Below are 60,538 nucleotides of genomic sequence, written 5' to 3' on the forward strand. Positions count from 1 at the left end.
GTGGCAGCCTTATGGGAAAGTTCCTTCAAATCACATTGAACTCTCTTAACAAAACCCACTACAGACAGTGGAAGGTCACTCCGGTCCATGTTTTGAACCCAGTGGGGAAATTGGCATGTTTCCGCTGCACCTTTGTGTATGTGTGTGTGTGTTTGAGTTCCCATGCATGGACCTCGTACTGGTCCGACCATGTGGGTGTTATCTGATGAACAGCTGATGGTGCTCATAGCAGAGTTCCCCCTTTGAGAGCCTTTCCTGCACACTGTAAATCTCACTAATAAGGCCCGGGCGCCTGGCGAGCCCCCTCCTTTTTACCGCTGGGTGATAAATAACCCAACGGACAGCAACCGGACTACAAAGAGCGACCCAAGAAGTTCGGGGTAATAACTGTGGATATCAAGGACACACTTTGTGATATCAGAGAGCCATGAGGGAGATAAATGTGTGTATTTGTCTCTGTAATTGTGTGTAATTAAAAGGTCAGAGATAGGACAAATGTTGGAATTAGGAGGCTGGCAGCTTGTCTCCGTCTGTCAAAGTTTGTAATGAAAATCTGGTTCTTTTCCATGTGTTTCCAAGGTAACCACTGATTGCACATGGAGACAGCCATCTGACAGAAAGTCCTCACCCCCGCAAGCTCGTTAATTACGCACATAAACACACACAACTGCACACTTATCACGTATCTGCTCTGAGTATGAAGGCTGAAGTTATACACACAGGTTTTTCAGGATAGGGAGGAGGAGAGAAGGGTGATAGGGAGGTGGAGGGGAAGAGATAGATAGAAGGGAGGTTAGGAAGGGGGAAGGTTGGCGAGAGGAGGAGTAGTGGAGTCTGTGAGAGAAAACTGTTGAGTTGCTGTTATAAATGACCTTCAGGGTGAGAGGAAGTGGCAGGGGTTTAGTATCGTGACCTCTGATCCCAACATGCGGGCTGTTTTTAAACTCTGCTGACATCTATCAGTGTAATGATTAATTCAACTTGAACATTTCTGAAGACGTTTTGAGTGCACCAGTGCTGCTACTGCTGTTGTAAGCGCCTACTGACTTCTGTTAGGTATAATTAGCTCTTATTAGCTACAGATAGTTCCTGTTAGCTTCTATCAACTAAAGAAAGCTCTTGTTGACTCCTCTTTGGTGCTTTGAGCTCCACATGGATTCTGTTAGCTCCTGAAAGCGCTTATTAGCTTTTGTTAGCTCCAGCTGGATCTCATTGACACCTGTTATTTAGCTTCAGTTAACTCTTGTTAGGTTCTGTTTACTCCTTTTAGCTTAGGAAAGCTCCTGTTAGCTTCTTTTTACTCTCTGGATCTCCAGATAGCTCGTGGAAACTTCTGTTAGCTAAAGAAAGCTCCCGTTAACACCTTGGAGCTCCAAACAGCTACAATTGACTACTAATGGCTCTAGTTAGCTCTTGATGCCTCTTACTAGTTTATGTTAGCTCCAGTTATCACCAGCTGGCCATTGTTGTCTTCTCTTAGTTAGCTCTAGTTGGCTCTTACTAGGTCATATGTACTCCCATTAACTGGAGCTGATTTTCACTCTCCAGAGAGCTTGTGTAAGTTCCTGAAAACTGAAGAATGCTTTCGTTAGTGTCATAACGCTCCAAAAAGCTACAGTTGGCTCCTAATGATTCTTGTTAGCTACCAACAACTCCTGTTAGCTTCTGTTAACTTGAGTGAACTCTGGCTACCTCCTGCTAGCATTTTTCAGCTCACGTTTGTTCTGATTTCTTTTTGTAAATACCTTTTATCTCCAATTGGCTTTTGTGAACTCCCGTTAACTCCTATTACCTGAAGAAAGTTCCCTTTAGCTCTGTTAGATTAAGTTCCAGAGAGTTTGTTAGCTCATAAAGGCCCCTGTTTGCTCTTGATTACTGCTGTTAGCTACTTTTAGCTCCAGGTGGCTTCATTGATTTCTTTTTATTGCCTTTTAACACTAGCGAGGTTATTGTTGGCTCCTGTTAGCTTCTATCAGTAAAACAAAGTCCATGATAGCTCCAGCTAGCCCATGAACTTCTGAAAGTTTCTGTTGCCTTCTAGTAGCTCTTGTTAGCTTCTGATGGTTCCTACTTGTGTCTGTTATTTAGAGTTGGTTTTATTTATCTCCTCTTCACACTTTTTAGCTCCTGTTAGCTCCTATTGGCTCACTAAAACTCCCTTTAGCTACAGTTAGCCCCTGTGAGCTCTAGATAGCTTCTCTTAGCTCATAATAGTTACAAATGCTAGCTTGACAAACACTAGCTTATCTTAGCTTCTAATGGGTCTAAGTTTCTGATAGCTTCTGTTAGCTCCGGTTGGTTTTGTTTAACTCTTGTTTGTGCAGTTTGGCCCCAGTTGGCTCCTGTTTCCTCCTATTCACTTTCAAAATTCCAGTTAGTGCTAAAGCTCATTTTTCACAGACTGTCTGCACACAACATGGACATTACATGTGCTGGCTTACAGATCTGAAAGCGCTGAGTGATGATGAAGTCTGCTCACAGGGGAAGTTTTGGGGAGGAAGAAGAGTCCATGGTCCATCTCCAGCTTCCTGGTCTGCTCAGTAACCGTATAGAGTCGCTGTGCCCCATAGACAATTTGCCCTTTTTGTGTGCCGCCACATGCCATGAAGCTTTTATTAAATTATGTATGATATCCTGTGTTTTTGTTATCATGCCCCATAAAGCTGACTGTAAATGGTATGACATGTTTGAAATGGATGATGTGAAGCAAGCAAAGCATCGCATCCAGTCGAACTCTGCTCACGTGTTATTTAGAAACAAATGAAAACACTAAGATGGTAAGAAGCACCATTCCATCCATTGAACATGTGATATTTATTATTACAAACCTTTAAATCATCTGGGAAAACCTACTTTTGCACAAAGGTGAGAGCACATCCACTGTGTGTTCATCAAGTTTTAATATAGTACAAGTCTGGTGATGCTGTTAAATTGATTAGTGTCCTGGTTAGCTGGTCAGTTGATACATTTTCATCTGACCAAATTGTCATTGGTTAGAAAATTATTGGTCTTGTTTCCATGAGTACTTCCATTTTAGTATTAAAAATTGGATTTGAATGCTTTAATATGAAGCAAATACTAGCTTTATATGTTGATTTATTATCGAATTAGGCTAATAAAGCTAACAGGTAGTGGACTTGAGGCCAGTTTAGTTAATATATAGATAATTTGCAGATTTATTTATTTCTTCGTGATCAATTTGTTGAAGAGTGGGTTCGATTTCACTCAACTGAGGTTTTCTTTGGTTTACTACAGCTCTTGTATTTACTGCAAAAATCCTTGCGTTTGTCCTCTGTTTGACCACTAATGACACATTCAGGATTGCTTTGATGAACAGGATCCTATTTTGTTTGTATCTTGAAGTCTTATGGAAATGCAAGCTTACATGCACAGACATATTGCAAATGTGTAGTGAACTGAACCCAGATAAATAAGATAGATCACCCACCTTTTAATCAGTCAGATTAATTCTAAATCTCAGCTCATTTACTGTATAAAAGACAGAATTGGATTCTTGTAAACGTTACACATAAATTTGGCTCATATATCCATGTCATTCATAAACATTTTGGTCATTCTTGCTCTGATAATCTATTAAAATACCATTTTTACCCTCAAATTAGTCATGTGGGGTGCATGAAAAGAATGTTGTCAAAAGTTTTTTAAAAAGAATTTGAAAGAATAATAGGCGGTGGTCTACTCCCTCTTCGGCCTCACAACTCTATAACCCCACCTCTAAAGCAGACACACACACAATGATGTATGTGTGAATAATAAGGTGTTAATTGTGGAGGTGTTGCCAACATGCTGTCACCCACTGACACACTCACATAGAGCTCTTATTAGAGCCTTCTACTCATTTCCTCTTTTTCTTCTTTCCCCCTGCAGTCTTTAAAACATGTGAGTGATTTGGCCTTTTCCTGCCACATCCTCTGATGACTGTAAACAGCCTGGTCTGACTCATAGTGCACATTCCCTCATTTCTGATTATCTCGAGACAGCAGGACAGTGTGTTTGTGTGTTTTTGTATTTACATCCAGATTGTACAGCGTCACCTCCATGCCTCACCGACTGCCGCTGTAACTCACTCCGCGGCATCTTGCCCCAACTTGTGATCAGCTGGAGTGTTTTTGGAGAACCTAATGCGCTCGGTGGTTACGGTGTGTTACTTTTCCCCTTGTGTCAATGAGCGTTTCCTGCTCTCTCAGATACAGATGTCTAGGATTTGGGGCCTTCTCCTTTCAACACCTTCTCTCTTGGGCTGATGATCGCAGATAACGCCTCTCGCTGGCTCATTCTGGCTTTTCCCTCTCTTTCATCCTCTGTGATAAGTCGATGTTTACCTCCAGATAACTTTATTTTGACTGCTCATGCGCTCCTGTGCCAGTGTTGCTGGTCTGTGTGTAGGGGAGGCTGCTGACAGACGTGGACAACAGGGCAACAGCAGCACAAAGAGGGCTCAACCGGGGGTAAGAGGTACTTGAAGATGTATGTGCCAGTGCGTGCTTGTTTATGGCGGTAATGGGCTGCTCAGGCTGGACCTCTTTTGATCCCTCCACGCCACCTCAGTTAGCACCTCTGCATGCTAGGAAGTGTTGCACATCTGCTCTCTGAACTTGATAATGAGACACCTTAGACCTCGGATTTTTGGGCCTGCATGGGCTATTACACAGACGCAAATAGAAACGGCCACATTTTCCACACATGCTCGTATTTTCGGTATCTTGTTTGCGTTTATGATAATTTCGTGAACTTTCGTTTCAAGGAAAACTTTACAGGAAGCATATATAGCACAACTATGCTACCCATACTGCATCCACTCCATGTGTGCACGCTCCACATCAATGCACATTTATGTACTAACTTGGCAAAAAAAAGTCTGTGCATTTTATTAGTTTCTGTCTTTGCATCTGTTAGATGTTTGCCGTGTTATATTTAGCATTTACATCTCTACGTCTGAAATTAGTCCCGCCACGGTGGAGCTAATTCTGGGAAATATATGCAAAAATAAGGTCCACATAAAACACATTCTCTGGTTTCCGCTCGCCTGGCTCTCTCTGATCACTCCACTGTAACCTGCTAATCACAAGCAGCACAGCTGAAGGCTGGTCACAGCCCACCATGTTTAGTGTTTACAAGGCTTAAACATGGCCCCGTTTAGACATGCTGTACTTGTATGTGCAAGGAGACAGCAGATGCACACACACACTTTCTGAAGCACATGTATCCGTCCATGCAGCCTACATGCACGCAACGCACACTTAACTGCCTGTCTCTGTTGTTGTAATTGAATTTGAGGTGAGACGGTACATGTCCTCAGACTGCAACATGAGGACGTTTGCAAGCCGAGCGCCTACTGTCTGTAATATGTGAGTTATATTTCTGTCCATGTAGCTTAAAAAGCATCATTCCTACTGTCGCCAGAAATGCTCGCCCAACAGAATTCATTGGATTTTTGGGGTTTCTCCCTCTAATATAAGATTTTAAGGCGCCCTAGAATGACTTATGCTAAGAATTGTCGTTCTTTAAATAAAACTGAGTTGAATCAATTTGTGTCGTCACAGTAAAACAAACATAACTGGATCTTAAGTTGCTGCGTCATCAGTTTGAGGAGGAATTTCCTCTGTTTGTTTCCTGTCTTACTCTGGTTTTCATGTTCGGATGCTACAAAAGAAATTAAAGGTTAGAACAAGTGGTGGAAGTCTAATCTTTGGTTTCATAGCAGATCGGAATTTGTTTTGTTTTTTTTAGCTTTTTTTATTTATTTTTTTGCTGCATTTTTGCCTTTATTGGCTACACAGTTTATAAAACACAATTGAATCTGAATCCATTAAAATCTACTCACCCAGAACTGTGAATATTTTGATGATATTATTGAAAGTTTCACTGGAAGATAATGGCTACTGCAATTGACCTGATGTGGAAAAAGTAGCTGTTTTTTGTCCGCCTAAGGACAGATTGAACATTGAGATTGGGGTGTGGTGTTTTGTTCCCTTATGAGCTACATTTGGCTGAGTACAGACACCGACTTGAAGACAGTAAATTGTTCAGAAAAAAAAATAGGTCAACAGCATTGGAAAAACAAAACAAAAAAAAAAATCAGTAAGAATAGAGGCAGCAAAAGTGCCAGAAAAAAATATGTTCAAAAATTGTACAAAACTGGCAGCAAATATCTATCATGATAATATTTTTAGCCAATTTAAATCCATGTGAACATGTAAATATACATATCTGATATATAAAAGAACAAATTGCTGTTTATGAAAGTGCAGATTTTTAATGTTGACATTAAATACAGGATTTGCCTGTTATTCTTTATAGATTAATTAAAAATTTAACAAAGTAATACTGTTTTTCTGTGATTTTTAGCATCACGTGATTTAACAAAACATTGAAAATCTGTCAAATTTAAATAAGTTTAAAAAAGTATTTTCCATTTGTTAATCCTTAATATGAATACATTTTCTTTCAAATCAAGACAAATATCTGTAAAATAGCAATACTTTCCTGCTGGTTTAAATACAATGAAAAAATAGTGTACTTTTTGCAGTCAGTTTTGTAAAATAGCAAATTGCCATTAACGAAAATACAGGTTTTTGATACAATGGCGTAGGCAATATATTATCTATAACATTATTACAATGATGTTGACTTTATTTTCATTCATTTAATCATTCATAGTTATTTATTCAGTAATTCTTACCAATAATCATGCCTATAGCTGCAGTCTAACACTAGTGTTCACATACGTCTCCAGACTTTCTTATAATAGAATAGCTGATAAATTACAGCACGGTCAGATGTTCTATATAATAGGCTACATAATGTAACCATACTACTGGGTTTGTGGCTAACCTCTGATAGCTAATGGTACAGTCTGAACACAGGCACAAAACACAGAAAAGGAAAAGTTAAAACACTGAGTCATTTTTTTATTTTTGCTTAAAAAAATCTAGAGCAAAAACTCAAACATTAAACAGAAAGACATTCCATGCTCCTTTATTGGTGAAGTAATCAGTGGCAAAAAGGATAATTAAAGTGTGAAACCCAGTTATTGGGTGAACAAACAACTGCAAAGTGTTACACAGAACAACATTTCACACTTTATAGATAATAAAAAAAGTTACCGTGGACTTTGTTAGCCTCGGACGTCTGCATGTTCTTCTGTCTTCTCTGTGGGCCCCTGTGGCGTTACAGAGCGTGACGCCTACAGCAGTCAGGGGAGTCGTAGCCGAGCCCCTAAATTAAATACAACTCTCAGAAGGGAGAAGACTCCTGGCCACACAGACAGCATGGTTACACTGCTTCTACCAGTGTAAAACACACAAATATACCGTATATACAGGGTGTACTGAAGGAAAACACACTTAAATGCGTAGACAGAGATGTAAAGTAAGTATAAAACACACAAACATAACATATATGCAGAATATACAGAAGGAAAACACACTTACACATGCAGACAGACACGTACATTGTGTGTGTGCTTGCCCTGCTTAGGTTGCTGAAAGTCCTCTGGATTTATCTGTTAGCGCTCAGAGGCCAGTGTGTGTGGGATCCAAACACTGGTGAAGTTATGGGCGAAGAGGTGGAAGGTCAAGGCCAGCAACACAATACAGTGTGTATTGTGTGCGAGTATCGGTGTGTGCTGCAGGGATGATGAAACGGTCTCGCCAGGGAGGACGCTCTGCATGGATCATCGGGCGCGTGATGGAAGGTGTTCACGAGGAATTTAGATTAGCACTGAGAGAAAACAAAAGAGAGGGAGAATGAGTGAGGAGGAGACATGGTTCTGCTGCAGAAACGGCGCTTCAACAAGGTGCTTCAACACGTTTCTGGAACTGAATCGTGTTAAATTGAACGACAAAACACAGAAAGTGTCTTAGTGAGGTGTTGGGCTGTGATGTGCTGCCAGAGCTTCAGTGCACCTTAGTATTGGTTCTGCTGGTCTCCGGAACTCTACTGAAGGGATGAAACACAATTCTTCCAAAAGATATTCCCTACTTTGGTGTTTGGATGATAGTGTTATAAAGCGATATCTTACTAAAGTCTCCCATAGATGACTGTAAAGGCCATAGCATTTGACATATATCACTTTTATCCAACCTTTTAGTAACTCACCGTGTCTTTTATGTGGCGCGTTATTATCCTGGAAAAAACACTGTTATCAGGATAGAAATGTTACATCTCAGGATAAAGGTGATCACTTTGTATTTATTTGCAGTGATTCTTTTCTCTAAGAGGACAAGTGGACCCAAACCATGCTAGCAAAATGCCACAAGATCCCCTCACTGCAAGGAGTCGAGGGTTCCATTTTGTCCTTTTATTTGCCAGCTCTATTTGTGACTGTAAAAAGCTAAGGGAGAGGAAGAAGCAGTGTGCAAATTCTACTTAGTTTAATAGCTAGTCTTCCACTGTATACCCTTTCTGTAATGCAGTGTGTGTAGTGCAGGTTTTTGTTATTCTTGCAACTTTTTTAACCACATATGGGGCTTACAAACTCAATTTAGTGTTATCGTTTTGTAAAAGAATTTGCTTGAAATCCTTAATACTGTCCCCAGGATTAAAATTTCAGATTGGATATTATATTATGAACTGACTGATATAAGTGCCAGTAAGATAAGTATCTTTGAGTGTCTTGAACAGCGCTGTATATAAGTATTATGTATTATAAGTACTTATATTGCATAGTCACCAAAACATTACCCATGTGCAGTAGGTTTTCTCTTAGGCTGCATCCACACTGATATGTTTTCTAAGGATATGATCGATTATTGGGGCGAGTATTTGCCATTTGTCCGATTATCTATATTGTTATTTTAGTTTCTGATTGTTGATAAATGAAATGCACTATTAAGACAGTAGTCACTCCTTGGTCTCAGCAATGGCTCTCTAGCTGACACAACTCGCAAAAAACTGAACAAACAGAAGTCGTTGCCACAAACCAGCAAGTTTGCTACTTTCACAGTGGCTAAGGCTATGCTAACAGCTAGCAGCTAAGTTAGATGGCAGCCAAGGATTACCCTGTGATGCAGTCTGGAAAAAAATAACTAATACTGCTTATCAGTAAAAGATGAACAAAACACAGACGAACAACAGACAAAACTGCAGGAAACAAACTGATCAATCTCAATCAGTTGATCTCACAGTAAATGGAGGAGAACATCCTAAAGCTTGTCATGCTATGACGCTTCACTTCTATTGCTAGTGCACATATTTAGCTGTAGTATTTTTAATAAAGACATGTAGTTTCTAAATGATAGACTCCCTGCTACCTCATGCTGTTAAAATCTAACATTTTGTTTCCAAATATCTGTTATCGGGGGACCCATGATGTTTAAAACGAAAACATCCAGATGAGGGTTTTAGCAATAGAAATAATCTTCATGAATACTAAGACGGCCTAAAATGCACGTCCTTTGACCATCCAGCAGAAAGTAAGACTAGAAATTTCCTGAACGGCACAGCAGCTGCTGGGAGGGACCACAAGGTCAGCAATGCCTGTGTTTTGCAACGCCTGTGTATGTTGAATTAACCACTGGTAGTTAAGGCTGAAGTCTGGTCCAAAAAAGGGTCACAAGATTCAAGCAAGACAAATGTAGTGATAACTGAAACCCAAACACATAACATACTTGTGTTTCTGTGTCATTAATTCCAAATATTTCTGCTGCTTAAATGCACCTGTAGAGTTTTTAGACTACAACTGGATGCGCAGTGATCTAAATGATCTCCATTTTAGAGGTCCTAAAATGTGAAAACTAGTGTAAATGCTAGGAGTAAATGTAGCAGAACTTATATTTTAAAATGAAAACGTCTTTGTGTGGATGTAGCCTTAATGCATTTATTATTTTGACCCCTTCGCTGTTGTCATGTCAGACTACTTGCAGCTCAACACACAGATCCCGCAAGTGAGAAATTAGAAATTTTCGGGTTCATGAGACGTGCAGCAGTAGTACACACACAGAGACGTATTTTCATTAGATGCTAAATACACACCGACGACAAGTCTGATGTGAATTCATGTATGAAAAGACATAGGAAAGACGGTGGGAATGTGACGGAGAGAGTGAGAGTTAATAGCACATCAGCAGAACCAGCAGGTCGTGACCTTTGGGCTGTTTTATTTCAATTACACACATAAGGTCTTCTGTCTGTGTGTGTCTGTGTCTGTGTCTGTGTCTGTGTGTGTGTGTGTGTGTGTGTGTGTGTGTGTGTGTGTGTGTGTGCAAATATGGGTGTATGTGGACTGAACTGGAGTGTGAATGGTGTTTATTTGGTCATGGGTCTAAACCGGATGGAAAGGTGTGGTAACAGCAGCACTGAGAGATGATATCATGGACATAAGCACACATACACACAGATGCGTGTTCGACCGTCTATATTATGCTCTTATTGGGAGACGGACTCATGCTACATTGGCGTTCGAATGCCGTGTCCTTCCCAGCAGCGTCTCCTGCAGCGGGTCGGTCGTGGGAACTAAGAACTTGACTTGATCCTTCATTTCTTCTCTCTCCTTTCTGTTTCCGTCTCACATTGTCATGTTACTGACCTTTTTGAGAAAACAGTAGTCATAGTATCAATTTATTGTCAACCAGGAATGTAAGTCATTATAAAAATGATGTGAAAATCTGCCTACATTCTAATTATTTTGTTAAATTTTGTGCTAGTTCAGTGGTTTTCAGCCTGAACCACCAAGCGGGTCTCGGGGATCATTTCCAAGCGTTGCCAGATGGTTGTGGAAAAAAGAATAAAATAATATTATAAAAGTAAAATAACATGCGGTATTTTAGACCGAGGAATGGTTCCTACATTAACAGCACCTGTAACCGTGACCCATACATGAGAATAGATTTCACTGAGTGAGTTCATGATTCGAAGGTGGACACAAAACAACAACAAAAATAACTTTAATTTCGGTGCTTTAGTGCAACAATGTCATATTAACTAAGCAGCTAGAGCCTGTCACATGGAATAGCTGTCACAAGGAGGCGACTCACAGTGAGATGTCTGCATTGAAATCTGACCGTAGAAATGTCAGTGTGACTTTCTGTGATATGGATTCACATGCATAGCGAATACAAAGACTTATAACCAATTAAACTAGTGGAAATGAAACACATCTCTCAACTAACACTTTAGTTTCTTAAGGATGGAGAACTATGAAGCCAATAAACAGTGGTGAGCGGATAAGAAACCAAACAAAATAGCGTCTTCTTTGCATCTCGCAATTTCCCACCTTCATTGTAGCAATATGGACTAATTTATTTGTGCTAATTTCACAGTTCTGCAGCATAATTCTTGGTTGCGTAGCTACAGGGCTCATAGTAATCCTATGGCAAAACATGTAGGCTACAGAAACCATTCAACTACTCGCCAGCATACGGTGCATCTACCAGTTTGCACACTGGGGAGGTTTGCAAACATCTGATTGCAACTCAAGAAGGTTTACATGCACAAAACTTGTTAGAGTATTTAGAATATTATCATGTCCCGGATGTAGTGTCCTTATTCTCACTGCCTCATTTTCCTTCATTTCATTTCACCCGTCCTTTGCATAAAACATGGTAACATAGTGTTGTATGGATCAATCTGAGCTAGTTTGTTTCTCATAAAGATGCACAAAATCAACATCTAGGGGAGATATCTACCGAATCTGACGGAAAGTATTGGATTAGAATCACTGACTGTACTTCTAAGTTCACATGTAAAACGGAATTAATCCAGTATTAATACATTTTTTATGATGCTGTGTATCCACTCTGAAATACAAAGAGCCACCGAAGTAAGGATTGAGTCTATTATAGTGCTGAATTCCTCAACGCAAGTCAGCTTTTACACCAACTCCAGGTTTCCTCATGACAACACATAGTTTAGTTTATCAACTGCGAATTTCACACGCTGTAATTGAATATAAATCCTGACCGTAGAGTAACCCCTGCAGCCTAGATTATAGATACAACCCGTATAATATCAGAGAAGCGGTGTGATGCTATTTAAATGCCCTGATGCGAATACAACTGGCATCACAACCCACAGCGGTAAACAAATACACATGCAAACACAGGCTGTGCACACGTGTCTAAACACAGCACCACAACCAGAAACCAACAGTGACCACCACACTGGTTACAGATGAAACAGATGGAGCTTCCTCTCCCAGCCGGCCTCATCTGTTCCTCCGTAAAGATCCCGACTCAGATAGTCTCGCCTCGCTGCAGGTGTGAGTGTAAACTCGGGTGTCACTGAAGAGAATCTAGAGAGGGAGAAAGAAACCTGAAGACTTGAACGGACCAAAGCAGAGAAAGAGGAAGAGATGTGTGAGCAGATTAACCTCGTCTTTGGCGCCTGTCTGTGGTTCCAGTGAACTGATGTGTCACAAGGATCCTAAGGGTGATGACAGCTGAGCTGGGCAAAGAGGTTGTTGATGCTACATGGAGTTATTTTGCTTTTTTGATGATCAGGGATGTTTGTGTTTTGTTCTCGTGGGACAAAATCAAGGAAACAAAAATAAAAAGTGGTCTAGGCTTCATTTATGCAAGCAGCATTTTAAACTGACAGTAGATGTTAATATCATTATTAAATGTACCAGTACAGAAGCATTGAAGTGCACTTTGGCTTATTCTTGTAGTCTTCCGGCACAATTTTTGGTCCCCAACTTGTTCCACAGCTTTGGGAAAACCCATACAAATTATGTATCAAAATGTGGGGCCCTTGACTTTTGGTAGAGATTCCTCATGTGGTTTTTACAAAAATCGTAAGAAGAATTATGCTTTGAAATTAATGAGAAGTCGGCTGGACAACTGCCAAACCCAGCCGTTGTTGGAACCTTGTATCTCCAGCATACTTTACAGTAATAAAAACTTCCTTTAGAATTTAAACTGGCCACAAGACTTTGAGTGTGATTTACTAAAATCTGTGTTTCGATGTCTTATCTGTATGTTGTCTCTGTCTCTTTTGTTTCTGATGATTTAAAATTGAACGAAGATTGAAATTTTTATTACATTGTTAACATATTCATGTGGTATTTTTTAATTTCCTAGAAGACCTATCATGAGCTAAATAAGTAGTCAACACCATGGCAGAGCATTTCCACAATGCAACTGCTGTGAACTGATGATAGTCTCAGAAACACGGAGTCACACTTCTAGAGTTTTATATGTAACAAACCTAAACATCCAATCAGCTTGCAGGGTGGGACTTCATGTCTCTTTATTTTTCTTCAGAATCAGTTTCTGGTTTGAACGTGGACAGTTGAATTAGTCCAATATTCCATCTTGTCATTGTGTATTATAGAGTATTTTTATAGTGTTCAGATTCCTAGTGGTGCTGGTGTGCTTGAGCTGGTGTGAGCAGCAGTTGGGTAAGTGGAGAGAGAGACCAGGACTTGAGAGATTTATAGATTTTAAGGAATACAACAGCATTAAATTACATCTAAGCAAGACAGAAGGGGCTTCTTTGCATGGGAAAAAACATCTAAATATCACTACCTTCCTAAAATAATGGCCTAAGTCATTTTTAGACAAAAATAATTTTTTTGCCTAAATCATCTCATGATGCTGGCCACCTCTGGTAAAATCGCCTACATCCTCAGTTGAATAGATTATGCAATTCAGTGTGGTGTGGTTCAGTTTTTTGTGTTTTCTGAAAAGCATGTAAAAATGACTTAGGCCATTATTTTAAGAGGGTGTCGATATGTAACTTTGACAAACAGAGATCAGTTTTTAAGGGTTTTCTCAATGACTCAAAAGGGACTTTGATTTTTATCAAGTAACAAAGATGAAATACATTGCATGATTTTAGAACAGAAACCTGCTTTATTTTAAATGGAACACATTTAGGTTACATTTTCTCCAAAGCTCTTTACAACATCCCTCTCATGAACGCAGTGATTTTGGATTAACTGTCCTGCTGATAAATGGTCAGTGTGACCAAACCACTGAGATGGTAGCTACTGAAACTGTCACCTCCTTCGAGCCGGAGTTGAACCAGCGACCTAAGGATGTCTGTTAGTGTCACTCTACAGTCCTCCGCTCTACCAACTGAGCTATCGAAGGGGCTGAAGGTCTGACTGTATATAGAGGACAACAACCTGATTCAAGCTGTATTAACTGTAGGGCTTGAATCAACCAAATCAAACTTTGGTGAATAAAAATTACCATACAACCAATTGATTGGTCATGATGACAAAAGAAATCTGCATTTTATCTCTGAATGGACAAAGTCAACCACAGTGCACTTTGCCTGCTAACGTAATTGGTCTAAATGAATTTATATTTTTTTAGTTTTATCAATATAAAAGGCGTGTATTTGCAGCATATTAAATTATTTTAACTTCATTAATTTATGCGAGTGATAACCATTTCAGAGCTGTCCAGTATGCACCTGCCCATATTCATTTTATTTTTGAAATTAGAGCTGCATCAACAATAAGAACTATTGAGGAATAGAACACAAACAAGTTAGCTGCTGTTCTTAGATGATCTGACATGTTGGTTGTCAAGCTGTGATATAAAACTGCTGTGTGCAAAGTTTACTCTTGACTTTTGTCCATCCATTTGAACATAATGCAGCCGAACAGACTACTTTTTTTTTTTTTAATTACATAATGTCAATTAATTTGGAGTTGACACTTAGTAAATGTTCAGTAGGTGTTAAATAAGTTAGACCTAGCAGCATCCTTTTGTTTAGAAGAGTTGAAAGTTGTGAAAATATGGAAGCGTTTACAGGTAATGTGTTCCTTCTGCTGGCAGAAATAACGGATTAATCCAGGAAAGTTACTGATGCAGCTCTTTTCTTAGGAAAACATTAGAAATGGAAACATTAGCGATTGTCTGACTAATGAGAATTTGCTCAGATTGAGAGCATATTTACCAGCAGATAGACAATAATGCATATTGTTTTCCAACTGTCACTTTATGTCTGGAATTTTAAGGAATAATGTGCCTTAATTCTGTCCAATAGATAAATTGCAGTCACTATTTTCAAACTGTCAGACTTCTAATATTGTTTTTTTATGCTGTTGTTGTTCAAGATCTTTTAAAAAAAAATGTGGTGAGAAAATTCCCAGAACCTCTCATCCCAAATTGCACCTTTCGCCTTGTGAAAGTCGTCTCTCTTCCTGCTGCCAAGCCTTTCCTCTCAAATGTGCACATGAATGGGCGTACATATGTGTGCATCTGTGCTCCGAGGTGACACACACATGGTTTTCTCATATCTGTTTTACAGCCTTTTGCTGTGTAACCCTGACCAGTGTCTAACCATCTGTCCTGCTCTCTGGATGCCTGTAATAAGCAGCTACCCCCCTCTGTCCTCTCTGCCCTCCCCCACCAGGGACACTCTCCCCTATCATCAGAAAGGTAACACAACAACACAACAAAAGTCAAACATGGACACTCAACCTGAAAACACAAACACATGATTTTATTTCCAGTGTAGGTGTCAGTGTGAGAGTTCGAGAGGTTCAGTATCAGTCGCTCAGACTAAAATACTCTCTCACACGCCCACGTTCACAGGTACACAAGGTCACACACACTGAAGGCGGTTTATTTCATTTCCTTCACACCTTCACACCTGCGTGGCTGACACCAGCCTCGGCGGATGGCTCACACAAACACGAGTAGACACACACATATGCTTTCCATACAGTAATGAAGACAAAGCCGCGCATTCACAAGCACTCAGTTATCAAAACGATCCAGCTGGGAAACGTTGCGGCTGCAGAGAGACTCCCATAAGTCTTTGTGAGGAGATAATAACACACACGTACAGTGAAGCTGGTGTGGAAAGGACGAGGGTGGTTTCCTGTGTGTTGCTGTGGAGGTTTGCTCTCTTTTAGATGTTGTGTGTGTTTGTTGATGGATAACTGGTTTCTTTAGGCCTGTGTGTGAATTTTGATACCTGATGTTCATGAAAATGTTTAGTCATTTAATTTTTCTTAGCTGCCAGCCAGTTTTAGCAACACAAGCTAAAGACATACTAACCAAAGTTTTGTCTTGCATTATTAATTTTTCTATATCTTAAGGATTTGGAGGCTACAACTGTTGCCATCTTTTCACTGTTGCCATGACTACAGGTATCAAGACTGTTAATTTTTCCACGTCCTTGTGTCTTGTGTGACAAATTATTCACACCTTTCACTTAAAGAGGAAATGAAACAACCAAATTCTGGCGAGTTATGTCCAGAATTAAATGTGTTGGAATTTATTGTTGAAAGAAATTTAAGCCTAAAACAGTTGCACAATAAAATCAAATGCAATCGAATGAAAAATCCTACTGACGTCACAGAAAAATTAGTATAAGTATTTAAGTGAAAGTCCTGCTTTGGTCCCACTGACTGATATATTATTCTATCTGCTATCATTGTTTATTAATAACAAAGCATTGGTGTGTCAGCAGCATGTTACTGTTTGAGCCACTGCAGGTGGAGCTGGTTTGAACTACTTTATAATCAGTTTTATATACTAGGAGAGCAAATAAATCTGAGGAAAGAAGAAAAGAGTTTTAATGTAAAAAATCTGTTTTCAGTTTTTAAACTTTTTCTCTCTCTTTTTGATTTCTGATTGGATCATTTTATCATTTATTGAAATTTAACCATGTGAGAAGTTTAGCTATTCTTGAGCTACATTATATTTTATAGTGCACCAACCATCATGTATCTAAAATGGACTAACATGGACTAAAGTCCCTTCCACTGGTTGACTAAACCACTAAAAACTCATCCTTGTCTATCAAAGTTACACATTTAGAAGTTTGTCTGTGAAAATAATCTTCAAATGACTTAGATTACTTAGATCTATAAAGTCCATCCCTTTTTCACAACCAACCACTGTGCCACTAGCTAGAACTACTTTACACTAATTACGTGATGTTTGAGCTGTAAACCAGTTTTGACGAAGAATAATATTACCGAAAGCTCCACTCTGCAAGTTGACAGGATTGGATCGCTAGTTTTGTTACTTATGAAACCCTGGAAGTCTGCAGATTGAAGTTTGAAGGTGGAAATGCTCAGTCATGGTGCTGACTGATGATTTCATTCATGATTCCTTCCAGCATATAAAAACAACATATTGACATGTTAATGAAGTAAAAATAAAAATCATTTTCAGAGATACAAATGTGTATCTGGAAGCAGCAGCTCTTATATACCCATAGTGCTGTATGCATACATGCAGGAGCTAAGGAGGTGTGAACAGGAAGGGAGTTGGTCAGAGTTCGTATATGTCATATAAATCTATAGATAAACGGTGTCTTAAGCCAACGAAATAAAATGTGTGCCTTCGAGGCAGCCTATTAAAAATCAAAGCTTGGAGATGTGTTGCTCGGTAACCTGCTAAATAGAGTGTCTGGTTCTGTGAACTGTTAAGGAGTTGGGTGTCGAATTGCGTCGTCTGAGCCGAGCCCAGGATACCTTACATACTGTACTGCATGTGTGTGCATGTGGCAACTCAGCTGAGAGTGTCTTTACATACACAAGTGTATGTGTGTGTGTGTGTGTGTGTGTGTGTGTGTGTGTGTGTGTGTGTGTGTGTGTGTGTGTGTGTGTGTGTGTGTGTTTGACTGAAGTGAAGTGAGAAGAGGCAAGAATTTTTCAATGAGGACATCTGAAACTTTCCTTGGGGTGTTAGCAGGCTTAGTGAATCTTTCTGAACCAAATTTGCTGACAGAATTAGGACTGTGTGCTATCTAGGGCTGAGCGATATATAGCTGAAAAATGTCATCATGAGATGCATCATTTCAGTCAATATTATACTTTTTATTGCCCTATCTGCAATAAAGACCATGAAAAATAATGTTTAATTTTGATTTAGCTGCTTTAGGCTATTTATCAAAACACACAGGTAATAATTTTACTGTCAACACAACACTGAAAAGTATAGACGAATACAAATAAATAAGCTTAAAAGAATGATCTTACCATGGTGCACATTACATAAAGAAAGCAAAGGCACGTGGAGGGCGACCAGAGTGAAGCTTTTGTGCCCACTCAGGCTAAGGTGGTTTGGACTCAATGTCACTGGACAAAGAGCCCACACCGGCCTCTGTGTGCACCCCGAGGGCAAGTCTGTCAACTGGCCACTGGAAGTGAATCGCTTAGATGGTAGATATTTTTAGATCATGAATTCTATCTGGGAAGGGCAATCATCGGTCCTCACCAGCCTAAACTCTGCCAAGACAGGTGCAGACAGGGGTGACAGGAGACCCAGGTGTTGGCGGACTAGCGTACCTTGGGAGACCTACATGGAAGCCACAATGAGCGAAGGAGGGCGAAGGGGCTCCATTATCAAGGAGTATGATAGGCTGTTTATGAGCCAGTGAGGGAGCACACTTTTGGTTTGTTCATGCAACTGAACTTTGCATTTTTGCTATGTGATTTCACATTTTGCATCTTATGCATGAAAGTCATTTTAGCACTCAGGTCTAGTGCCAACAAGCACATTTATAGTTTCAGTGACATGTCATAGGTGTACTGCTGCACTGTGCTATGATTTTTACATGTAGCTATCTAAAGCCCTATTCGCATGGGATTAGTATTACCCGGGGATCTCTGGTAATTTGTGAATTACTCCCCCACGTTTGTGTTTCTTGCAGTTCACACGGGATAAGCGAAGTCTATATTTTACTCGAATTTACTGACATTACAGCCTGGATACGAGGTCAAATCTGTGCACGTCGCAACATCCACTGTTGTTAGGATTATGTAAAGCTTGTGGTTCGGGTTAAAATGATCACTTTTAACGTGGTATGTAGTCGTCATGGCAACAGTAAATATGTCAAAGCAGCAACGTGACTTGAGAACAGCGGGCAGCGTTGTCAGGATAGCGGGCCGTCAGGGCGTTTGTATTGAGCCTGTTGAAAGATAGACCTAGAAAAATGTTTCTCACTGAATGCTGCTACGCATGTCATCCATCTCAGTATCTTCCCAAATTTCCTTCTTCTTGTTGATCTGATTTTGCCGTTTCTGTGAATGGATCATAGGCCTGTTGTGAATCGGCCTACTCCTGCATTTGCACCTAAAATACTGTCAATAATTTCCACCGCAGTCTCCAGAATTCAACCAGGAAAGAGGTAGAAAAAGATGCGCAATAAAAAAAATAACTAAAATACCCCCCGATTACAGATGTGCAGATTCCCCCAGGACTAGTATTATCACAGGACATCGGCGTTTAGCAAAATATGGTTGATAATTTGCGGTGGAATTTTTACTTTACAAATTACAGACATGGTGCATTCGTATGAGATTAAGATCACAGACATCCTCCACAATTAGTACAAATCACCACTGGTCCGGAGGTAATACTAATCTCATACGAATAGTACATAAGTCATCATCCTTGTAATCCCATCTTACCCACTGTGCTCTGTTAAAACACTAGGAACCCATTTTGAAGGGCTTCTCAAAGTCTTTCCTCCAAAGTCTGCATCTGATTTAAAGTTCAAATGTGTTCAAATATCCATACTTCCAGACAATGTAGTACACCAGAAAAAGATCTAACTTGCACCAATGCATAGTGTGGATGGTCAAAGTTTATGGCAAATTATGATGAAGTAATCTATCCCAATTGTATGCATACTGCATTAAACATTACGTACTTTATGAGAGCAACTGTTGTATGTACTTAAAGTAAAAATCAAGTATTCAATTTGGAATGCAAATAAAGATCAACACAGTGGAGATGCTCAAAAGGACATAGCGGGTTTGTATGAGGAGTTGGGAGTCACACTGGACTTATACAATAATAACTAAATAATAACTGAATAACTGCAGTGGCTGTCCTACTTCTGACCAGATGTTGGTTTTATTTAGAGAGTGAAGGAGATAATTATCCATTTTCTGCCTGTTTAGGCATTTTAATACACTACTACAAAAACTGCAAAAACTCAATCAGAAACACATGAAAATCTGAATGCATTTGTTTTTAGTAGTGACCATGTAATGTGTTCAGTCTGTGGTGCGCCAATCGGGAGTGTGTGTGTTTGTGTAACACACATCTGTGTGTTTGGTGTTAATCCCTGTCCTTGCTCAGCAGTCACACACTCGGAGCTGTTTGTCCCCTGCGGGCTACAGTAGCTCCTTCAGTGTGTTTGTGAGCCTGCCGAACTGAATACAGTAAAGCCTCTTCACTGTAGTCACCGATCAATACTAGCGATCAGAGGCCGATCATCAATACTGTTCCATCTGCTACCATTTGGCCGAATAAACACCACACAGTGACAGCAGATGCTTGCAGCTGCTCAGCGTTTCAACAGCAGTACATGACTGATTTTAAGATACAAGCTGATTAAAAGAAACGTCTTTAAAAATACACTCAGATGTACAAACAAATGACAGACAAACCCACACACAGGCCTACAGTATGAACACATCGTTAATGCGTTGAGCCGGATGTTGCTGTGACCTCTCTCTTTTTAGGCCTGACCCCAGCAGATGACCCTGGAGAGGGATTAGTCTCTGATTCGCCTAATTAACCCCTCAGCACACTGCTCAGACTGGAACAGCGGCTACAACAGCCTGCCGCTGCTATATTTATACTAACTTTTCGTTTTACGTTTGCTTTCTGTTCATTGAAAGCCTCCTCTACTTTTCATTCTCAAATAGAAAACAGAAAAAGAAGGAAAAGAGAATTTTCTGAGCTATTTTTTACCCCAAACCTGCAAAATCCATCCTCACTTCCAAAAACACATCTGACTAAACTCTGCTTCTTAACCGCATTTCCAAAAAGTTTTTCATCCACCTTGACCCATCCACTAATTCTCCTCTGGCCCCAGCTAACCCCTCTGTAATCCCCACGAAGCCTAAACAAGTGTATTTTGACTCTGGGGTTTGCAGAAAGGAAGCAGAGGTTGGATTTCCACAGGAGTTTTTAAACCGACAAAAACATCCACGGTGAAATCTGCGGAAATGAGCCTGTTAACATAACACACACATGCAGACACACACTGGGGTTAAGGAGAACGGAGGGTGAGCAATCAGCTTCCATTATATACACACTGGTAGAAAAATATCCAAACAAGTTAAATTAATAGTGAATGATTGGTATTGAAGCTTTTAGCAGGAGGACAGCTGGTGTTTTGGTAGAAATACAATGGATAAATGTTTAGAAAACATTTTAAAAATCTGCAACACCTGCAATATTTTGCTGAAGAACTCGGAGACTAGTCAGAAAATTTGTGTTTTAGTTGCAGATGTCACGGAACCCTTTCTCATTCCCAGGTGATCAGAACCTCTTGTTATCACATTTGAACACATTGGTTACCTTTATTTTAATTTTTCTAAGTATGAGGTGGTTTAATTGACCCGTAAAAGAAATCCCTGAAGTCCAGACATAGACACAATGAGAATGAAGTAAATTTTTCTCATCTGGTATCACCACTGTTGTTCCTTTTCATTCTAACAAGATTGCTTAGTAATTATTGGTTAGTGTTGTGAAAGTGCGTATTTTTACAGAAACAACAATCCTTGGATCTTCAGTCAGTGCAACTGGACTTCTCTTTTTGGTTCTTGAAGACATTTAGCCTAAAGAGAACTGAACCAAGTGAAAACATAATAGGCTAACACAGATCATGAACTTTAGGGAAAGTCCTGTGACTTAATTTTTGATTAAAATCACTTACGGATGCACATCAGACAACACAGATGCATAGGACTTGTTATTATGCTATTTTCTAGCCTGCTTGGATCAATATAACAAATACGCAGTAGACTGGCATCTGTTAATTTTACACATGACCACTACTGCTATTACTGTCTTTGTAGGACTCTTGTAGACTTGGAAAGATGATGAAATTTACATTACTGCTGCTCTCTAAACTTGAAAGACTCTTATGGGTCTGTCAATGTTGAATTTAAACACTTTGCAATTCTAACACTGGCACTAATAGCAAAGAAAAACTTGGTATGCATCTCAGAGATACCAGCCGCTTCAGCAGAACAGCAGTTTTTGATGTTCTGTGAATAAGAACAGGTTGGTTATTGTACTGAGCATCATTGAATTAAACCTCTGTTTTGCTCACTTGCTGCTGTCTGTGATAAATGATACTCTGCCTTAATACGGCAGAGCTCTTCAGTAGTTTATTGTGATGTACATCCATGTCTGTTTTCAGCCCCTTCGATAGCTCAGTTGGTAGAGCGGAGGACTGTAGAGAGACAGGAGCAGACATCCTTAGGTCGCTGGTTCGACTCCGGCTCGAAGGACATTTTCTGTGCTGTCAATCAACAACGTGGACTTTTTGTGTATCTCTGAGATGACTAGCAGCTTTGACAAAACGGCACTGTTTGACGTTCTGGAAAGAGAAGAGAGTGGAGATGGATTAAACTGCTATTTTGCTGGCTGCTGTTTGTGATAACTGATAATAATCCGTTTGTCATTGTGTACATATAGTCAATGTTTCAGCCCCTTCAATAGCTCAGTTGGTAGAGCGGAGGACTGTAGAGTGACACTAACAGACATCCTTAGGTTGCTGGTTCAACTCCGGCTCGAAGGAGGTGACATTTTCAGTAGTTACCATCTCAGGGGTTTGGTCACACTGACCATTTATCAGCAGGACAGTTAATCCAAAATCACTACGTTCATGAGAGTGATTGTTGAACCAGGATCACACCACCAGCGGTGAAGCACTGTAGTCAACCAAAGACCAATTTTAGTCTAAATACACATAAACAGTATTTTTGGCAAATTAACTCATTTTAATAACCTGAAATTAAATATATCACATGATTTTAGAATAGGTCGCATTTTCTCCAAAGCTCTTTACAACATCCCTTTTACGAACGCAGTGATTTTGGATTAACTTGCTGATAAATGGTCAGTGTGACCAAACCACTGAGATGGTAGCTACTGAAAATGTCACCTCCTTCGAGCCGGAGTTGAACCAGCGACCTAAGGATGTCTGTTAGTGTCACTCTACAGTCCTCCGCTCTACCAACTGAGCTATCGAAGGGGCTGAAGGTCTGACTGTATATAGAGGACAACAACCTAATCATGATTCAAGCTGTATTAACTGTAGGGCTTGAATCAACCAAATAATACTTTGGTTAACAAAAATTATCATACAACCAATTGATTGGTCATGATGACAAAAGAAATCTGCATTTTATCTCTAGATCAATAAAATGGACCACAGTACACTTTGCCTGCTGGCATAATTAGTCTAAATGAATTTATATTTTTTTGGTTTTATCAACATAAAAGGCAACATATTAAAATCATTTTACCCTCATTAATTTATACGAGTGATAAACAACTGAGAGCTGACCAGTATGCACCTACCCATATTCATTTAATTTCTGAAATTACAACTGCATTAGCCAAAGATAGATCTTAGCCTAAATATACATAAGTAGTTGGTTTTTGCAGCAAATTAAATCATTTTAATGACCTGAGATTTAAAATAAAGCAGATTTCTGTTCTAAAATCATGCAATTATTTTTGTTAACCAAGCACTGATTTGGTTTATTCAAGCCCTACAGTTAATACAGCTTGAATCATGATTAGGTTGTTGTTCTCTACATACAATCAAACCTTCAGCCCCTTCGATAGCTCAGTTGGTAGAGCGGAGGACTGTAGAGTGACAGTAACAGACATCCTTAAGTCGCTGGTTCAAATCCGGCTCGAAGGAAATTTTCTGTGCTCACTGGGCTGCTGAAGGTTTGAATAAATGTCAAATTTCTCCCGATTGTTAGGGCAGTATCTTGAGTAGTAAGTGGCTGCATATCTGAATGTTAGGGGTCAAATATATATCTGTGCTTTCTATGCATGCACATTACCACTGAGCATGCTCATTACTGCCCCTGTACGACTCGCACACATTTATGGGAATTATAGAATTTACTTCACCTGGACAGGAGTGGACTCTAATGACCTCACTGATGCAGAAAGTGTAACATTGACCTTATGGCACCAACACTCGTCCAACCTCCTCATGCTGTTGTTTTAAACTAGAAAGACTCCTATACATCTGTCTCTGTCAAATAATAACATGAACACTTGCTGTATCTCTGGGACGACTAGCAGCTTTGACAAAACAGCAGTGTTTGACGTTCTGGAAAGAGAATAGAGTATAGATGGATTAAAGTGCTATTTTGCTCGCTGCTGTTTGTGATAACTGATACTCATAATTTGTTTGTCATTGTGTACATATAGTCACTGTTTCAGCCCCTTCGATAGCTCTGTTGGTAGAGTGGAGGACTGTAGAGTGACAGTAACAGACATCCTTAGGTCGCTGGTTCAAATCCGGCTCGAAGGACATTTTCTGTGTTCATTGGGCTGTTGGTGGTTTAATCTCTGGGTCACACTGACAACATGCAAGGAGGACAGTTAATCTCAAATTTCCCTAATTGTTAGGCCAATGTCTTAAAGAGTAGGTGATTGAATTTGTTGTGCGAATCAGTGGCTCATGTACCTGTGCATATATGAATAATTTAAAAACCCACAGACCTGGAAAAGCTTCCTGCCCAACCTTCTCTTCCTGCTTTCTCGTCTGATCGTCATGTGTGTTCTCTATTTTTGTGAACATGTGACAGTCCTGCTTCTGTGACTTTGCACTGTAAGACCCTGACTTCTACATTGTGTTACATCTGCTTTTCATCGCCTTCTGATACGCCTCAACTCCAAAATAGAAAGGCCTCTATTTTTACTTTTTTATGACCCTTCATTTTATTGTGTCAGCAGCAGGAATGACTTTGGAAGAAATCTTAAACTGTAACTTCTTTAGTTTGGGACAAAATATTTGCTTGAAGCACGATTGATTTGATGGAATGAGAAATCTTTGTTAATGATTCACACACTGGAGGACAAATTATAGTTTTCAGATTCCAATTCTTATTGTCAGTGCTGCAGCCTTTGAAGTATTGTTACAGGTGTGTCCTATTTCCACAAAAAGCTCACATGAATAGAGCTGCATGTTATATTTACTACAAACATATGATGAGTGATTTGTGTTTGTCAGTTCAAGATTTTTTTTTAATCAAAGCATGCATGTCCCTGACAGCTAAGTAAATTATAAATGTTATGTTAAACTAAAGCATTTTTCTGCCATTTATGCTGCACATTCACATTATTTCACCTTTTGTGTTTGACTATTTGCTCATCAGTAACTCCGATATTTTATTTTTACAGTAAACTAACAGGTCTTTGGTTTGAGATTCTTTATTTGTATGTAAATATGTAGAGATTAATAAAAAGGGCTTTTTTAAAAAAAAGAATTAACAGACATTTTACAGGTTTCTCAGTTTTGTTAAAATACACAGAATAGCTAGTGAAATCAGCATATGTGACTAAAATTAGTTTAGTTTGTTTTTTTTTTTTTTTTACTGTATTTAAATCGATAAAATTATTGTTATTTTGACAGATATTTGATGTCATTTGAAAGAAAAATTATAGCTATTAAGGAATGAATAATGGTAACTATTCGGTAAAATCACAGAAAAAAGGATTAATTTACATGTTGACTGTAAAGAAAAAGGACCAAACTGTAAATGCAATCCACGTTAAAAATATAAAATTTTTACAAATGGTAATTTGTTCTTTTACAGCATTTGAGTCATAAAATTATACATTTTTTTGCTGTATTTAAATCAGCATAAAGAAAGAAAGAAAGAGGTTTTTTTACATCAAGGGTTGAAAAATAGTAATAGACAAGATTTAATTTTTTAACAGATTTTTACCTGTTTTGTTAAATTACAGATAATGTTTTTTAAACCACAGACAAAGGGACTCATTTAAACTGTAAGAGCAACAAACAAACAAACAAACAAACAAACAAAATAAATGCCCGAAACTGGACATAGTGTTCATAAAAAAGATCTGGATTTTGAGAAATAGTAATTTGTTCTTTTACCTTTGACCGTAAAATGACACAATCTTTTTACTGTATTTAAATATCATTATTTTACAGATATATGCAGTTATATTCACAGTCTTTTAATGTATTTTTAGCACCCTTGCTGCCAGATTTTCAGGTTTTGTTCTTTTTCATTGTTTTTTTAAGCAGTGTTTATAGGCTCTTCCAGCTCATCACCTACATGACGTCAGGTATAAGAATGAGTTAGCTGCTTTTAGTGTGAGTTTTTTAGGGCATTGGTGTGTCTCTTGGTGTGTTGTCTGATCAGTAAATGCTTGAAACTCTACCTCATCTTCATGCTTTTCAGTCAAAAACTTTGATAAATCGATATATATTTTGCTTCTTTTGTCCTCCATAATTTCTCCTCTAGAGGATGATTATTGCTCGGTAATAATTCGGTAATAACGTGGGCTGTGATTGGCTGCGGTGAGGCCTGTATGTGGTTGGCTGCCAGCCCGTGTGATTGACAGCTCTACCTGGGTGGCGGGAGGCAGTGACAGCTCTGTCGCTGTGGAAACAAACACAGCGAACCGACCGGCCAATCAGGGCCGAGCGAGAGCCCCGGGGATCCATCTAACACATGCTGAAGATTTCCTCAAGACCAAAACACACATAAACACACACACATACACACATATTCTTGTGTGCACTATACGGCTTGGTTGGATATACGGCTATATACGTGCTGAGGTTTATTTGTGTGCGTGTGTGCGTTGACTTGATGTGTGTTTTCTGCCCGTGTGGTGTGGTCTTCTTTCGACACCGTCTCCGGGTCGTTGACGTAGTTGTCATGGGAGACTGCTCTCCGGACCGACGTACACACTCATACGCAAATATGCTCATGCACACACATCAGGGGACGAAGGTCAGCTTGTATTAAAAGACCAAATAAACCAAGTGTTCACACCAGCAACCCACTGCAGACAGAAAGAAAGCGGTGAAAGCGACAGGAGGAAACCTGTGGATTTGGAGGGGAGCTGCAGAAGGAAATATCTTTCATGTCGGATGGCTTTATAGGAAGGCTGATCCTCACCTGGATGGCAGGAGGTCAAACACACCTGCACTGGAGGAGAAACCTTGGAAAATGTAGTTTAACTGAGCTTTGACCTCATTACAGGGACTGTTGATGTCACAAAACCAGAACTTTAGTGGTCAATATCACGGAAATTCAAACATTCATGATACCAGTTTCGATATCAAGGCAGAAAACAACCCAGTTAATAGAATGAATATCAACATTAACACTTTAAATCAACCAGAATATGTCTTTTTGAATGCTGTGTGAAGATGCAGCTGTTTAGACACACTAGCATTTCAGGATATGAATATTGTAATGGGATGGATGGAGGGATAAATAGATGGATTGTGCTGGTGGAAGAAATAAGATGCCAAAATTACTGATATTTAGAGTAAAGATGCAAATTGTTAATATTTACCAAAAAAAAAAAAAAATGCAGAATCACTGGCATTTACAGTAAAAGGAGTTTTTAATATGTCAAAGTACAGTGTGAAAACAGAACGAATAATAACGTAGTTAATATAAAGCAGGGGTGTCAAACATGCGGCCCACGGGCCAAAACCAGCCCACCAGAGGGTCCAATCCGGCCCGAAGAACGACTTTGTAAAGTGTAAAAATTTCAGAAGTGAAAATGAATACTTCCTGTGAAAATATTTTTAAAAACTTTGAATATTGTGCAATATAGTGTCAGTCAGCAGCTTCAGTATGACAGAGTTTAGTGTGTTGATGCGCTGCCACAACGTTTATGCATTTTCTTTGTATAAATTTTTTACATTTACGAGGCAGATGGATACCTTAACCTTTTCCTTAAAAGTTCCCACTTTAGTTTGTGTGGTGTGTTAGGATTACTACACAGATGTGGAAATTTAAAATAGTTTAAAGTTGTAAAATACTATATTGTGCAGTTCCAGACTAAATGTTTTGTGCTTTTTATAGACACACTGTCATCTGTAAGTTGTGATGCACAAATGATAAACTGAGGGTTAATATTGTTGAAATTTCACTTACTTTTCTTAAGAAATTTTAGTTTGTTTATAGTGTTTTGTAAAAAGATAGTTCATTAAATGTGAACATTGTCAGAATGTACTTTTTTGCACTAAAACAAAGAAAAAATTTGGACTTAATTATTGGTTGTTATCTTACCATTTTACTGGCGCGGCCCACTTAAGATCAAACTGGGCTAAATGTGGCCCCTGAGCTAAGATGACTTTGACACCCCTGATATAAAGGAACAGCTGAAGTTATTTCAGCTTTTCTGTCGATCATTTTTTTTCCCTTCAAGTGTAACACTGTTTGCATTTTGACTTTTGGCTGTTTTGAACTCGTCTCCGATCGTTAGCTAAGTAACTAAATATATTCATACATGACTTTAGAGCTGATTCTCCCCCCAGAAGTTGTAGTGGACATGTTGCATCATTCCACATCATTCTGAGACATCATAGTCTCCAGTAGCCTTCATATTCCAGCCATGCTACTTTCACTACCATAGAGAGTCACACTTTCAGAATATTGGTGTTGATTTTGTAATAACGGAGAGGCTGTACTTTTGTACTAATCAATTATTGTGACAAAATTCATAGGAAAAGTAGTTCATTTTTAGTCTTTTTGGTTTAAATACATCAAAAAATCCAACAGAGACCTACAGCCCAGTGAGTATTGGACTATTCCCTGATGACCTCTAGTAATTTGTAATAACTGCCAATGTCATCTGTAATTTTAATCCCTATATTTCACCAAACACAGACGTCTCGTGATAATATTAGTCCGAATTAGCATCTCTGTGATTTGAAGTCTAATGTGCAAGATTCTTTATTTTCTCTGCACCTTTCTTTGTCTCTTTCCCGCTTCGGAATATGGAGGCTGTGCTTGCTATTGTAGATAAAAGTTGCTTCATCGATGCATTCACAGAAAGTTCAGATGAGATGATCCATGGCACCAATCGATAAGGGACAATTTGCTGTCTTTCAGCAGGTTTAACAGTTAGGATTTGGCAGCTATTCGTATCCTATTTGGGGGTTTAATGTCAGCGAATTTATGTAAAACAAACAGACTGCTTATTCTGCATGAATGTGCCACATGAAACACAGACGTGGGGAGTGATTTCTACATTACTTCAGGTCCCCAGGTAATTCTAGTCCTGTGGAAATAGAGCTGCCTGTCGTTAAAGAGAGCTGCTTTGTCCTCTAACTGCAGCACCGTGTTACCATCCACTCAGCTGTCCTGCTGCTCTGGTTGTTCACTGTCAAAGGAGTGACCTTGGTGCTATTTCAGAGTGATTTAGTGGCTTTGTACACACTTACCAACCTGCTTCTTCCCTTTTGTGTGTTTAGTAACAATTGCCAGGAGTGGCCGTGTGCTTGTACAGTATGTAGACGTCTTTTAAAGATTTAAATGTCATAATGTCCATGTTTAAAGTCTTGTTTTCTACCGCTGTTCAGCAATCTTGCTCTTTCCTGGTTCTATTACTACTGCTCCTTTTTCATTCATTTTGCTTGTTTGATCACATCTCCTTTCAACTCCTCATATCCCTCTCTGTGTTTATTTCATTCTCTCTCCCTCTTTCTCTCTGTTTATGTCTCCTTCTCCCCCCGTCTGTCCTTTTTTTTTCGCCCTCCGTCTCTTTTTCGTCCCTCTCCGGCCGTCATAAATCGCTCTCTTGTTGGCTGTTGAAGTGTGAGGAATGGCAGATCTGATGGTTTCTCACAGCTGTTGCAGGCGTTCCCAGGTTCACCTCGCCGCACTGCCCTCTGTGGTCCTGGCTTTCAGACCTGAAGGCAAAATATACAAGACACGAATAGGGGTTTTAAATATTTGAGCTGCTTTGATGTGTGCTTGATTTATCTTGTCAAATTGTCCAACAAGAGAACACATCTCAGCCAGAATGAAGATAAACCAGGCGCTGCTTTTTTAAGCCCTCATGCCAAACTATTGCTTTTTTGGGGCCTGTTGAGGTTATTGATTACTAAAATATGTGTAACCTAAATCAGATAAATATGAATCTGGTTCTTTTAGCTTAGCAAGAACACTGGAAACAAGAGAAACGGCTACACTGTAAAAGATTGTCAGGATAAACACTGAAAATCTGGGAGGAGGGGCACCAGAAAAATAAGTTAAAAGACGGTGGAATACTGTGATATTAAAGCACAGTGAAAACAACATCAAATATGAAAAATAATTATATTTTAGTAGATGTATATACTGCAAAACTTTGCAATTCTACAGCTAAATATTGTGAAAGAACTGATTACTATTTGTAAAAATATGCGTTTTTGATGAGGACTGTATGCACATGTTTATTTATATATTTTTACAATCAACATGTAAATAATTCTTTTTTCTATGATCTTACTACATATTTCACACATACACTACTGTTCAAAAGTTTCAGGTCCCTTAGAAATGTCCTTATTTTTGAAAGAAAAGCAGTTTTTTCTCAATGAAGATGACATTAATTTATTCAGAAATCCAGTCTAGACATTGTTAATGTGGTAAATGACTATTGTAGCTGGAAACAGCTGGTTTTTAATGGAATATCTCCATAGGGGTACAGAGGAACATTTCCAGCAACCATCACTCCTGTGTTCTAATGCTACATTGTGTTAGCTAATGGTGTTGAAAGGCTAATTGATGATTAGAAAACCTTTGTGCAATTATGTTAGCACATGGATAAAAACGTGAGTTTTCATGGAGAACGATCAATTTGGGTGACCCCAAACTTTTGAACGGTACTGTATATACTAGGGCTGTCAAAATTAATGCGCTAAGCGGGATTCATCCATCATCATGGTTGATCTGATTAAAAATTTTAACGCAATTAACCCATCTCCAGCGCATAATGACTCAAAATCCCTGATACATCTCTGGCAATGCATTTCGGGCAGTTTGTCCAAGTAGACTTACCGTCGTGCACATGGCCAGTTGATCTGGTAGCGGCAGAACCAAGCAACTCGAAGTGGAAGACGCTAAACAGCACGTTGGCCTTTTGGTGGGAAATTTGAATACAAAAACCACCAAGACGGAACAGTCGAGCGACATACAGTAATATGCACACTCTGCAGGAAGGAATTTTCTTTTCATCGAAGCACTTCCAGCTTAAAGTACCACATTAATGCAAAACATGCATTAGTCGGGGATTCTGCTCACACTTCGGCTAACATGTTGCTTTAAAAATGAATGATATTTAATTGTAATTATTTAAAATTACTCCACAGAAACCCTGTGATTAATCTGATTAAAAATTGTTATCATTCAACAGCACTAATATATACACTAACATATGTAGACAATTTCATATTTTTTTCGTTCATTTGGAGTTAACAGTAGACTGATTAGGTTTCGGCAGACTCACAAAACATGTTCTTAGAAGTAACTAAAATATTCATCTATATATGTATGTATATGAGAACAAATTGATTTATGAGTTCCTTGCTGTAGTTTTACACAACAGGGAAAATCTGTACAATAACAGGAAATTGTTTCACAAAAAATTACAGTTTAAAAATAGTGATTTTTATAGGATATGAAATGAGTTGCAGGTGTCTGTGAATGGTAATAGTACTGTTTGACTCAGAACATATTCTTATGGCTGTGCTATTAGTTTTCACTTTATTTATGAGCTCTTGCCTCCATCACATTATTCCCTCTAACCTAATAATATTGTGAGCAGGTGGTCAGCGTCACACTGTAAATATTGACTTACTGAAGCCCCCTTGCACCTTGTGCCCAGGAGAGCAGTCGCTCTGTTGTTGTATGAAGACGCAGTGTCCTGTGTCAGCACAGTCTCGCAGCACATTGCCAGATATCCTCTCACCATTCCCCACCTCTCAGCGGCGCTCCCACCCCCACCGACCCAAACACAGACACCCACCGGCTCATTCCAGAACCTGGGCTCATTCCAGAACCTGGACTCACAGCACAGCGTGATCCCACAGCCATCATGTGACCCCTCCAACTCCAATGCTGATACCTTAGGACTCATCCAAACTGATCACCTAAACAAGAAAAAAACCTGGGAGTTTGTATAAGATACAATATGATAAGATACCATAAGATAAAATAAAAACATAAGATAAATTAAGGTACAATAAGATACCATAAGATTAAAAAATGATAACATACAATGAGATACAAAAATGATAAAATACAATAAGATAAGATGTGATACGAAAAGATGTGATAAGATACTATAAGATAATATATGATACAATACAGTAAGATATGATAAGGTGCAAAATCTTGTGCCAGGTATTGCTCAGAAGAAACCAAAATGTCATATTTATAAGTACATTGCAATACTGAAATAAAAGTAAGCTAAAAATAAGGCAGGAATAGAACCGTAAATAGTAATTCTGGCAATTATACTAAGATAAGAATAAATATCACACAAATATTCAATATTGTACCTTTAAAATGAGATGAAAATCAAATATTGCACATTACATTGACAGTGTTGTAAATGAAAGTGAAATATTGCACTTGGAATCAAAATGTCGCAAATGAAAATTAAATATTACACATTAAATTAAAATTATTACACCTGAGAAATGAAAATGTATGTTAACTGTTGCACATTAAATATTGCACATGAAATAAAATGTTACAAATGATGTGGAAACTCATATTGCACAAACAATTCAAAAGTAATGTTACATAATGTTAAGTTAAATACTAACATTATTATGTCAACCCAACCCATTAAAATAAAGCATAGAATAGAATAGAAATATTTTATTGATTCCAAAGGAGAAATTCTGTTGTCACAGTATCAACCACAAAGAGTAAAATGACCACCAACTAGTACAAATAAATAAGAAATAAGAAAAACATACTGAAGTGCAAAATGCACAATATGTGATTTAAAAAGTACCAAAGTGAAAAATGCACTGTAAAGTGTCAAATAAGTATAAAAATTGAAATTAAAGTCCTGTATACAGCAGTGCAATGACATTGCAACAACAGATAACTGGAACAACAACGCAGATGCTGCAAAGCAGAGACTAAAGTTTGCTACTTTAAAGCTTTGTCTCAATCATGATATTATTGTTTTTATCTTGCAGCCATGCATTTAATTTTTTGTTATCCTTTTCAATACAAGTTTAGTTTATTTATATTTTCAGTTTCATACTATTACAAAGTAGATCTTGAATATATTATAATGTACCTTTACGAAACCCTACAGCAATAATGCAAATGATGTTGATATTATTGTTTTGATCTAAGTGTCTGAAATAGTATGAGTATAGATGTCCAATAATATCGACCCACCGATATTAGCATAAAAATGTAATATCGGTCAATATCATTATCAGTTTTTTTGCCTATGATGAAAACCGATGAAATAATGAGTGGATTTTGGGCATTTACCAACTCATAGAGTGAGGGACAGAGGGAGAGTCTGAACTGTTGTTTGAGACAATAAAAAAAGCCATTTTTTTCCATACCTTAAGTTGAAATAGTTTTTTTTTTATTTTGCACAGAAAATATTTACATTTGGAAAGCCTTGTTGCATTTGAGACAAGGCATCCAATGGGGCATCACAATAAAATTATTCATGATGTCTTAATTCCACCGCAGGAGATATGTGATGTTACCTAAAATTAGTTAAATAGCCCACATATATCGGTATCAGTTGATATCGGAATTGGAAATTCAGAGTTGGACAATATCAGTATATTGGTTATTGGCAAAAAAGCCAATATTAGACATCCCCATATAAGAGTGGCTATGACAAATGTGCAGCAATAACTTTTTTCACTGCTTGTCAGCAGTTTCCCTGAGATTCTTCCCGCCGTCACTCAGGCAGAGACTGGGCCAGAAGAGAGAGGATCAGATCATTATTATCACCAGCAGAGATAAACAAGTGGCGACCTCTGTCTTTCTCACCCCATCCTTCTTCCCCACTCCCTCCCTCCTCACTTTCACTCCCCCGGTGCTCCCTCACCCCGCCACCTCCGCCTCCCCCGTCCTCCGTCGCTCCTCCCCTCTCTCCTTGCCCCCATTGAGTGAATAGTGATCATGTCTGGCGTTTCATCGGCTCTTTGCACTTCTCTCCTCTATTAAGATTGATGGGCTGCTTGGCTATAAATGAGCATGCTAAGACTTTGACAGGGCCACGGTCAGGCAAGGGCTACATCCACATTAACACACACTCACACGTACATATGGAGCCTCACACCAGCGTCCCTATTAGCAGCAGAATGTCTGACTGGGGCCCAGGAAGGGCATGGAAGCAAACACACAGAAAATATATACACAAAGACACACCCCCTTATAGCAGACATGACCCTGTCAGTCACCTCCAGCAGCGTCAGAGCTTCTTCACTTATATATCACACTGGAAGACCATATTTCAGCGTTTGTCAGCGTTACGTGTTTTGCAACAGAGACCGGGACAAAATGGCAGCATGTGTAAGGTTACGCAGTCACGTAAATCTTCATTTTTCTGTTATGTCTGCTGTCCTCACTTAAAAAAAAAAAAAACAACTAAAAGGTGAAAATCTGGAAGCAACAATGCCAGAAAAAGGCAAACACTGGGGAAATAGCAGCAAATGTCTGTAAAATTGTATTTTAGCTGATTAAAATATGGATAAACAGTGTAAAGTTTGTGTTTAGTCTATTTGTATAAACACAGATTTTTCATTTGAATTATTTACAATTTTTGCCTCATTTTTGGGGTTGTTTTTTCACAGTCAACATGCTAATTAATACTATTTATGTGATCTTACTTGACAATATCTCTTATTAAAACAAAATTTATTGAATTAGCAATAATTAATGCCTGTTTTTTCTTTCAAACAACAGTAAATATCTGTATAAAAAAGAATTTTTGCAGATTTAAGTACAGTGAAAAATACACAATTCTTACGTTTAAACGTTGTAAAAGAATTATTTACCATTTATAAAAGTACAGATTTTTAATGTGCACATTATTTAAAGTTTTGATCTGGTTTTTACTTTTAACATGTAAATTAAAACTCATTTTTGGTGATTTCGATCTCCCACGCATTGTCTAACTTGACAAAATCCATGTATTAGCATGACGTTTTGGTGCTAGATCTTCACCGGCAAGTAGTTTGATATAAAGAGAGGTGCCATGTTAAACAGGAAGTGGCTGTAACTGTGGCTTCTCTGTTTGTACCAAAACACCTCACGGATGAAGGTGTAGAACTGAAGTGTTGCACGAATAAATGCATTTTAAGACAGTGTGCAGGATTCTGATTCTGAAAGTTTTGGATACGCTTGTCCCTCTCCTAAACACTTGCCTCACGAAATAGATGAGTGAAGACTTATCTTTTTTATCACAGCTAACTATCATCTGTAACAAAATCTAGGAAAATAGCAAACATTTTCTGTGTTTAGATTGATAGCTCGGAGGTCATTGTTGTTAAAACAGTAACATGAGATAGTGTGAAGAAAAGAGAAATGTACCTGAAATTAATGTCCACTTGCAGATTTATACCCACAGTCTACATCCAGTCAGTCAGACTATTGTGAAGGAAACCTTTGGTCCTGGCATTTAGGTGGTTAACCTCCCACCTAAACATTGCTGTAGACCAGACACAAACCTTCATGGCCACTGCACTACCCAAGCAGGGTAATGCACCCTACCTAACTATAAAATCTGCTCATGAATAGCTCGAGGAACATGACCAAGAGCCAAGGACATTGACCATTATGATCAAGCATTTGCAAAATGACTTGGAACAAGCCTAATACAGACCTGCAATCCACAAAATTATAATAAATCCAGCTCCAAATCGGTGTTAGACACCTCTAGTGTTCATGACTGGATGGGTCAGAATGGTTTTAATGTGTGACTAATAGATGTACTTGGTTAAATGTCGAAAAACGTCATGCGTGGGGTTAAAAAAAGACCTTTTTCACAAGAATCTTCTCCATTTTCTGGGCACCTACCACATTTAATATGCAACTGATTGATTTAAAAAGACTGACAGTAAAGAAATAAAGTAAAATGCAAAGATGTGTTTATTTGAAGAGTACTTGTGATTTGTCACAAACAAAACTAAACTCAGAACTAAAAGCATTCCCCTTAAAATCTAATTGAGAATGCACTTTAGCTGTGTGGGAATCATTCTGGGAGGCAGGACTGGAAACTCTCATTTCTACAATATTGATGCGTGGTATGGTTAAGATTAGAAGAAGCTTATGTTTGAGGTACGGCCAGAGTTCGAGGAAGATAGGGAAAAATTGAGGTAACAGCTAATAAAAGGGAAAATTTTCATTTCAGGTCTGTGGTGGGACTAAAACTCTGGTCAAACGTGCCAAAACTGCACAGGGCTGCTTTCCGCCCGGCTACATAAAGGACACAATGCTCCCTGTACTGGCGCTGAACACTGACACATGAATTAGAATGTGAGGTGCAGAACTGTTCAGCATGGAAGTACTTCTGAGGGATAATGCCTTAAGGGCTTGTGGGAAATTGTGTTTATTAAAGGCCACTGAAAAGAGACTGACTGAACAACCAAATCAAGACAATCTTATTAAACCGAATGGTGTAATGAAGACTGAGGTTACATTCCAGGACTGGACTTTTTACTTATTTGCATTATTACGAATGTCAGCGAGATTTACAATGAGGTTTTTGTACATCTGGAACAGAACACAGAAGTTCCAGTTTCATTTGGGCTCTCTGGATGAAAATGTACCATATCCTGAACCCACTGTGGGTTTTGTCACAGTATTTTATGGGACCTGTTCCTTTTTTTTTTTTTTTTTTTTTTCCAGGGTTCATTGAGCCGGTCTAGGATTTTTTTTCCTTGGGATGACATCATGACAGTTGTCCCTGGGTTGTTAAGTTTAAGGTCGCTCTTGGTCACATTCGCTCCTTTTTGCTCAGAGTTAGTGGCAGCGGTCCAGTGCTCAACAAGTGCATAGGTCAAGTGTTAATTTAAGGTCCCGAAAAGAACCTCGGCCCTTGAAACTGTGCGCTAAGGCAGCTGTGAATAACCATCCTGCGTTCAGTTATGTGTTGGCCCCAGGACCCGGGAGCGACAGAACCACAGATCGCATGGTTAAAGATCTGATAGACATTTACAAGACATAGCAGAGCCTCTCCTTTCCTTTTGGCTGGACACTCAGTCTATCAGATCATCTCAATATCTCACGCAAGCTGAAGTGTTACATACTAACTATGAACACCAATATGAGCGTGTTTTGATATCGGCGTCAAACTGGATGGAGAGTCTAGAGGAGATGTCCTCTTTGTTGACATGGAAAGATTACAGGAAAATATTGTGTCATAATTATTTCTCAACACCTCCATCATAGATCAGAGTTCGTGGGATTTCTGATATGAGGGGGGTACTGAGAAACACGTAGCGCGGAGCTCACCATAAATCAGCTTAGCCCGGGTAGATTTGATGACAAAGATTTAATGGCTGTAAAGGACACCCTGAGCCTGAGATTCTTGCAACTGTCATCAAATACCCGCTAGGCCATTAACAGGTCACGCAGGCGTAGCTAAGCTGAGCCTGCAACATCATCAGCACACCCACCCAGCTCCTGTCACCAGTTGAAACACAGGTGCACTTCCTAGAACAGCAGCAGGGAAAGAAGATAGTCATCCTCTCCTGTCTCCTCACTAAATCTTGAATGCAGCACACCAGTTTCATACAGTATGAGATTTGAAGCCTTGAAATCTGTGTCATTAATAGACCGATTATCAGCCTGGTCAATTATCTTGGCCGATGTCTGGAATTTTTCTGATTATCGGTATTGGAATTTTCTATTAATAACTCAGTGTGCTACTTGAGGATGATGCAGCCTCCTCTCTCCGTCTGTCGTCACTCTTTGGTCTCAGAAATGTCTCAAGTAGAAACAAAAACTGCAAAAACTGAACAAGAAACACAAGTTGTTGGCACAAACCTGGAAATGAGCTTCTCTTACAGTGGTTAAGGCTACAGTAGTGGCTAGAGGCTAAAGGTTAAAGCACACTGCTGTAGACCGAGCACACCTCTTCAATGCAACAACACTCCCCCAGCAGGATAATGTGCAATGCCACACTGCAAAATCTGCTCAGTTGTCCTCTTCCCTCTCTCCCCAATAAATCTTTGCCCCCTTAAATTGGGAAAACACTGCAGCACACAGGCTTCATGCAGACCTGAAGCCCTGAAATCTGTGTTGAAACATATTTTAACATCATTACAGAATTCCTGTTTGGGAAACCTTTAGGAGTCCTTTTGTCTTCAAGAAGGCTTTTCCTTTATTTCACACAAACCGCCATTTGTGAGTCTAATCCGCTGCTCATCACATACAAACAGGCCTCTTTTTGCCTCTGACAGTTGCAAGGTTCTTTGCCAAACCTTATTATTTGCTCCAGGGAACTTTCTTGTCGTTGCCCAATATGACCTCACCTGTGGACTCCCCGGTTCGTATGCTTGGTCACGTACGGCCGGCCGCAACTCCCCCTCTGAGCACGATCGACCACGCGCTCGCGTCGCTGGCCCGTATGTTAATGCACACTTCAATCACACAGAATGCTAAAACCACATAACTGGCCTCTATGCAAATACTAACTTCTGTGTTGAGTGTTCAGGGTAGCCAATTCCCCCGAGGGAAGAAAGAAAGTGAGTTTAGAGGAAAGATATGGTAAATAGGTTTATTCCACATTCGCTATGACTCGCCGTTTGACACTGCAACAGACCATCAGACTGTACGTAGAGAACATTTTGAGGTAATGCAGTTTTCCCAGCTCAATAGCATCATTCCTGTGTTGTCATTATTTATTGCTCATATTTACCAGAATCTACTGGTTTTATTGAATTTGTTTAAGGATATTCTTGGTAAAAACACCTTTTTCTACACACCAAAGTCTGTTAAGTGTGATGGGATCTTGAGCTGGTGTTGGTTAGATGAGTTAATGTGTCAAACTGTGTGAAATGCAGCAACTGGAAAGGTCACAAGTGCTTGTGTTTGTAACTTTCAACTCCACGCAACAAGTGGAAAAGACAAGGGCTTCATAATTTAACAGTTCAAACCAAACAGACAGTTAACTTGTGTGTTTCTGTTCATGTAGTTGTGGGAGTGTAGGCAGCTTTGTAAAAACATTGGCTTCTACTGTAGTTTATCAAATGAAATACATGAACACCATCACATTTAATGGCATCGTGACAACATACACACGAGGTGTGATCAAAAAGTTCCAGGACGGCATCTGAAAAAATCAGAAACCGTACCAGACTCAAAATATTTTTCCAACTAATCTCCTTGTGCAGCACCACAGTGCTCCAAGTGCTTTGCAGTGCTTCCAATGCTCCCTGAAAGTATCGCCTGCGATGAGCTGAACTAAACTAAACTGTATCAAATAGCAACCCTTCAAGTGGAATTTTATGTATGGAAGAGAGAAAAGTCACAAGGAGCCAAATCTAATGAGTAAGGTGTCACTTGTATTGAATGTTCTCTCTCTGGGGAACAAGTTTACAGTGTATAATCAGGTGAATATGTTAAAGACAACAAGAAGGATGCTCTTGGAGAACTCCTGACCTGATGTGCTTTGTTTTTGCTGCTGTTTCTTCTCTTGATGGCAGCCACAAGCCTCTCAACACCAGTGATAATTCTCCAGAACGTGACGTTTGCTCTCTGCTACAGTTTACACTTCAGGGAGAAACTGCAAATGTGAATCTACTAGTAGTCACACAAATGTGTGTAATGCAGATCCTGATGTCAGTTGCACAGCGTCAGCAGTATCCTGAATTGTGACTGTCTGGACATGTTGCATGCATGTGACGGTGACACAACATTCACAGAACTTCTTGAAGGAGTCCACTCTTTGCTCGCTGTCTTTGATTCATGCTTCATTTTTATGTTGTATGTCTATATTAATATTCCTGAGCTGGCATGAATACACACCAACACATGCTCATGGACTCTAGAATGAAGACTGATATCTCTCAGCTTTGATTTGATGCCTCAGACCTATGGGGATATTCAGTGTCATGATGAGCTGCTTTGGCAGCTCTGCTAAGTGTGTATTTATGTGTGGATAATGTTAACAGTACATCTAAGTAGTCTACTTCAGATAATAATAGATATTACGAGTGAAGATGATACATTAAACACCGTAATGTGTACTACCGTGAGAGTCATTGTGATGACACATTAAAATACCTGCCAACAAACAAATAAGCTCACAAAGGGTCACAGCAGGTCACAGGCTAAATCTGGCTCTGTGCACATCTAAGTCATTTTCACTTTGTAGATGTAAAGATGCATTTGAAAATGAATTCAGACATATTCTTAGGAATGTTGGTTGTGATACCTGACATACAATATTTTTATACTCCATAAATATGGGGATCAATTTTAGTATAAATCCTCCTATCCAATCATAATTGTTTAAAACAAGTTATTGAAGTGTATTAAAACAAACATTCATGCATGCTAAATCACAAGGGAGAGCACATTTACTAATGAGTAAAACAGGCAAACTTTTTATTTTCACTCTACAGTTTAACAGTGACAGTGATGAGATTGGTTTCTAGTGTTTTTAGTCAATAAAAAGCAAGAATCGATAAAACGTGTGACAAGAGATTTATAGGTGTTTTTAATTTAAAGATCCATATCTTCACTGACTTCCAACTGGATCTGAGATGTAACTGGAAATTTAAACCCATCCAGTCAGTGTAGCACTTTGGTTCAGAACCAACCCAATAACAAAAACGTTGTAATAGCTGCATTGGTCCACAATGTAAAAATGTATTATTTCACACAAAAAAACGCTCTAAAATTGTGATATGGCAGCATTTTTTAGGGACTATTCTTTAGGTTGGTCATTCTCAACATGGTAAACAACTGGGGCTTATGACCATGATCTTTTCCTCAACGTAACTGAGTATTTTGGAGTCTGAACTCCACTAAGTAGTTTTGTGGCGTGAATAGAAGCAAATAGTAACTGAAATTGACAATAAAATACATTTCAGTGGTTGTATTTCAACCCAAACTATGAATTTTCCTGAATGTGAGCAACATAAAGTACTGTCGTAGCATAAACAAAACCCAACAGCAACTGAAAAACCCACAAAACCATTCACCCCAATGGGTAGAAGTCCTTTAACTTAGAACTTCAGTCTTTTGCAGATGTAGTTGCTTTTTTTCAAGTGTAAGGTGAAAAAAGTTACATGAAGTGGACGCAGGCCACTAGAACAAAAAGAGTAGGCATCTCATAGATTTACAGCCTTCGTTGTAGAACTAGTGCATTTTTGCCCCAACCAACGTAGCTATTAAACATTTTGGTGTATGACTGCGTTGAATATTGGTATGAATACTCATGTTCAGCCAGATATTTTTTTGTGTAATTCTTTTAATTTTTAGATTTCTGCTCCCAAAATCGCCAATTCAATTCACATGAGTATATGGTTGGATTGGCAGAGAATGTGTTGAGAATATTGACTTTGGAAAGATGAAATCTGAGTAGAACTTTTCTTTCTCTGATGAACATTCAGATCTAATCCTTCCAGACCATGCCTCAGTTCTTCTGTATATTGAGGTACTAGTCTGCCTGATGTGTAGAGATGATCCCTTCAGCCATTAGAATTCACTTAAATATTAATGATTGCACTCACATTCATATGGAGAAGCCAATTGGTTGAGCTAGTTGGTAATTGAATATTTGTGCACATTTGAACTCTGAAGTTTAACTTGCTTTCTATTAGGATCTCCTACAAACTCCCGAGCCACTGATGAAGAGACCAAAACTTGCTACAGCCCATGTTGAAACAGACTGCTCCCTCGTCTTCCCTCCTTCCTCCTCCGTCCTCCCCCCTGCCCTCAGCACAGGAGGGGAGGACATGGCGTGACAGATCTGTCACGTCGGCACCTGGTCGTACACAAGTGTTAATGTCCCCACCTCAGCCGAGAATCACTGGACCACCGACACCATGCAGGAGTGTGTCTGTGTGAATCTCTGAGTGTGTCTCAGATGTTCCGCAGCTTTAAACTCATTTTACGTTTCCTCTCCAAATCAGAAATTTAGAAAAGTTGTGAAGGAGGTTTAACCTGGATCGTGTACCTTAAATGTTTCCGTCTGCGTGTGTCCCTGCCTGCATGATAATGATGCACCAGACAGGGTTTCCGTCCGCTGTCACTCAGAAGCAACAAGCCAATCATTCCTAGGTTCTAAAATAAGCTCCCCTCCCCCCTCCTCTCTCCCCCTTCTCCTCTCCCCCCCTCACATGTGCTCCTCTCGTCAGGACCTCTCACCTTCAGAGTGACAGGAGACAACTGAGGGGGGACAGAAGAGCTGGGGAGGAAATGGGTGACAGCGGGGAAGAGAGTCAGCCAACTGTGAAAGGTGAAAAATCTGAGGAAAAGTTTGGGTTAATCAGTTGGTAGAAGCAGAACCGGATCAGCAGATTTACTGTCCAGTTAACATTGCAGCTCTATGAGTTTGTACTGTGTGTTGTGCAATCCTGGGAAATTTTAAGTTTGCCACAGAAAAAAAATCACCTGCACCTCAATATGTAGAGGTTACAGTTTCATACGTTTTGGTGTCCTCATAGTCAGGTTTTAAACTAAGGAGTTTGGCTTCTATGGTTGTTGACCTCATTATTACTCCACCAAGGAATGCGATGGAGCTATGTGACGATCGGCGTACATGAATCTGTCTGTCTGTCCGTGCACAACATTACTCAAAGCTAACTAACCGATTTGGATAAAATTTTCAGGAAGGTCAGAAATGACACAAGGATCAACTGATTAGATTTTGACAGTGATGCGGCTTATAGTCTGGATCCACAGATTTCTTAAAGATTGCTGTATTATTGCCAGATAGCGGCACATTACTGTAACTATGACAACAAGTGAACGCCAAGTCACCTGCCTGCTGGTGATCATATGATTGTGATCCTACTACAAATCCACCGCTGTAGACTTATCAGAAATGATACAAGGCACAACTGATTAAATTGTGGGGGTGTTTCCAGGTCCCATCAATTCCCGCCACCCGCTACATATTTAGGTCACACGATTTGGTATCCGTACATGACGTAAACATGCATAACACACGCCTGAGCTCAGCACAAGGTCATTTTGTTTGTGGGTACATATTAAATGGCCACATTCTATGTTGTCATAATTTCTGATCATCAATAACTAATAAAAAAAAAATGCTGCATTTCTACAAAAATATGGTGCATTTCTGACAATGCCATTTGGGGGAATGAACAGCTTTGGTGGAGTACTGCGCTCTCTGAGTGCTTTTCTTGTTGTTGCTTTGATTAGTTATGAGCTCATTTGTAATAAATTATTGAGCTCCGTAGGCTCCCACAAATGCATTTAAGTCCATAAGTATTTGGAAAGTTGACAGTTATGATAATTTTTTCTCTTTTTGTGACCACAGTCATTTAGAAATGAAACATTCAAGATGTCCGTAAGGTACAAGCTTTTAGCTTTAGTAAGTTATTGAATAAACCACTAAAAAATCACCTCTGTGCATCAGAGTTACTTATTAAGTTCCTGCCTTAAAGTGGCTTAGATGTAACTCTAGACGGTTGCTTCCTCGAGCACACCAGCTCACTTATGAATCCTCTGTAAAACTACTCTATGCTACACAATGGCAAGTTGTAATAATCTAAAAACTTCAGCTAGACTTGTTTGAACTAACTGATTCTGAAGAAGAATACTGCTACAGAAAGCCCCACCGTGCAAGCTGAAAAGATTGTTTACTTGTATTTTATGAACATCTGAAAGTTTGAATCTGTGCTTTTAAGATCGGGACACTGCAGTCTCAAGGTGGAAATGCTAAGACTTGGCACTGACGGCTTATTTTGCTCATAATGTGTCTTCCAGCGTGTTAAAAAAAAAAAGTCATTTGAACATGTTTACACAATGAAACACTTGATTTTCACTAGACAAAAAATCACATTTACTGTCGGGAAATTACGGCCATTTTTTCCATAGTTTTGCGATTTCAAAAGGCTCAAAAGTAATTGGACAGTTGACTGATGAGCAGTTTTGCAGTCAGGTGTGCCCTGTTTCCTTGTTATTTCATGACAAATTAAGGAGATAAAAAGTCTGGAGTGTTCTCTAAATATTCATTCAAGTGAAAATGGCTAATATTAGGCCTATCAGTGAGATACCTGAAACTTTAGGAGGAACACAATCAACATTTTCTGAAAAAGAAAGAATGGACTGGAAGACCACAGAAGACAAATCAAGTGGATGGTCGTAGAATTCCTCCCTTGGTGATAAAAACCACTGCACAACACTTAGCCAGGTCAAGAATACTCTGGAGGAAGTTCTGTAGGCATATCATTGTCAGAGTATAGGATCAAGAGACACCTTCATGGATATAAGTACTGACCTCAAGATGCAAACCACTGGTAACACTCAACAACACAAAAGCCAGCTTAGACTTTGCTAGAAAACACATAGAAAAGCCTAGTCAGCCCTGGAACAAGATTCTGTGGACTAAGATGAACTCGTAGGAGAATAATGGGAGGAGAACCACATCATCTGTCAGCCATGCTGGAGGGAATGTTACGGCATGGTGGACATGAATGGCTGCCAATGGAGCTGGGCACTGGTGTTTATTAATAATGTGACTACTGATAAAAGTAGCAGGATGACTTCTGAGATGTGCTTCTACTCAGATTCCGTCAAATACCTTAACCTGATGGGATTGTGCTTCACAGTATAGACCCAAAACATACCACAAAAGCAACCCAAGTGGTCAAGAAACATTAGGACAACTGAGCTGCTTGTCATGTTCTGAAGACAATACTGAGAGCAGAAAGACCCACATACAGGCAGCAGCTGCAGTAAAGGCCTGAAAAACATCTTGGGAAAGAAAACTCAAGATTTGCAATTGATATTTGTTAATAATTCCTAATCACGGTAGTGTATAATTGCGTTAGTGTATCCTCAATTTCTTCTGAACATGTGAAAATAGCAGAACTATATGAAAAATTCTGTAATTCATACATTTTTAATGTATTTTTTTTGTTAAACTCTGTGGTTTAAAGCTGAAAGTTCTGCTTTATTTCCAGGCAGAAGCAAAAACACTCGGCTCTACTACATCCCCTCTTTGTTTCCTGTCCTGGGGCATAGTGAAGGTTGGAGTTAGTCCAGACAAGAAAAGCGTTTTCCCCATCGTACCGTGTTTCCTAATCGTGTCTGGACTCTCTTCAGTCGTACTTTTGAAAAGCATTTTATTGCATAGTTGTGATATAAAGATACACGGCGCAGGATCCAAGTTCCATGTTTTCAGGCAGCTGCTAAAGTTTCAGATGTCCTCTTTTATGTTCCATTCATGTTTTTGTAGCTTTACTATTGACAAAGCCTCTTTACGACCAAGTATTCTAATAGCTGCAGTGTGTAGTTCTCGCCTTGTTATCATTGTAAAAGTCAATTTTGGGGTACGAGGTGCAGAAGAATCTGGAGATTTCGGTGTGTTTGGTCTTCTTGGACTCTCTGTTTGTTCAGGTGTTAAAATAGGTTAAATTAACAAATCTTCACTGATGCAAATAACTCAGAAAATCTTGGCTTTCAGCACAGCGCTCTGTGTGTGCATCTCTGTCTGTGTGTGGGAGGGAGGGGTGTCAATTCTCAGGGATCTACATGAACTTTGAGACTGTGAGGTCACACACTCGCTGACAACTCAACCACCTGTTGCCACACACACACACACAAATGCTCACACACATATATCCACGCTCTCACACCCACATCCACATTTTCCTGCACACCCTCTCTCGTGTGACCAGTCACTTCTGCAGACTTTTAGCTGTTTGCACGATAAAGACGACGTGTTATTTGTATGTGGATATGTGCATGTGTGAATGCATTTGTCTGCAAGTTTCTCACTGGTCTCCTGGGCGTTTTCCAACTTTCTGGCATCTCAAATCTGTGCAGCAACCCGAGCAGCTTTATCACACAAACACAACATTCACAGTTACTTATACATGAGCTCAGATATTCTTTTCTCATGGAAATGCTGTATTGGATTGCTTTCACACCAAAAAAAATAAAAAATCTCACACTCACACATACACTGAATTACATTACAGAACCAGTTAAATTAGTAAGATATTGATTACATTCAAACACATGAATACATATATTTATTTGGCTCGACAAAGGTCACAGAAAATGTTAATGTCTGGCCAAAAAGGGCTTCGCTGATAATAGTTTGTTTTGCAAAAAAGAGAAAAAGCTTTTCAGTCAAGTTCAGGGTAATAGACCGCTGCGTACCTGACCCAGTCTAAAGAGCAGAAGCAGGTGCATTGGGGTTTTTAAGTGCAAAGGGTCACACAGCCCTTTATATACACATCTCTCCTCCCACCCGCCTCCCCCCCCCACCGCTATATACAGAGTCATGTACCATTGTCACACAAGGAAAAGTGTTCTTCAGCCCGACATCCAAACAGCTGCATCAAGTAAACGTCGGTCAAAGTGGAGTATCAGTTCGTCAGCCGTCACTCTCCCACAGCTTTGACCTCATCAGTCCACCAGAATATCTCCGGCGGTCTCTCGAGGCCATGATGTCATCTCGTTAATATGCGTCAGGCTCTGGATGTTGTGTGTTTTCATAAGTCAGAGTGGTGAAAAGGCCCTGCCTGTAGTGCATATCGCTAGGAGTGCATGATCAGGCATGTAATGAGAAAAGGTTTACGAGTTTAAAAGTAGTGTTTGGTAGCTCCTTCCAAAGTCGGCAACATCGTGGAGGCGATGTAAAATGCTGTGAGTATCATAGTTACTGCTTCAGGGCCTCCTGCCAAAGGGGTTGAAGTGCTTGCTTTGATAGTCTGGGCCAGCCCAGTTTCAGCCCAGTCCAAATTCATTTCCAGTTGAGTCAGTGGGTTACATCGTTTTTACTTTACTCCTCATCCATTGTTCCTTTATTGAACATTGCAGCTGCACATGCATGTCGTAGAAAACATGCTCGAAAGATGAGAAATATTCCCGTCAGGTACAGCTCGTGTTCACAGAAGCAATGACTTGATTTCACTCCTTTCTGTTTGTCCACAGTTCAACACGTGGATAATTAATTCATAGAACACTCTGAACCAAAAGCAACTCATTCCAGGGTGTCGTTTTACTTTTCGTGGGAGTCAAATTCAGCCCATGTGGGCAGTGACCTGTGAGGCCCCACCTCCCGGCTGGCTACCGGCCAGTCCTAAAGTCCGAGAGTCGAACAAGAAGCCTTGCTGTCCTCCGCTGAGCACACCCAGACTGTCCGTTAGAGTCCCACTGGGAGACGAGCCAAGGAAGGGGCTCTGGTGATTGGTAGTGGCAGCGGCGGCCATCTTATCGGGGCTGGCAGCAAGGCGTGGCGAGGGGGGGAATGTGTAACCGTACAGGCTGTAGGGCGGCGTGTGGAGGCGAAGACCGGCGTAGCCCTGCGGGGTGGGGTTGGATAGATAGCCGAGCTGAGAAGCAGGGAGTGGCAGGGAGCAGAACGCTTCGCCTTCGTATGCGGACGATCCTCTGGGAGGAGGGAAGGGCTCTGGGGGGTTGCCGTAGCGGTGGAGGGGGTGCGTTGGTCGGCTGCAGGTGTAGTCAGGCGGGCTGAGAGGGCAAACCTGGAAAGGTGAGGAGCACGGGGACGTAGAGAGCAGGTGAGGTGATGGTCCGATCCCTCCATGAGCTCCTGGGACTCCTACAGAATAAGAGGCAGGAAAACAGAAAAGTGACACAAAGTCCAAATACCTTAACCCTCCAGTCGTACTGCGGGTCAAAATTGAGCCGTTTTAAAGTTTGAAAATGTGGGAAAAAATATATATTTTCACAGTGAAACTTCTGATGTCCACATTTTCAACATTTTTGGGAAATCTTTGAACATTTTTTGGTGGAACAAAAGAAATATTAAAAATGTTTCTTAAGAACATTCACACAAAAAAATTTATGTGAATGTTCTTAAAGAAAATATTAGAAGTTTTACTGATATATATGTAATCACTTTAGATATTTTTAGGATTTTCTTGAAAGTTTTTTCACTCATTTTTTGAAAATATTTACAAGAATTTTCTTGCCAAATTGAGGGGATTTTTTAAAAATAAAACTTTTAAGGGAAACTTTTAAGGAATTATTGGAATTTTCTTCCTGAAGGTTTTGCAAATTTTCAGGAATTTGGGGAATTTTTTGCTGAATTTTTAGATTTTTTTCAGACAAGGAAGCAATTTTTTTGGTGCCCGTAAATGAGGACAACAGGAGGGTTAAATAATGAACAGAGCGAAATGCATCAACCTAACAAGCTGGATTTGTGTCTCCTGTAGCACCCTGACATGGCATGAACTACCCATCTTAAAGACCCCTTATTATTCACAATTACAGGTTCATAATTTTATTTTTGTGGTCAAGTAGAATGTATTTACATGCTTTCATGTTCAAAAAAACATTTTTTTTAATCTCATAATGTACATTACTGCAGCACCTCTTCTCAAAATCATATCTAGTTCAGTGACAACCCAAATACTGTAAATAATGAATAAAATGAGATGCATTAATCTAACAAGCTGAATTTCTATTGGCATCTCAGGTAATAGTCTGACATAACATGACTGATCCATATTAAAAAGCCCATATTATGCACTTGTACAGGTTTAGAATTTTAATTTTTGGATCTAGTAAAATATGTTTGCATGTTCTACAGTTCAAAAAGTAATATTTTTTCTCAAACTGCTCATTGCTGCAGCACTTTCTCTTAAAATATATCTGAAATGTTCTGTTTTAGCTCTTGTCTTTTTAAAGCAACCCTCCTGAAAAGTTCAGTCTGCTCTGATTTGTCAACAAAATGGACAAAAGTGAGGTAACTTTAGCTACAAACTGTACCTCCAGATATGTGAGTACAGGCAGAAAGATGTGGTTCCCACAGAAACAAATTTAGGGGGAAAACATACTTTGTTTGAGGGTTCAAACTAACTGCTAGGTCGGTGTTATGTAAATGTTACATGATGACAGATAAATAACACAAGAAAAGCCTGGACTTCCAACTAGGTGACTCAGGCTGGGAAGGACCTCCTTTTTTGAATGAACTTTGTAGGTACACAAAAAGCAGCTATATAACACAGTAAAGGAAATTAAAAAGCCCAAAAAAGCAAAATATGGGTGCTTTAAATAGAGAATCTTTGTGTCTTTGTCATAGAATCTGTTTTCATGCCACAGCAATCCTGGGCTGTGTTGCCTTACATAGATACTCAATACTGAATATGTGCTGAAATAAGGTATTTGAATGTCTTTTATTAAATTTTGATGAAAAAATGATCTATGTTTTTAGATGATGACCCCATGTAGCTGTGGAAACAACTGTCTCTCAGAAGCAAAAGAAAAAGTGTAATGACATTTTAACAAAACACCTTCTGTTTGAAGTTTTAGGAAACATTGACCACAAGCCTTCCCTAATCTTGACCAAACACACTGCTAGGCCAAACTTAACAACACCTCACTGTTGTTATGGGCGTCTAAGTCATGGAAGGTACTGATAAACTGCAGATGAGGTAGCAAATTAAAGGAAAAACCAAAATAAAGTGTCTTAGTAAGGTGTTGGGCCACTGTCTGCTGCCAGAACAGCTTCAAAGCACCTTGGCATTGATTCTCCAAGTCTCTGGAGCTCGGCTGAAGGGATGAACACCATTCTTACAAAAGCTATTTCACTATTTGGTGTTTGGATAATAGTGGCGGAGAGCATTGTCCAACATGTTGCTCCAAAGTCTCCCATAAGTGGTTAGTTGGGTTAAGGTCAGGTCGCTAAAGGGGAACCCTTCGGTGACACAAGGTGCCCTATGGATGGGGTCATTGATTTTGTTTTCAAAGATCACTCAGAAAAACTATGCAATGATTTGCAGCAATTGGACCCAAATCATGGCAACAAAATGCATTCGCCTGCGCAACAGAACCACTGGATTGCCTGGTTTTTCCAGCAGGTTCTGTATCCTGATGGTTAACGTTACCTTGCTTGGCCATTCCAGGGATGTCCTCAAACGTGAGCGTTCGCAGAGATGGACGCCAGAACGCGTACGACTCGACCAACGCCTCCAAACCCATCCTGTAGAAATGACACACAAACATCAGCACGACTCACAAACCAACACAAAACCCAACATTCGGAGCCAAAAAGTTCTGCACATCCTGCTTTTTCTACAGCTGCAGCCTCAGCTCAGCTCAGCACTACATTACACCAAGCACCTGACGGCCATCTTAGTCGCCTGTGGGGGCCTCTCTCTTGCCATCTCCATGGAGACCGCAGGTAATGAGGGGCATAAACGCCACGTTGCGATTGGCTGCTGCCGGTCGGGTGCTCGGAGGTAATTGCTTTCACACGACTTTTACGGGCGAATCAGGACGAAGGAGCAGGAAGCCGCAGCAAGGATTTATGAGGTGGGACTCCCCCCCTCCACCTTCACCCACCCAATCCGAGTCTCCCTCCTCCTCTAGGTGGGGCAGAGGGGTTTGCTGTGGCGGGGTAATGCGAGTGCTCTGTTACCCCTCGTTAGCGTGAGGATAAAAGTCCTCCCCCCCGTGGGGTTGTAGCCACGGTGATAATTTAGACAAGCTGCCCGGAGCGGTGCTGTGTGCACCGAGGCAGCCTATCAGAGCAGAAGTTTATTTAGCAAACTGCTTAACTCTTCCTGTAATATTTAAGGGGAGTGGGGTTTTTTTTCAGCCTTCTTGAGTTTAACTTTTATAGGGTCTGCTGTCAAGGTCTCTGGGTTATCCAGTTTGCTGTTCTCTACCTTCCTCCCCTCTCTCGAATTTTCTGTCTCACACATTCCCCCTGCTTCCCTTTTCTCTCCCCTCCTCTCTAATGATTTCTGCGAGGCCTCAGGGGAGTGGCTGTTTGGAGACTGTTGGAGTTTTACTGCTGTGTTGTTTTAATGCTGTGTTTATGTATGTTTAGAAATGTGTTTATACAGATTTTTCTTCAGGACACTCTTGACTTTTATTATTTTGCTGTTGATGTTTATGTTCCCGAGGCTGGCTGGAATCTGACGCTCCATTTAGGTTTGCAGCCCCAAGTTGACTTTTTTTTTTCTCTCACAGTCTTGTGCCTGTAACTGTAGGAATTAATTTGCCTTTAAAGTTAGCACGTTTAAATAAAAATGCATCACCACCTCGTCGTAATAATGCCTGTCTTTTCTGCCATTTAGGGGGGCTTTAATAGGAGGCTGTTGCACTTTTTTCCATTCGAAAGAAATAAATAAATACATAGTTTTGCTCCCCATGAAATCCGACTGAAATAGCGGTGACAAAAACCACAACCAAGCCAGAATATAATGCAGCCCTGCCCCCTAATGCACCAGATAATGTGAAAATCTCTGTGGTTAAAATGTACTCACCGGTTTCTGCCAGAGTCTCTGAAGCCTTTGGCAAATGGGTTCCTGTCAATTTTCAGCCTTGTAATCTGAAAAAGCAAAAATAAGACTCTAATTATTTCCAAAAATTCAGTTATTACAAAATCCACCATAACATATATTGTATAATTGAGGATTTTCCCAGCCAGAGTAATATCCTTCTCTGTAATCTTTCACTCAGGTCTTTAAATAAATGGCTTTGTGTGCAGTTAGCTGTTTGTGTGCATGCCTACTTGTATATTTCCTTGCACATGGATGTGAATTTGTGAGGCTGTAATGTCTGTGGGGCTCTGCTCAGGTTGTGGGTGGTGTTTAAGGCCCAGCTCTGTGACCCGCATCCAAAGGCACTTTTATAGGCATCGCCACCATGTTCTGACTGCAGCCATCATGCGCTGTGGGCCAGCCAACCTCAGCTAACATCTACTTCAAAGCTCACGCTGAATGCTCGAGTGCAAAAATCCAGAAAAAAAGAGCAACTTTTCTTCATTGAAGATACTCAGGCAATGTAATAAAAAACAACTTCAGCATCTCCTAAAAGTCCCTTTAAAAAAACACTTTCTAGGAAAACTTGACTGCTTTTTTCCCTGCCTTTCTGTTTTGCAAAACACACACATTCACAGAAAAATCTGCCCTTAAATGCAGACCAGACCAAGACATAAAAATTTTACGATACAGAAATTAAAATAGTTTTTCTTTCTTTCTTTCAGCCTTATAGCTTAAAAACTCCACAATCTTTCTGTTAATCTTTATCAATCATCACAATTTTGCATCCGCAGTCTCTACAAAACAATGTATCTCCCTGCAGCAGAGCAGAGCACAGTGGAAATGTGGCTGTATCAGTGTTGGTTTTAAAGAGAAAATGTGCTTCAGCTGTGCTACCTGTTGGTTCTGATAAGCTGTGACGGTGGTGAACACAGTCTCGGGGAAGGAGAAAGTGTGGGTTCCTTCCCCGGCAGGGATGGCTCTCACTGGGGATAACTCCTCGCCACACTCCTTACGGATCACATGGACCCTCGGCTGGTACTTGTGCATGGAGTGAAGAATAATCTGAGCAGGGAGGGAGAAAATTATTGAGGATTAGATTGCAAAACAACAATTTCATCTTACTAATAGCTATTAAATATGATTATGGGGGAAATGAACGTGTGGTTTGCACCTGCACACATAGAAACATGCAAAAAAATGCACTTATTTTAAGATTGAATTATAGAGTTTGTAACATTGAGACTTTACAAACATGCTTATATCAAGCTGTATTTGTAACAGATGCATGAAAGTTAAGTTGCAGGATTTTACTATCTTCTAAATGTGAGTTTTTAATTATAATACCTGCAGTGATTTTTAAAGGATGCTACAGAATTATCCAAAAAATATAAACTCTTAAATTATTGTCATATTTGAATATAGATTAAGTCAGCTGGCCACAATAATGCAAGTAAATGCAGAGCACAAATATGTGTTATAATAATATGTTAGACATGCTATGTGATGCTACATACATGTCCCTGGTCGTCCAGTTCGTTGTTGGTCAGTTTGAGTTTATCGAAGCTCACCACCTGACGCATCCACGTCTCTCCTGAAGCCGGGGAGTCCGGGTGGATGTACACTCTGGGCGGCACAGGGGAGTCCGCATTCCCCGCCACCATCCACTTAGAGCTGTGATACACGTATCTACGCAATACACGCACATAAAAGGATTGACTGTGTTGCTTTTGGTTTGTGGCGCAGATGAGTAATAATCAGAGGAAATTTGAGGCCTTTTATAAAAACTCAGAGGATCTCTGCTTACTTCAAAATCATTTATATGAATTATGATTGTCATTCAAGTCAAAGGTGTAATCTGATTGGTGCGTTTTGAAGAAAATATATTTATTAACAAACACCTCAAATCCAGTATATTTTACTTACTTGTGCAAGATTTTACGTATATATGTCCAGTTCGATTTTAAAGCAAACCTGAAGCAGTTATTCAGATTTTATTCTGCGCTTTAACCGATGTGATTGCATGTAGGATGCGGTGTGTTTAATGGCAAGAACCTCCTCTGTTAAAGGTGCATTTATCACCTTCTGGTGAGCGTTTGGGTGCATTTAAAACCTGCAAATTTAACACGCGTCCTCCTCCACAAACTTTATAAATCCACCGCAGTAATACAGACAATCTAGTGCTCCAGGTTGTCACTCATCGCTCCAAGGCGCCGCTAAAAAAGTGTTTTCACATATAAACGAGTTTAAAAATGACAGGCCTACAGTGCACCAGAACGCACGGACTTGGCTGCGCAGCAACACGCTGTTTTTCTCCTGCGTTCTAACGACGTTTGTTGGTTTGACCCCGCAGGGTGGAGGGGTTAAGGCGTCCAAAAGGGATGACAAAACCGCCGTGACAACACACCGGTGCCAAGCAGCCATTTGTGGACAGAAAGCTGGGGTTTGCACAATTGAAAAATCTCGGGGTTTGTTTCAGAAAACTGCGTAGATGGAGTCTAAATTAGGACTCATGTTAACGAAAATGACTGTGCTGTTCCCGTTTCTATGTGGGACGTGCGTGAGAGGATGCAGAAATGTTCACTTTGATGCTCATATCACGATTCTTTATGATATTTAGTCTTTTGCGAAACACTTTTAAAAAACAGCGAGGATTTTGTGCCCTATTTTACCATTTGCATTACGTAAATTTGTGTGCGCAACTTGTGCGTCTTACCTGTATCGTTTGTTGTCCACGGGGATTATATCCATGGCGATGTAATACTGCTGATGTGGGTCCAAACCCGTGATCTTGACGCGCATGGCGGGGAACATCCGCCTGACAGGAAAACCAAATAAATCTGCTGCACTGGAGATTTCAAGTAAATCCTCTGTTCACTCTGCACTCATTCTAACCCAAACTATAACAGTGATAATAATAGTTAAAGTAATACTAGTCATTTCACTATCATCATAAAAACAGACTAAAATGAACAGCTTAAATGAACCAATAATACAACAGAAAATGCCTTTTAATGAATTAGCTCCATGCTTAATTATTTTATTATAAAATATCTCTAAGTTGCTTCACAAATATCTCACTAATTACCAAACTTATTATTTAATGTTCTGTATTTCAAATTTTATGCATTTTTTAAAAAAAGTCATGAATGTTTATTTGATCCCAGCATCTAAATGTTTTCTCTTGTGCATTTTTTTTCATCCTCGAATTTCACGCAGTCCATTCAAATATGTCCTCCGTCTTACCGTCCAGCCTTCGTGATGATCATCTCGGTGCCGATCTCGTGGAACCGTTTCCACAGGTCTGATCCCTGCAGGTCCACCCGGGTCTCCTCTCCGGCTCCTCCGGTCACCGGCGCCGCGCACAGAGCCGTGGGCTGCGGGCTCTCCAGCAGCGCGTCGTCGCTCTCAGCTGCTCCCAGACGAGGCGAGATTGACACGTTTTTGTTTTTAAATGGCACCCAGGCAAAATATTATTCACTCTGCATGGTATTTCATCTTCTATTTACGTGTTGTGACTCGTGGAAAAGACTAAAATGTGAATGTAGTTGAAGCACAATAACATGACAGCAGGTTTTATTAGAGAACATTTTGCATTTATTATTAAGCCACCTACATTATTGCAGTTCCAGTAGCCTTTGCTGTGATGAAAATATCACTAATTTTACTGAAAGTATTTAAAATAAATTAACTTTAATAAACTGTTGCACTTAATGCATACGAACTATAATATTCTATTTATTTGTGTCTCTAAAAATTAAACTAATTAGTGAATTTATATATGATGCAGATGAGAAATGTCAAGTTTACTGCCTTTATTTGTGAATTTCAGTTGAACTCCCAGCAGCATGTGGAGGCTATAATGATCCCCATTATTACACTTGAGTTTTAAATCTATTTTACCATCGAGGATACGTTTAGATTGCGCCCTAACTGCAGTGTTTATGCGTCTCACCGCTGTTGTTATTTGCGCTATTCAACCCCAGGCCTCCCCAAGTGGTGGAAATTTATGGACACTAGACGTGGGCCTAACGAGCCCGACTAGCACAGCTCTGCAGCCATTTTTATGAAAAAAAAAAGGAGGAAAAACAACAACTTTGCTGCAGATTTCAATTCGTCAGAGGCCAGACGGTTTATGCTCTCTGCAGACCTCTCAGTATCCTTCCCGTGGCAGTTTCCCTCCTGCCTTTATACGCTGCTAATTGGCGTGTTTATGATTGCAACACAACTCATAAAGCCTCTCACATTAGTCACACTCACACCACTCATATTTACTAGACCAGGGCAGTGATATGATATCACATTCCCACTGTGAGACTCTGGCATTGTTTGGCTTTATAATCTGCATTTAAAAAAAAAAATTTGCATCTTATTTACTGATTTTTATGCAGAAGAGAGAATGCGTAAATCTGACGAAAAAGGAAAAAACTGCTTCTTAAGGAAAATATCTGCAATTAGTAGGAGCAAGGTTATATTTTTTCTTCAAAATATAGCAAGAGAGTGACAAATGTGCAGCCTGTGGTGAAAAAAAGAATAATTTGCAGTAGCTATAACTTGTAAAGTGAAATGAGACATGATTTACTAATTTAAACATTTATCAGTAATCTGCCATGTGAGGAACCGATTTATATGCAAGTAAATACTTCATTTTAGTGATAATTATTGTTATTGTTGTGTTTTTTGGAGGTTTTCTCTATGTTTTCTACTTACGGGATCCGTCACTTGCACACTCCGCCTCGCTGCCCCGGTCGCTCGTGCACGCTCTGTCGGCCCGCAGTCCCGGAATCCCGGTTAGATCAGACACGTCAGTCCCGTCCTCGTACCCGGGAGACACGGCATCCTCTCCGGTCGTCCTGCGTCGTTTTTCCGCCCCGATCAGCGCCTCCACCGAGAATGCGTGCGCCTTTACGCTCAGGGCGCACGGAGACCTCCGCTTCTCTGCCATTTCTCTCTCGGAGCGAGATGAAGGGAGCAGGAAAAGTTCAAACCCCACGCAGAGAAAAGAAGAGAAAAAAAAAAGAGAGAATCCACGCTGGACAGTCCCGTGTTAGCAGAAGAGTCTGTCCGTCCTGGAGACAGAAGAGACGAGCTGGAACAGAGCCTCCGTTATCCAGAGGAGCCGTGCGGACTTTTGGAGAGTGTCAACAACCGAGTTTAGAGGAGAGCCGGAGAGAGGGACCTGTCAATCAGGGCGCGCAGAGCAACCAATCACGAGTGATCTCGGCCCCCCGGAACCGTCCTCCGGTCCCGCCCGCTGAGGGGGCCGCTCGTGCCGCCTTATGTGGTCAAAGTGGAGCCGGTGAATGAATCATGTCTTCAGGCGGAGCAGCGAGAGGAGCGTCTCTCTGGGGGACATTGCGCGCATTTTCACACACCGGCACGACATGCTCCTCATATCTGGACATTAGAGCCTCCTGCCAGGGGCCTCCGCTGGAGAAACAAGCGTTCACATGTGGAAGAATTACCTGAAAACGTGCTTGTCCTGACGATTATTTAAATACACGTAGTTGGGCTGCAGGTACCAGATGGATAGAAAAGTCATTCTACATTTTTTTTTTTTTAGTGAGAATTTTGCGCAGCATTTAAAAGCAGGTTTACGAGATGTTCCCCAAACGTTGTCATGCAATATATCAAATGATTACCAATACTAAATGAATAAATAAATTAATAAAAATACATTTTAAAACATTTCATACAACAAAATCTGTGCTCCGTGACATTACAACAAGCTGCATTTATGAAACATTTTTAAAGTACTCAGTTTTCATGAACACAACAAACTCATTTCAGTCCTTTTTTCACTTCACAGCATATATTTTATTAACAAATGCATTCAGATCTATAAGCTTTTTGACGCAGTTGGTATAAATACATGAAATATTTCTCTTTATTTGTAAAAGTGTGAATTTATTTAAGATGCTGAACATGATCCAAAGGACCACCTGTTTTTTCTAATCATTATTTTGGTGCGTAAATGAAACCAGAAGCTGTCAGTTATGTTCCAAAGTCACACTGGAGTCTAGTGAGAATAAAAATGACTGCATTCCACAGTGTGATTGAGACGCAGGTAGCAGTGAAAGCACCACAGCAGGGATTTGAAACAAAAGCAGATGAGCTGAGTTAAGGAGATGAGCTGGATTTTCTTCTTCGTGCACGTTTGGAAATAATCTTACACACTTTGAACGCTGCATAAATCAACGTGTGGTGGGTTTGGAGCTGCTTATAAATAAACAGGGAGCGTGTGTGTGTAATTTGCATATTAATTGCGCCACTTATGGCCCTAATTAACCCGTTAATAAGTTAATTCCATTCATCGAGGTTTCGGTGCAGTTTGTTGATCTGATGTTTGATTTTTCACTCCGGGATTTGATTCTTTTCCGGTTTGTTTTCTCCGGTAAAATCACCGTGAAGCTCGAGGCCTCTGCAGGCTCCTTTCTGAAATAAACTTCTCGTCTTCGTTTATTGGCACAAACTCAGAGTCAGTGATTGGACGTCCAGCAGAAGCCCCGTGTCCAAATCCACGACGCTTAGATCAAACGCTGCCCCTCTGTGGAGTCAAAAACGGTGCCATTTTTGGTCAATACATAGATTAAATAAATTTAAATGTTTTTTTTTTTTTGTTTTTAAAACAGACTTTAGTTTCGATCTAACATAAGAGAAGAGAGAACAGTCTGACTTATTTTGTGCGTAAAAATTCACTTTTAGGAGTAAAACGTTTGATTTTGCAATAAAAATACAATTTAATAGCTAATTTAGGAACAGCACAACATTAATTACTCCTTATTAAATTCAAACGAATAGTGTTTTACAATCTAACGCTGCTTTAAATAATAATTTATCCAGTTTATTCTTTGCATATTATGACGAGATAGCAGATTTTATTCATTTTAACTGGTTACTTATTATGATTTTTGGTCTTTATTGCTGTTAAATTAAATAATAGAGCCTCAGAACAAGCTACACGTAATTTATAGTAAATTTTGACTAAACATTAGAAATTAATAAAATGACAACAAAATTATAAATTATAAGGCAGTCGAGTTATTTATAATAATGATAGCCATGATATCATGATATATATTGATATTTCATGGAATGCTAAGATTAAAATAATAAATAAAATAAAATAATAAAATGGACCGTTCCTAGTTAGTTTGCAACATTTTGGAGCAGTGGTTCGAAATAATTAAGATTCTGAGTCTAATTAGACTAAATATATGAAACCTTCTCGTAATTAAACAAATCTGCACTCAATCAGCAATCAGATATTAGCAAGAAAAGCATTTTTACTATTTTACATATGTGAAAAATAAAAATCATTGGTATGTATTTCTCTTTTTTTTCTCGGTATTTATTATTTCGCACTGATTTAGCCTTAAAGATCAATAAATCATCTGTTGGTTCTTCATTTTTAAACTCCCACAGAGTGAAACAGTCCAGAAATATCCCTCCAGAACATAAAGAAAGTGACTCAGAGCAGAACTCAGCTACTTTACAGGCCGCTTCCACAACCCAAAGACTCAGGCTGCTTCTGAAACTGCGCACTGCGCTGCGGACACGGCGCAGCCAGCAGACATGCGCAATTTGAGTTTTGGAGTTCCCAGTCACATTTTAGAATGAAACGAGGACACATTTGTTAAGTGGTGCAATACATGTATTTGTACAGCCAGAAACCAAACAACCAAACAAATAAATGAACAGGATAAAATAAATTTTTGAAAAAATTGGGCCTATAAGCTGCACATAAAGAAGCAAATTTGCTTTACAGGAGGTGATGCAGAAACATATACAATTTTTAACATAACAATATATATATATATATATATATATATATATATATATATATATATATATATATATATATATATATATATATATATATATATATATATATATATATATATATATATATATATATACAGGCCAGAAAGAGTTTTAATGAATCAGGATTATGGAATTAGCTTCTTTGGGGAAAAAGTCTCTACTAGCTGCATTTGCTGCACTTTAACTGTTGTATTTCTCCTTTCAGGGCATTTTAGAAGCTTTTATGTCAGTTTGTGTGAGAGCACCTGACCTGGATTGGATAAATAGTTTAATAGGTTTTAAATTAGGATGTCACCCATAGGCATCATCTTGCAGCATTAAGACTTAGACAGACTTTAATGATCTCCAGAGGGAAATTCTGCTGTTACAGCAGCTGGATATTCAACATGGGGGTAAACAAGGCAACAGAGAATATTAAAGTCAGGTGTAAAGTGAAGGTAACATAAAACAAAATAAAGTAAAATACAACACAATAAGATAAGATAAAATAAAATAGAATAAAACAAAATAAGAATATGGAAAATATATTATAGAAAGAAAAAAATTAACAAAATATGCAAGAGGGGCTCAGAAATGTGCAAATAACATAAATAGGTGCAGATAAGTTCAGATGAATAACACTGAGAATGTAAAGTGTCCAGTTTGTACAGTGGTTTAATCAGCAGCAGAGTGGTCCAGTCCTTTAGTGATGTGGATATTTTAAAGGATATTTTAGTGAAACAAGTGAAGCCCTGCTCCCTGCTGCCTCTCTCATTGGCTCCGAGCTTTTTGTGAAACATTTAACTACATATAATGAACAACTTAGATTCAATTAATTAAAAATTAATTGATTTTGAACATGTAGTTGCTGCATCACACTGTGAAAGACTAATTATATATTTTTGTTGAGCTAAATATTCCTGGTGGGTCATTAATTATGCAGTCAGGTGTTAACCTGGTGACTTTCAGCCAATCAGCGCTCAGCACATGTGCGCAGGCGCGGTTTTAAAGCAGCGTCTCGGAACCCACTGAGCGCTGAATAGGCTGTTTATTAAAAACCTTTGACATAATTACCTGCGGGCTTTGAAGGGACGCGGGGCCGCGCAGAGCAGGGGAGTCTGGGTAATACATTGTTAACAGTTATTTAGCTCGTGCTAATGGGCACGTGGAGCTCTGCCAGGGCTTTTATGGCGGAAGTGGCAGAGAGCAGTGAAGGTGTGTGTGAGGGAGAAAGCTGTAATTCAGAGTTTATGGGCTTTCAGCAGAGATTCCTGTCCACGTTACGGTAAGGTGTCATATTGATCTGACTGAGCACAATATACAGTATAGCAATGGATGTGTACAGCATTCTCTGCTTTTTGCACTTTATCATCATATGGCAACTATAATTTTTGCACTACTGTGTTTCTATAGTCCTTTCTACACTGTAAAAAAAAACTGTTTTTACACTAAAGTTCTGGCAGATGTGGTCGCCAGAACGCTACCGTAAAATTACGGGAAAACATTTTCTACATTTATGGTAAAGAAATGTCAAAGTCAAAGTCAGCTTTATTGTCAGTTCTTCAATATGTACGTGACATACCAAGAATCG

At 39.5% G+C, this 60,538-nt stretch overlaps 1 protein-coding gene, 1 long non-coding RNA gene and 6 other non-coding genes across 8 annotated transcripts in view; 5 read left to right on the top strand and 3 right to left on the bottom strand.

Moving 5' to 3' along the window:
* Positions 1–13,965: 13,965 nt before the first annotated feature.
* trnay-gua (transfer RNA tyrosine (anticodon GUA)) lies at positions 13,966–14,054 on the bottom strand. Its single transcript is given in 2 exon segments — positions 13,966–14,001; positions 14,018–14,054. It is a non-coding gene; the product is annotated as a tRNA-Tyr (tRNA).
* An 8,049-nt stretch (positions 14,055–22,103) lies between these two features.
* trnay-gua (transfer RNA tyrosine (anticodon GUA)) lies at positions 22,104–22,192 on the top strand. The gene is given in 2 exon segments: positions 22,104–22,140; positions 22,157–22,192. It is a non-coding gene; the product is annotated as a tRNA-Tyr (tRNA).
* A 201-nt stretch (positions 22,193–22,393) lies between these two features.
* trnay-gua (transfer RNA tyrosine (anticodon GUA)) lies at positions 22,394–22,482 on the top strand. Its single transcript is given in 2 exon segments — positions 22,394–22,430; positions 22,447–22,482. It is a non-coding gene; the product is annotated as a tRNA-Tyr (tRNA).
* A 367-nt stretch (positions 22,483–22,849) lies between these two features.
* trnay-gua (transfer RNA tyrosine (anticodon GUA)) lies at positions 22,850–22,938 on the bottom strand. The gene is given in 2 exon segments: positions 22,850–22,885; positions 22,902–22,938. It is a non-coding gene; the product is annotated as a tRNA-Tyr (tRNA).
* A 589-nt stretch (positions 22,939–23,527) lies between these two features.
* trnay-gua (transfer RNA tyrosine (anticodon GUA)) lies at positions 23,528–23,616 on the top strand. The gene is given in 2 exon segments: positions 23,528–23,564; positions 23,581–23,616. It is a non-coding gene; the product is annotated as a tRNA-Tyr (tRNA).
* Positions 23,617–24,154: 538 nt separating this feature from the next.
* Positions 24,155–24,243, top strand: trnay-gua (transfer RNA tyrosine (anticodon GUA)). Its single transcript is given in 2 exon segments — positions 24,155–24,191; positions 24,208–24,243. It is a non-coding gene; the product is annotated as a tRNA-Tyr (tRNA).
* A 21,662-nt stretch (positions 24,244–45,905) lies between these two features.
* Positions 45,906–56,301, bottom strand: tbx18 (T-box transcription factor 18). The gene is made up of 8 exons (XM_023277732.3): positions 55,855–56,301; positions 54,391–54,556; positions 53,861–53,962; positions 52,662–52,833; positions 52,042–52,209; positions 51,148–51,212; positions 49,762–49,856; positions 45,906–47,471 (listed from the first exon to the last, which is right to left on the bottom strand). Exons 1-8 carry the CDS (start codon positions 56,087–56,089, stop codon positions 46,930–46,932), a joined length of 1,545 nt encoding a protein of 514 aa, XP_023133500.2. The 5' UTR covers positions 56,090–56,301; the 3' UTR covers positions 45,906–46,929.
* A 3,724-nt stretch (positions 56,302–60,025) lies between these two features.
* LOC129350261 (uncharacterized) overlaps positions 60,026–60,538 on the top strand; it is a 10,265-nt gene continuing 9,752 nt past the window's right edge. The window contains exon 1 of the long non-coding RNA XR_008603605.1: positions 60,026–60,232. This is a non-coding gene — a long non-coding RNA (uncharacterized LOC129350261). The remainder of the gene's footprint in view (positions 60,233–60,538) is intronic.

The sequence above is a fragment of the Amphiprion ocellaris genome, chromosome 12 (genome assembly GCF_022539595.1).
Source record: "Amphiprion ocellaris isolate individual 3 ecotype Okinawa chromosome 12, ASM2253959v1, whole genome shotgun sequence".
NCBI classification, from domain to species: domain Eukaryota; kingdom Metazoa; phylum Chordata; class Actinopteri; family Pomacentridae; genus Amphiprion; species Amphiprion ocellaris.

What these genes read in the sequence shown, in the direction of transcription:
- tbx18 (XM_023277732.3), bottom strand. Translation starts at nt 56,089, where the DNA reads ATGGCAGAGAAGCGGAGGTCTCCGTGCGCCCTGAGCGTAAAGGCGCAC. An exon ending in ATCATCACGAAGGCTGGACG is followed by an intron (nt 53,963 to 54,390) that starts GTAAGACGGAGG and finishes TTTTCCTGTCAG; the next exon opens with GCGGATGTTCCCCGCCATGC. An exon ending in GTGGACAACAAACGATACAG is followed by an intron (nt 52,834 to 53,860) that starts GTAAGACGCACA and finishes TGTATTGCGTAG; the next exon opens with ATACGTGTATCACAGCTCTA.